General features: G+C 37.8%; 3 protein-coding genes across 5 annotated transcripts in view; all 3 read left to right on the top strand.

The window, feature by feature from the left end:
• The first annotated feature begins 31,862 nt into the window (after positions 1-31,862).
• LOC127080439 (heat stress transcription factor A-4c) lies at positions 31,863-47,812 on the top strand. Of its 2 annotated transcripts, none has more exons than XM_051020764.1 (2): positions 31,863-32,120; positions 46,573-47,812. In XM_051020764.1, exons 1-2 carry the CDS (start codon positions 31,905-31,907, stop codon positions 47,626-47,628), a joined length of 1,272 nt encoding a protein of 423 aa, XP_050876721.1. In that variant the 5' UTR covers positions 31,863-31,904; the 3' UTR covers positions 47,629-47,812. The 2 variants fall into 2 exon arrangements, with proteins under 2 accessions (XP_050876721.1, XP_050876717.1); XM_051020760.1 differs by lacking the exon at positions 31,863-32,120 and adding an exon at positions 45,931-46,205.
• Positions 32,142-33,792, top strand: LOC127080447 (heat stress transcription factor A-4c-like). Its single transcript, XM_051020769.1, has one exon. It carries the CDS (start codon positions 32,559-32,561, stop codon positions 33,126-33,128), a length of 570 nt encoding a protein of 189 aa, XP_050876726.1. The 5' UTR covers positions 32,142-32,558; the 3' UTR covers positions 33,129-33,792.
• A 23,487-nt stretch (positions 47,813-71,299) lies between the features above and the next one.
• Positions 71,300-72,089, top strand: part of LOC127080455 (cold shock protein 1) — a 2,746-nt gene continuing 1,956 nt past the window's right edge. For both annotated transcript variants that reach the window (XM_051020781.1, XM_051020775.1), the window contains exon 1: positions 71,300-71,817. In XM_051020781.1, the coding sequence (XP_050876738.1) occupies positions 71,449-71,817 (369 nt within the window). In that variant the 5' untranslated portion in view covers positions 71,300-71,448. The remainder of the gene's footprint in view (positions 71,818-72,089) is intronic.

Consider the following 72,089-nt stretch of genomic DNA (forward strand, 5'->3'; position numbering starts at 1 on the left):
CTTATGGTGAATAACCAGGCCGTCCCAAGCGTTGTTCTCCCCAACATTTCCCTAACCGATGTCACCAATCCCAACTGCCACCTCTATGATCTGAATGCTCCCGAAGCTACAGAGCCTTCGCATACAAACCCGCCTGCAGACGAGTTTGAAGAAATGGAGCAAGGTGATAACGCTCCTGAACAACAATCAGTCCCGCTCAACCCTTCTGATACTGCAGCTGGCCCATCCTCCCGACGTCGTCGACGAAGAAGGCCTGCAACCAACGACGACATCATGGATGCCATTGATGGTATGCAAGCACAGAATCTCGAAATGATGCGCCAAATGCAACAACAGCAGGTAGAGAGGAATAACATAACCGATCAGCGGTTCACTGAGTTGTTTAGCAGGTTCGACAACTTAGACTTACGTCAGCGATCACCAGGCCCAAGAACAAGAGGCGGAAGGCAACCTTAACTTTTCTTTTCCCTTCCTTTTTGTATTTCATTTTGTTTCCTTAAAACATTGGGGACAATGTTTAATTTAAGTATGGGGGGGAAAACCATGTTCTTTCTATCCTCCACTTTCCTTTTCAAGTATGTACTTTTCCTTTCATTGTTATTTCCCTTTCTTATTTAAAAAAACAAAAAAATAATAATAAAAAAATAAAAAAAAAAAAATAATATAGATTTATTTTAAGTTAAGTCCCTAGCGTGAAAAACTTTCTATTATCTATTTCCCCTCAAATTTTCATGAGCCATAACAGAAATTCAACACACCCGATAAGTATAAAGGTTGCTTATTTTATAAAACTTGAGTGAAATCAAAAACAAAAATTATTACCATAACAACGCTCTGAGAACCTCAACACATTAGATCAGGATAAGCACCTATTATACCAAGTCCATGGACTTTTAACCTTATAGTAACCCCAAGTAGTTTATACGAGAAGTCAGCACCATCTTAATAGCAAACTACGTGGAGAGCCGATGAATATAAGTGAATGATTCCCAAAGTAACATAAAAAATATATATCAGGAAATGCACTAATTAAGTTAGGTGATCCTTACCAGATCATTTAATCTAAAGGTTGCAGATCATACAAAAGCATAATACGAGAGATCCATTATGAGTTGGTTCAGTAGGTATCTGGTACTGAACTTGGTAGGGCGGACTACAATCTGATCCCCCGCAATTTGCAATGGACTGAATAACGAAGTTATCCGACTTATGTACCAGAACTTCTAGCTAAAAGGGGATCAGAATCACTAACCGGTTACTCCACTATGTGCGCGAAAAGATAAAGGGCTTAATGTGATTTCGCTAGAATGAAAACGGGTGAAATAAGAGTAAAGGAACTAGGGCAGCTATAATGGCATTACTTGAACTGGTTTGCATGAGGTGAGGTTATCTGAGGTTGTGACGGTGGTTGTCGATGTCAAGATTAAACTCAAGTCACTTCTAAACAAAGTTTACATGCAACCTAATACGAATTGATGCGTGTTTTGAAATTTCATCTGGCTAAAATTTTTAAGTTCTATACCGTATTTTGCTTGAGGACAAGCAAAGATCTAAGTATGGGGGAGTTTGATAACATGAAATTATATCACATTTTAGGACTTAATTCAATTAAATTATATTATTATTTACTTTAATTTATTTCATTTTATCAGATATTACGCGGTATTTCCTTTCTATTTATCTCAGGGATCTATTTGAAGCAAAAGTAAAAAAAGGAAGAAAAGGAGGTGCAAAAAGAAGTTTTTGGAAACAAATAGCAAAAGCCAAGCCCAGCCCAAAGAAGGCACAGGCGTTGTGCCTGTGACGAACGTCACAGAGGTCGTGACGAGCGTCACGCTATATGCACTTGTGTGACGAGCGTCACACATGGTGTGACGGACGTCACACCATTCCCCTATATTTGAGGCACAAGGAACGCTTCAGAGACGTTGAGAGAGAGTTGAGCCCTATTTCCACGCCCAACTATTCTGCACGTTGAATTGAAGACTTTTGACGCGGAAGGCAGTTGCAGGAGGTAGCATATAAATAGTAGCTTTTTGGAAAGCTGAGGGTTCCACGCTTTTTCCAGATTTTTGCCGTTTTCGCATTTTTCTTCTTCCAGCAGCTTAGGCATATTTTTACAGTATTACTTTTACAAATTTCTATATTGTTTTCTTTTGCAATTCTATTTTCTTTTCTAGCTCTTAATTAATTTTTCGCACAATAGTCTCTACATCGGAAACTATTGTGTACCTTTTACCGGATCTAACCTTACGTTAGAATCTAGTTTTTTTTATTCCTTCGTTTTATTTTTCTGCCTGATTGAAGAACTCAAGAACAAATCCAACCGGTCTGTGGTGGAGTGTTCAAGATTGCTATTTAATTATTCAGGTTCTTTATTTATTTGTTGAATTTATATATGCTTGTTTTTATTATTAATTTTTGCTGCTTGCCTGTGATGAATCTGTTTATGCATGTTATTTATTTAAGTCTGTTTAGCATGTCTGGCTGATTTATTTAGGTATCGACATGTAAAGTAAGCGGAATGAAGGAATCAAAACTAAGTTGGTTTAATTAAGTTTAAAATTAAAATCACTCTTTTTACGGTCTCAATTTACAGGTTTAATAACAAAGTTTTTGTACGAAAGTAAAAGACATAAAGAAGTTAAAATCAACAGAGCGAGAGTTTGAGGTTTTGACTGGACAGTGTAAATTGGACATTAATTCTAGATCAGGGAGAGAGCAATTTTTAGAGTTAATTAAATTCTAACCTTTTTCAAAAAGTATTTTTAAAGATTGAATGTGAGGGCGAGAGTTAAGCATTTGAATTTAATTATATAACCTAAGTCAACAGAGCGAGAGTTTGAGATAAGGGTGTTTAAACGATTAGTGTTTTCTTAAAAAGAGTTTCTACGGATTCTACTGTTTTCAAAAAGTGGTTTTTGACTTAACTATAAGTGACAGCTACGTTAATATAAAATCATAGTTTATTCAACAGAGCGAGAGTTTGAGATAAAACTTTTAACCAATAGCGTCAACTGAAAAGATTTACTTTAAAACCAAGAAACCAATAAAGAATTGATTCCCTAATTATGACGAATTACATACCGATATCCGCTTATTAGATATTTATTTTAGATCTTATTTTAGTTTTAACGTTTCCCCCAAACAATCAAAATATCATCTGCCTTAGCTTTACGAAGTAACCTTAGATAACGGTATATCGATTCATAAGTCCCTGTGGGATCGATATCTTTTAAAACTACACGATAGAACTGTGCACTTGCAGTTTGTACCCCAATTCGACTCATAAAGTCGAGCGATCAGTGGTAGGGGGAGAAAGAGCTCTCTTGGTTAGCCACTTGTCTTCCTTCTCATACATAGATGCTGAGGATGAAGTTGGAACTCCTTTCCAAGCTTTATCTATTGCTGAGCCTATTGAGAAGAGAACTCCTTCATTTGTTTCCTATAAAGATGCAAAGTTGGCCATTGCGCGTGGTGCAACCGCTGGTTTAGGAAAAATGATTGAGCTAGAATTCTGGGGTTTCTAATTCGCAAGGGCTTTTCAAGAGTGGAGGTTTCATCCACACTGGTCAAGATGAGGAGGCTGCTGCCATTTTGGAAGAGGATGCAGAGGATTCTGGCAACTTCATCATCCCTGGTGGGGTCTGCAACAATTGGGCCGCTGTGGATATTCCAACAGTTATCCATAAGTCGAAGTAATGTTCATTGTGTTTAAAAACCCTTCTACCATGCCAAAGGGAGGAGTGATGACATTGTTGGCGCATTAATACAATGATAGTTTCATTCAATAGATTCATGTTAAATGTTTGTTTTTCCAATTATTTTCCCCTTTTGCTTTTTGCATGAAATTGGTGATCACATAAAACCTAAAAATAAAATAAAATCAATCTTTTCATCTGCATAATGATTGCCTTGTTTGAATTCTAAAGCTTTTCATATCCAAAATCATTATGCAGGTTGATCAAACCCATTGAACATAATGACCCAACACCATCTCCCAACTCAGAAGAACTCATCCTGATATGGCAGTGAAAATCAAAGAGGAGGTTCAGAAGCAAATTGATGTGGGGTTTCTGGTGACTTCTACATATCCTCAATGGGTGGCCAATATTGTGCCCGTGCCTAAGAAAGACGGAAAAGTCCGAATGTGTGTGGACTATAGAGACTTGAATAAAGCTAGTCCAAAGGATGATTTCCCTCTACCACACATTGATATGTTGGTAGATAATATAGCTAAATTCAATGTCTTCTCATTTATGGACGGATTTTCCAGATATAATCAGATCAAGATGGAACCCGAGGATATGGAGAAGACAACATTCATCACACCTTGGGGAACATTCTGTTATCGAGTGATGCCCTTCGGTTTGAAGAACGCCGGAGCCACGTATCAACGAGCTATGACCACCTTGTTTCACGATATGATGCACAAGGAGATCGAGGTATATGTTGATGATATGATCGCCAAGTCAAGAACGGAAGTTGAACATGTAGAGCACTTATTGAAGCTTTTTCAGCGTTTGAGGAAGTATAAGCTCCGTCTGAATCCCAACAAGGGTACATTTGGAGTCCGTTCCGGCAAGTTATTGGGCTTTATTGTCAGTGAAAGAGGCATTGAGGTTGATCCTACAAAGGTCAAAGCAATACAAGAGATGACTGCGCCCGAGACTGAGAAGCAAGTCCGAGGTTTTCTTGGCCGCTTGAATTATACTTCCAGATTCATATCCCACATAACTGCCACATGTGCGCCGATATTCAAGCTCCTCCGGAAAGATCAGTCCCATGATTGGACCGAGGATTGCCAGAAAGCTTTCGACAGTATTAAAGAGTATCTGTCTGAACCTCCGATCCTGTCTCCTCCCGTGGAAGGGAGACCTTTGATCATGTATCTGACTGTTCTTGAAGACTCAATGGGTTGTGTCCTTGGCCAGCAAGAAGAATCAGGGAAGAAAGAATATGCTATTTACTACCTGAGCAAGAAGTTCACTGATTGTGAGTCTCGATACTCAATGCTTGAGAAGACATGTTGTGTTTTGGCTTGGGCTGCTAAGCGCTTACGCCAGTATATGATAAATCATACGACTTGGTTGATATCCAGAATGAATCCAATCAAGTACATCTTTGAGAAGCCTGCTTTAACAGGGAGGATCGCCCGGTGGCAGATGTTGTTATCTGAGTATGATATTGAGTATCGAGCTCAGAAGGCTATTAAAGGTAGTATCTTGGCTGACCACTTGGCACATCAGCCGATCGAGGATTATCAGTCAGTTCAGTATGATTTTCTGGATGAGGAGATTCTGTATTTGAAAATGAAAGATTGCAATGAGCCTACACTCGATGAAGGACCAGATCCTGGTTCCAGATGGAGTATGGTGTTTGATGGCGATGTAAATCAGTATGGAAATGGTATTGGGGAAGTGATTATTACTCCTCAGGGCATACATATTCCTTTTACAGCAAGGCTAACTTTCAAATGCACGAATAATATGGCTGAGTATGAAGCTTGTATTATGGGATTGGAGGAATGCATTGATCTAAGGATCAAGCATCTTAATGTTTATGGTGATTCGGCCCTCGTTGTTAATCAGATTAAGGGTGAATGGGAAACGAATCAGCCTGGTCTCATTCCATATAGGGATTATGCGAGGAGGATTTCAACGTTCTTTACTGAGGTTGACTTCCATCATATTCCTCGAGATGAGAATCGGATGGCAGGCGCTCTTGCTATACTTGCTTCAATGATTATGGTAAAACTTTGGAACGAAGTCCCCAATATCACTGTGATGCGCTTGGACAGACCAGCTCATGTGTTTGCGGTAGAAGAGGTGAAAGATGATAAGCCGTGGTATTATGACATCAAGTGCTTCCTTCAGAACCAGGTTTACCCGCCTGGGGCATCTGTGAAAGATAGGAAGACTCTGAGGAGATTATCAGGAAGTTTCTACCTCAATGGCAATGTGCTTTATAAGAGAAATTTTGACATGGTGCTGCTCAGATGCGTGGATAGACACGAAGCAGACCTGTTGATGACTGAGGTCCACGAGGGTTCATTTGGTACTCATTCCAATGGACATGCCATGGCTAGAAAGATGTTGAGAGCAGGCTACTATTGGCTGACAATGGAGTCTGACTACTGCAAATATGTGAAGAAATGCCATAAGTGTCAGATTTATGCGGATAAGATTCATATTCCCCCGACACTTTTGAATGTGATCTCATCACCTTGGCCTTTCTCCATGTGGGGAATTGACATGATTGGCATGATAGAACCGAAAGCGTCCAATGGACACAGATTTATTCTCGTAGCAATTGATTACTTCACCAAGTGGGTTGAAGCGGCATCGTATGCAAATGTGACCAGGCAGGTGGTCGTGAAGTTTATTAAGAATCAACTCATATGCCGTTATGGTGTGCCAGATAAGATCATTACTGATAATGGATCTAACTTGAACAACAAAATGATGAAAGAACTGTGTAGTGAGTTCAAGATTGCGCATCACAACTCTTCTCCTTATAGACCCAAGATGAATGGGGCTGTTGAAACTGCTAATAAGAATATCAAGAAAATTATCCAGAAAATGGTTGTCACGTATAAGGATTGGCATGAGATGTTGCCATTTGCTTTACATGGATATCGTACGTCTGTCCGCACTTCAACAGGGGAAACCCCTTTCTCTCTTGTTTATGGCATGGAGGTTGTACTCCCAGTAGAGGTGGAGATCCCATCAATGAGATTCTTGATGGAGGCCAAGTTGACTGATGCTGAATGGGTTCAGAGTCGTTATGACCAGCTGAACTTGATAGAAGAGAAGAGATTGACTGCCATGTACCATGGTCAGTTATATCAACAAAGAATGAAGAAAGCCTTTGATAAGAAGGTCAAGCCTCGTGTGTTCCGAGAAGGTGACCTTGTGCTCAAGAAAGTCTTGTCTTTCGCGTCCGATTCCAGGGGCAAGTGGACTCCAAACTATGAAGGTCCATATGTTGTTAAGAGAGCCTTTTCAGGTGGTGCTTTGATACTTACAACTATGGATGGGGAGGATTTCACTCGTCATGTGAATTCAGATGCAGTCAAGAAATACTTCACCTAGGAATAAAAACAGAATAGCTCGCTAAGTTGAAAACCCGAAAGGGCGACTTAGGCAAAAATGAGCGTCTCGGTGGATTGAAAACCCGAAAGGGCGGTCCAGGCAAAAGTTAGAGACATGAAAAATGAATATAGGTATCCCGCTAGATTGAGTACCTCATCCTGGGGCAATCTAGGCAAAAATTAGGGATTTGGCAAGTAACTGCATCCTGACAAGACTTTGTTCTACAACTGTCATCCGTCAGAGATTCTCGCCCATTCGTCATCAACCGAAGCTTTGAATGCATCGAATTCAGAATTGGTGGAGAAATGGTCATTATGTTCAATGTAGCCCTTTTCCAATATATATCACCAATTTCAAATCTGTAAAGATCTATGGAGTCTTGCCATTTGCAGACTACCATTCCATCAAATAAATTTGAGCCTTTTATCCAATTACTTGCACTCTTATTTGTTTCTATTCGACAAATGTTTTGCATGTTTTAATTGAGAAAATATCATTATTTTGAAGAAAGAATTTTTCATAACTTGTTTTTTAAACAAAGTGAACATTCACAATGACGAAAGGATACTTAGGAGATCCCCAGTGCTCTCCCAAGGATGGTATGATCTCCAACAGGGTAAGACATTTGTTCATATTCCTGGCATGACTGTATCTTCTTCCTCTGGAGCCTTTTGTGGTTTATCCTACTGAGTGGAATGCTTGTTGAGATATTCACCACTCTCCCCTTCAGCGGAGTAGTAACCTTTCCTCCTCAGCAGATGTGATCTCCTTGGTGGGTACGGTACTTGGTGGTCGATCCCCAGAATCCCTTTATCCCTTGGATAGATTCCCCAGTGGAGTTGCTTATACAACAGATTTTATCTGTGCAATAAACTCTTGTCCCCAGCTGGAAGGATTGATGACTCATCCCCTGCAGAGATTTTGTTGCTTCCTGGTTTCTCTTGCCTTCATCACATTGGATACTCTCCGTGGAATCTGGCTTTTTCTCTTGAGATGTAGTACCGGATGTTTGTGTGCTTATTTCTTTGAAGTTGTTTGTGTTAAGAAATGTCTGTTTGTCATCATTCATCATACATAAACCATGCATGTGTGCATATAATTTTCAAACATTCGGATATTCATATTGCATTCTTTGCCATATATCTTTATTTGTTATTCTCTGCTAATTGGTAGTACATTCCCCAAGCAGATGTCGGCGTCTGATCCCTCAATATAGATTCAGCCCATTAAGCAGAAAGTATTTATCTTTCCTTCCGCATTCCCCACTGAGTTATATCCTCGTGGACAACGGTTGTTTTTTGCGTCCTCCCAACACATATATTGGGATAGGTTTCCCTATTGAGTTATATCCTCACTAGGACGAGTCTTGATTCAGTTTGCCTCTTTGGTTTGATCCTAAATTGGCCTTCTTGTGACTGTTTCCTGTGTTTCCCTGTGGTATAAATGAATAATTGCTCAGTAATCGATAATTATTCATCTTATCCTCGGCGGAGTCTGTGGTTTTCTACCCGTATACCGGTAGTTGTAAACCCTATTTTCTCCCCTTTGCAGAGTTAACCTTTTTGTTCATTCTAATCGATGACGGTTACTCTTCCGTGGTTTTCTACCCAGTATCCGGTAGATGTAATCCCCTCCTTGACGGTTATAATTGTCCAATATTCGGTGTTGATATTCCCTTCTTTTTTGATAATTGCTCTGATTAGGCAGTGTATCCCCAGCAAGTCATCTTTTATACCGGTTGTCGGTAATGTTTGTTGCTCCCTTGATTGGTCATCATTATATACCTAGTTTCGGTATCCCGATGCCCTTCTCTCTCGGTCGATCTATCCTTTATTAACCCAGTAATCGGTTGTGGATAATCTTCCATGCGAGTATATTATCTACGTTCTGACGGCAATAGATAATATATCTCATGCACTCTTTGGTCGAAGCCTTTTGTTCTTCCCCAGTTGAGTAAGATTCGTACCCCTGTTTTGGAATCGAATGTCCATCCCATAATCGAGTTTTCTTTTTGCCCTCTTTTTGGATGATGAGTGTTTTGGGAATATTCCCCAATTCACGCTTTGGTTGGTCACCTATTATATGCCCAGTAACCGGCATCCCTGGTGTTCCTTCCTTCTACTCCCTATTTTGACTTTTTGTCCCCTGTGGAGTCAGATTTTCCTGAGTTGAAATATACCTTTTTAGGTCTTCCTCAGATAATTTGGTTGATTGATATCTCTCACCCTTATACCGGTCTTAGATATTCATTCTTCCGGGGCATGTTGTTCTCTCACCCTTATACCGGTGTTCAGATCACACGTTTTTTTGAGCTTATTACCCAGTAACCGGTAATACCTCATCCCTTTGCTTCCCCAGGAGATTTCTGTTGGGATCTTCCTCAGTTGAGTCCTTAGTGGACATCCCCACCTGAGTCCGGATTTTTTATCCGAAGTATCCGTCGCGGATAATTTTTGGATGTATTGGCATATTCCCTAATACATGCATCTTCAAGTCAGCTCGAGTCCTTCCATTGATTTATTTCATGGATTCTCTCAGTGTCTCTCAGCAAGTCTCAAGTCGTGACCTGCTCACGCATTTTCACCCTTTATTCCCCCAGAGTCTCTGTCTCCCTAGTGAGTGTATTACTCCTTTGGATTTTTAGTTTCTCCGGATTTCTTTTTCTTTTGTGGACGCCTATCCCCACAGAGTTTTACCATTTGCATGCATACATCTGCATCATGAGGTCTCTTAGGGACCAAAATTCGTCTCTTTGTTATTATTTAAGCCCATTCTACCCCATCGAGACGAAGATTTTAACCTTCACTTCTCCGGCTAGAATGACCTTAAATAGGGGCATTTGTAAGACCCCAATTTTGTCCCTAAGATCCCTCATGGCATCATAACATTGCATTTGCATTGCCTCAAGGATCATTAGCACCTTGGTTCCCTTTGCCTTTGGGAGGGACTTCTTGTGACTGGTTTGAGATCACCAAGAATGCTTGAATTGTATATCATTGCTTTTCTTATTTTGTTTACTAACTAAAAGCACAAAAATATGTCACTAACATCTTTTGTTTGTAGCTTGAGTAATCACAAGGTCAAAGGCTTCAAGGAGATCCTTTGTGCAATGATAAGGTCAAGAGGAGATGATAGCAAGCATGATAATGGTTCCCAAAGCTCTCATCCATCAAATATGCCTCCCTAGCACCTCAATTCATCATTTTGATCAAAGCAAGTCAAAGGGTTTGAGGTTTGTGCCCCAAGGAAACCCTAATTCATTTGTGCACCACAATGCCTTGCCCTTGAAGCAACCTCAGCCCATGATCAAATAAAATAAAGGGAAGTCCTTTAATTCATAATTTAATGCATATTTGAACTTGTTTGAGTATCCTCAATCATCAATTCATCAAGATATGAGTCATGGACTTGAGAAGTTGATCAGTCAATTCATCTGACTATTTTGAAATGCACTGAGACCTAACTTTTTATGTGTTGGTCAAATGGATATGGTTCCAAAAGCAAACATGTTCTTAAGGACAACATGAACAACTTTCATGTTCATCAAAAATTTATTTGAAGCTTGGAAGGGCATCTCCCATTCCAAGACATTATAGGTCATTTTGACTTAAACCCTAATTTTGGGTCAACTTCCCAAGGACATAACTCATTCATTTTTTATGATTTTGAGGTGGTATCAAATGAATTGGAAATATTAAGATGTCTAATTCAAATGTTATGTTGAAAAAAAATTCAAAATCTCAAAGGAAATACAAGTGATAATGCAGGACATTATAGGTCATTTTGGGCCAAATGCATTAAAAGGCAAAAAAGTCCAACTTCAAGTGCCCATAACGTTTTCATAAAAAATCCAAATGATGCAAAATTTAAGTCCATTTTTATTTTCTTGAAAAGATCTACAACTTTGATTTTGGAGGTTTTTTCATTTGAGGCTTGCATCATCAAAACAGAAGGGCTTGAACATTGGCCAAATTTAGAAATATTGCCTTTGCATGTTTTGCACCTTGCACTTTAAACTCCAATTTCACCAATTTCCACACTTCAAATGGATTTTTTCCCAACATAACAATTGTTCCTTACATCAAAACCTTTCCAACCTTTACTCACATGCCTATGTTTGGATTTTTCAAATGGGACTTTCGAAGAAGGGAACATTTAGGTCCAAATATGGAATTCACATGAAATCTTGATACACAGGCAAATGCCATTCAAATTACACGTCCAATTCAACTTGGTTTGTGTTCAACATTCTTTTGCATCAGCTTTTGGGCCTCACATGCGCCTGTACAGGCCCATGCATGGAGGATCCAATTCTCATGCACACGAGTATTGCCTTGCATTGCTTCAAGCTCAGCTATAAATACACGCTCCTCTTCATTCAATTCTCAACCTAATGGCGCCTAAGATGTTGCACAACGGAATCCATAACCATTACTAAAGAAGCTATTTCACTTCAAAATTCTCAGATCCAAAATTCAACTACATCTGGTTGAATCCTTGGATCTAGAGCTTCTAAACCTTCATCCTTCAACTCATTGATCTTCTGTTTTGGCAAAGCAAGCAAGGAATCAAGCTCAAATATCCAGAATTCAAGTTTGTTCTTCAACTGGTATTTTCTTCGAAACTCATCATATATTGATCCATTTGCCTGGCCAAAGTGTTTTCTGAAGTCCTCACTTGAGAGGCAAGCTAGTGGTAGCTTCAATTTTGTTTTTCTTTGATCTGCATTTTTCATACCTGAATCTTCCACCTCAGATTTCTCAACCTATAGGAATCTTGAGTGTGATTCAAGGTTACAGGGGTGATGTACATCACCCCAGCTTCATTTTGGTATAAGGATCGTGCAAATTGGTGAAGGTTTGAAAACCTGCAAATCTGGCCGGAATCTGGAAGCTCACCAGAGAAGAAGGTGGCCCCGGTGGCCGTCCATTGCCAGTTTGAATCTGGATCGTTGGATCTCGTTTCCAGATTCAATCCCAACCTTTAGATGTTATGACTTTGGTTTAATCAGCGTGTGGTTGCATTGACCTAAACTCACCATGAGCGCGCGCTTCAGGACCATCAGATTGGCCACGTCAATTGATGAACGTGATCCAACGCTTCCTGATTTTTCATCTTTTTTTAATTTCTGATTTTTATTTTCTTTATTTCCTTTTATTTCAAAAATTCATATCTCTCTCATTTTTAATCCAAAAATTATGGGACCAATTGCATTAGTCTCTAAATAAATTCTAGTTTCTGATTCTGATTTTTAATTTTTTTTATTTTGTCATTTGATATTTTTTGTGAATTTTCTCTTTTTTGGTTGTTTTTAATTCATTTTAAATAGTTTTTGATATTCAAAAAATACAAAAATATTTTCCTAACCTATTTGAATGATGATGAATCTATGAAAAATATTCTCATCAATTTATTAATTGATTTGAGATTTATTTGAGATTTTAGTTCAATTAGGTTATTTTTATTCATTTTTAATTGATTAAAAATAGTTTCTGACTTTTAAAAATGCTGAAATTTTTTGTCAAACTTTGTTTGACCTTGTTGAACTTGGGATAAATTACTTGGACCTTTCAAGGTTGATTTGAAGTAATTTTGAAGTTTGATCTTTCTTTTATTTTTAATTCAAGTTTATTTTAATATTAAAAATACCAAAAATATTATGCTCATTGTTTGATCTCCAATCTCCATCTCATTTCTGATTTCTTATTGTTTGACTTTGACTTTAAATGTCAATTGGTCAATACATATGGATTGGTACATCTTATTCCATCTTATGCATTTTGATCTTTCCATTTCCTTATCCATTCTTCATCTCCTTCTTCCTTCTTCTTCTTCTTTCTTTTTGATCAATGAGTTGAAGGTTGATAAGTTAGCATTGATTAGGAAGGCTTAATCTTCCTTGATTCAAACCTAGTTTATCTTGATCAATTGATCAAGTGAATGGCTTTGCATTAAGGATAGGTTGTTTTTTAAATCATACAAAAGGCTTAAACCAATACAAGATCAATTCTCTTCTTCTTTTTGGCATGGCAAGTTGTTGGAACTTGGTTCACTAATCAAGACTTCTAACTTGTGTTGTTGTCTACATTATTATTGACCGGCCTCAGATAGTTGTGACTTCTACATAAGTCCAATTACGATTGCTTAACATAGCGCTAAATTTGCCTTATGGCACACTAATTACTAACACTAACCATTAACAACTAACATTTACTTTTTGCTCTTTACTTTTATGCAATTTACTATTCTTGCACATATTATCCATTTGCTTTTCTCTTTGCTCACTTGAGCACATGTTTATGTTAATGCCATTTGCCTTTTGCTCACTTAAGCACATAATTGTGTATATATTTTTATGCTTGTGTTTTGTTTTGATTGTTGAGAACCAAATGGAGAAATAGACTTAGATTCTAGGACATTCCCTATGCAAAATTGGAGTAAAAGGACCTTAATGATGAATATGGACCAAATCTCTAAACTCACTCTTGTCCATCCTTGGTTTACTTCATGAAACTTTTGATGTGTGTGCTTTTGTGCTAGGGAATTCTATGAGAGCTCAAATTGGAGGGCCATTGCCATGTTCATCCAAAGTGAAAGACACAAGATACATTGGGGATCTCTTAAGAGACTTGTTTGATTGCTTGAAGCTTACTATTATTGTGATTGCTTATTCCAAAGGATGGGAGCTACTTGGATCATCTATATGATCTCAAGAGAGGAACTCCATTGTGGTTTTGTTTCTTTATCCCTCCTCTTTTTGCTTTGGTTAGGACTTTATCCCTTCTTCTTCTTCTCCTTCTCTCCACTCTAACCCAAGCCAAAACTTTTTGTGCAAACATTTAACCATTGTTTTCAAACATTAGAAACCTAAGTCTTAGGCTTTTGATTTTCAAACCTTCTTTTCATAACACTTATTTTGAATTGAATCTTTAAGTCAACTTTGACCATTTTTGTATATACTTCTAATCGGTAAATATAACCCATTCAAATGTCTTTTTATGGTTCCAATGGCCACTTTCTTAATCAAATTTTCCATAACCTTTAGCTATTAGGTTTGAGTTATCCTTGTGGTAGATGTAATACTCACCTATATCCTTAGTGATGGACAATGAGTCTTCCATGCTTATTATAGGGTTAACCCCTCACTAGCATGTTGAAGCTATCCTCGCATGGTGGATTTGTGGCTTTAGGTTGAGTTTTCTCCCTTGGATAACAAAAGACCTCAAGGCTTTTGGACCAATCAATTCACCAACTCGTTTTGAGATTTTTACTCCGAACTACGAGGTTTTGATCCTAATCTTTTTTAAGATGGTACGTAGGCAATGGGTTTATCCATCCAAACGCAAAAAATGTAAATAAACTTGTATATTCTCTTCTCATCTCTTCAATCATGTTTGCACAAATAAACTTTCACAAAACAACAACCTTGCAACAAGTATGAAAAGGGCTCCCTAGGAGTACCTAGGATGTTTAGGGTGCCTAACACCTTCCCATTACATAACCAACCCCCTTACCCAGATCTCTGTTTCTCTTTTACTAGTTTTTGTTAAAACTTTTAGGTTTTTGTTCGCTTTCTAACCATTCCCTTGGATAAATAGAAGTGCGGTGGCGACTCGACTTGTATGGTTTACCTTGGATTTAGTCAATATCTCTAATGGTAACGAATACCCCGCTACAGTATTTAATGAAACACAAATCAGAGTCCTTTGAAAAGTTCAAGGAATTAAAGAATGAAGTACAAAACCAACTAGGTAAGAATATTAAAACTCTTCAATCAGATCGAGGTGGTGATTATTTAAGCCTAGAGTTTGATGATCATCTGAAAGAGTGTGGGATCCTATCCCTACTTACTCCTCTTGGAACACCCCAATGGAACAGTGTATCTGAGAGAAGAAATCGAACCTTGTTAGACATTGTCTGATCCATGATGAGTCACGCCGATCTTCCAAACTCCTTTTGGGGACATACACTACTGACAACAGCTTACACACTTAACCGTGTTCCATCCAAAAAGGTTGAGAAGACACCATATGAGATATGGAGTGGTAAGAAACTACGTATGTCTTACATAAAGATTTGGGGTTGCGAAGTTTATGTGAAATGACAAATTTCAACTAAGCTTGAGCCCAAATCTGACAAATGCGTATTTGTGGGGTATCCTAAAGAAACAATAGGGTATTACTTCTACAATCCTTCTGTGGGCAAAGTGATTGTTGCTCGAACTGGAGTTTTCCTAGAAAAGGATTTTATTTTCAAAGGAATCAGTGGGAGGAATGTAGAGCTTGAAGAAATTCAAGAGTCACAAAGCATTGATACACCTATGGAGGAATTAGAGTAGGAAACACAAGTAGTTGGGGAAGAGCAACCTGCTCAAGTAGTGAAGGTGAGAAAAACAAGAAAGGGGGGTTTGAATTGTTTTGGAAAATAAACGCTTTTTCAAAAGTAAGAACACACAAAATTTTATACTGGTTCGCTTATAACACAAAGCTACTCCAGTCCACCCGGCCAAGGTGATTTCGCCTTCAAAAAAGACTTAATCCACTAATCTTGAAAGATTAATACAACCAAACGTCTAAGAGAGTGATCTCTTAGTCCTCCCAAGTATATAAACTACGCAGAGTCACTTGAGGAGCAAAAGCAATTTAGCAATAATAGATTTGTAATCGAGAGTGCTTCTAAAGGTAACCAAATATTACAGCAGAATAAGCAAGCAAGTGTTTTCACGTATGAGCAGCAGCTCGTAAAAAACTAAGAGAGAATGTAAAGAATTTTCTGTGCGTTGTTGTGTGTCTCTCACTGAAGTATGTTATCCTTTATATAGTGGTGAAAGGACCGTTGGAGTGATGACAAAATATTGGCCTTTGATGAGCATTCAATGTCATTACTTCTGTTTTTCTTACCATAACCAATTTGTCTCCTTGAATAACTTCTTTCTAAATATACTTTCTTTCCATTTGAAGAAGTTCTTTCTGTTACTCTTTCTGGATTTGGAGAATCTTCATCAGAGTCTTTGTTATCTCGGAGTTTCTGTGTCAACCGGAGATTTCGTTGAGGTTACGTCAGAGCTTATAAGAGTACTGGTCTTTTAGATCATCAGAACTAAGTCCAATGGAAGTTTAGAGCTTCTGGTCTTCTGCTGTCTTGTTTTGCTCAGAGTCAGAACTTCTAGAGCGTATTTCTTCTTCAGATGCTTCTGATCTTCTAGTACTTTGTATCTGATCAGAGTTTGTATTTGATAAATCGATCAGATTCCTTTGTTGTTGTTCAGAGTCCTGCACACTTAGAGAATTTTCGTTAGGGTGCCATTTTTGGTTTCATCCTTTGTTATCATCAAAATCCTGGAATTCTATTGTAGAACTAATTTTGTTCTTACAATCTCCCCCTTTTTGATGATGAAAAAATAATCTTAATTAATAGATGAAACATTTAGAGATAAGAATTTATCAGATCAGATAGAAGTGAGCTCCCCCTGAGATAAGCCTGGGAGTTCAGAAGTTCTTACCGGAGCCTCCATGATGTTTCTAGATACTCTTCTGCAAATTTCTAAGTCAAAAAGGATTAGAACCAATATATTAAACAATGTTTGCAGAGTACTAAAGGATTTAGATATGTTTTTATCAGAGTTGGTTTTAGTTCTCCCCCTTTTTGTCAGAATCAAAAAGACTTAAACAATTGAAGGAAAGACATATATATATATATATATATATATATATATATATATATATATATATATATATATATATATATATATATATATATATATATATATATATATATATATATATATATATATATATATATATATATATTCAGATATAAAGCACAAACAGCAGAAAGCGAGAACAAACAGAATCAGAAAGCAACAAGCAAATCAGCAAAGGAAAATCCTAGATGCCTAAGGGTTTGGAGGTGGAGGCATCCTCTGAAGCAGCTGGGTCAGCAGATTCTGAATGTTGACGTTGACTGAATCCTGTTGATCCAATCTAGCTCGGACTTCCTTCTGCTCCTTCTGAAGATCTTCAAGAGTCTTGAGAACCAGAGGGACAAAGGTGGAGGACTCCCCCTGAGTCAGAGCATCCGGTTCTACCCTGTTGGCAGATTCTTCAGCACGGCGAGCTTCAGCTTTAGCTTTAGCTTCAGCAACAGCTTTTGCTTTAGCTTCAGCAGCAGCAGCGTCAGCTAGAGCTTTGGCTTCAGCTTCCTTAAGTCTTTGTATTTCCTCTTGCCTTGCTTTTTCTTCTGCTTCCTTTCTGGCTTGCTCCTCAGCTTCTCTGGCTAAGCGCTCATGTAGTCTTACTTCAGCATCTCTGATGAAGTTGTTTTTGACTTGCCCAGAGAGGCTCTTCAGTTTGAAGGCTTCAGAGGTCATCCAACCAATAACTCCGTTCCAGTGTGTCCTAACAGCTGAAGGATCATCACTGATGCCAAAGTTGATGGTCAGAGACTTGACCTTGTCAACTGAGGCTCCTGCAAACAACATTATTGCTTCCTCTAGGGTTGGCAGGGTGTTTTGTGGTTCAGAGGGTGGAGGTGGAGAAGTGGGAGGGCTTAGGTTGAGAGTTTGTGGTTCAGCAGATGTATTTGGTGGGGGTGTGTCAGAGGTAATTGGTTCAGAAGGTTGAAGGTCAGATGGTGTTGGGTTTGGTTGTTCTGCGGGTGGTGAAGTGACTTCAGGTTCAGGTGGGGTTTGTGTTGGCTGTTGTGAGGCCAGAGTCTGAGCGTGAAGTTGGGCCAGAGTGGGAGATGAGGGGTCAGAATGTTCTGTGTCTGATGAAACATTGTAGTAGGGAGGTGATTATGGGGAAGAAGATGAAAAGGTGGTTTCATTCAGCATTTCTGCTTCAGAAAGAGGTAATGTGGTGGTGGTAAGGTTAAATTTCTGTGATGGTTGATGAGATGTTTTGGTGGTTGAAGGAGGGGTTTCTGAGTGAGTGTAGATAGGTGTTGGTTGAGGAATAGAAGAAGCAATGAGTTGTGTTTGTGCAGAGGGATCAAGAGAAACAGACTTACCAGAAGGCTTATGCAGAGGTGCTGGAGGTCTTGATCCGGAGGATTCTCCTAGTCTTGCCTTCTTCACTTGCCTCGCCTTTTCAGAGGGTCCTCGTGGATGCTTCATGAAGTTTGGAGGCTTATCTGGTAGATCGCTTAGGTTGAAGTCTGAGATATCCACTCCTTCTTTCATCAGATTATCTAGATAATAAAGGATTACATCTCGGGGGTCTTCCTTTGAGAATAGATAGAGTCCATGGGGGATCTCCCTCCGATCTTTTAGAGCTTCCCAGGAGGTGTCCAGAGTAGGTTTGAATTTGACCTGATCCAGAATCCCCATGCTCTTCAAATTTTTGGCGTTGAGAGGTTTTCTAGCGTCGATCATCACGTCTTCCATAAGTCTGAGCTTTAACAGGTGGTCCACCAATCGACTTTCAATCAGAACGTCAGAGATTAGCCTTCCCAGAGGAATGTAGTTTCTGGGCTTCATGTTGTTTCTTGTATCTTGTATGGAGTCTCTGAGATACTTGAAGAGAAGTGCTGGAAGGCAGAGCTTCAGACCCTTATGGATGCAGTATAGAATGCACTTCTGATCTGTGTTGATGTAGTCTGAGGAGTTTGACGCTGGGCGATGATGGATGGTACCCAGAATGATCTTCAGCCAGACACAGAGGTTCTGATGTAACTCCTTGTTCTTGGAGGGGTTGCCTTCTGCGTTCTGCTTGAAGATTGTTGGGTTAATCTCTTGGGACATGTATTTTTCCCTAGGATTGATGTTGTAGATTCTTCTGCCTCCATCTTTTTCCATGCCCAGAAGAGTAGCAATGGACTTCTCAGTTATCACTATTTTGACTCCCAGAACATAGGAGACAATGAAGTGATCATCAGCATCAGCGAATCTCCAGAATTCCTTCACTAGATTAGTGTAAACTGGACCATATAGGCATTTGAGGTAGTTTCCCCAACCTTGATTTCTGAGTTCATCTGTGAGATCAATGCCATTTCTACGCATGTTGTCAAAATCCACCAAAGATTCACATAAAACTTCCAGCTTCTCAAATGGCGTTGCAAGGTTGATGTGAGGCTCACGATCAAGAATGTGAGGCTCTTTGTAGATGGGAGTTGTGACCACACCGGTAACCGCTGGGTTTGGGTTGCTTGAACTTGGAGCTTGTTCGCTTGAATCCATTTGTTGAGAGAAGTCGTAAACAACTTGTTGTTAAGCATCCATGATGTTGTTGAAAATTGGGATGAAGATGAAGAATGTTGCAGGAATGCCTTGAGAGAGAGCTTGAGCTTGCAGAGGCTTAAGAGTGCGTGAGAGTGAAAAGTGTGCAATGTGTGAAATGAATGTGTTTAAATACCCAAATTAGGGCGCATGCAAAACGACACACAAAACAGAGTTTAGCACACAAACCAATTAAGCACGTTTAGAGGGAAAATGATTACAGCTCATTAATGATGTCTAATCCCAACAGTCAGTACACTGCTCGAGGAGATCTCAAGAGACCGTTCCTTGATTACTCCTAGACAGCTGTCTAGAAGTTCCAAGGTCAAGCGCAAGGTACTCCACGTGTTTGCTTTATCTGATCTTCAGGAATACCAAAGGATTGGTTCCTGGAGATTTCTAACTCAGATAACTTCTAACTTGGTAGGAGTATCAGAGTCAGAGGCAGAATCCATTGTGTTTACATCAGAATCTCATTTTACAACTTCAGAGGCACATATTATTCAGGGCAATTTTGAATGTTCAGATTCTTTAGGATAAAGAGGAATCTATCTTCAGCTAAGGGTTTAGTAAAGATGTCAGCCCATTGATGATCAGTATTAATGAATTTCAATCTTACTACCCCTTTCTGAACATAGTCTCTGATAAAGTGATGTTTTATTTCTATGTGCTTAGCTCTGGAGTGTAAAATAGGATTCTTGCTTAAACAAATGGAAGCAGTATTATCACAAAAGATAGGAATGTTACTCTCGAAGATTTGCAGATCCTCTAACTGATTCTTCATCCAGAGTATCTGAGTAGTGCATAGTGATGCTGAGATGTATTCCGCTTCTGCAGTGGACAGGGCTGTGGTTGATTGTCTTTTGCTGGCCCAGGATATCAGATTATTTCCCAAGAGCTGACAATTTCCAGACGTACTTTTTCGTTCCATTCTGTCTCCTGCGTAATCTGCATCACAAAAACCAGATAGTCTATACTCTAATGTTTTCTCATACATCAGGCCCAGGTTAGGAGTTCCTTTCAGATATTTGAGGATTCTCTTAACTGCTATTAAGTGAGTTTCTCTAGGATCTGATTGGAATCTGGCACAGAGACAAACACTAAATAGAATATCAGGGCGAGTAGCAGTCAGATAGAGAAGGGAGCCTATCATACCACGATAGAGCTTCTGAAAAACCTTTTTACTGACTTCTTCTTTTTCAAGAATGCAAGTTGGATGCATGGGTGTCTTTGTATAATTGCATTCAGCCATATCAAATTTCTTCAGAATGTCTTTTATGTATTTACTTTGATGAACGTATGTGACTTCTGAAGTTTGATTGATTTGAATTCCTAGAAAGAACTTTAGTTCTTGCATTAAGCTCATTTCAAATTCTGCCTGCATTAGCTCAGAGAATTCTTGACATACGGAGGCGTTAGCTGAACCAAAAATGATATCATCAATGTATATCTGGCATATCATGAGATCATTATTAATGTTTTTACAGAAGAGTGTGGAGTCAACTTTCCCTTTGATAAAATCATGTTCCAGAAGAAAATTACTTAATCGTTCATACCAAGCTCTGGGAGCTTGTTTAAGTCCATATAAAGATCTCTTAAGTTTAAAAACATGTTCTGGATAATTTGAATTTTCAAACCCTGGAGGTTGGTTGACATACACTTCTTCTGATATGTAACCATTAAGGAATGTGCTCTTGACATCCATTTGATAGAATGATTTATAGCGAATGATACAAGTAAGCGAATAGATTCTAACCTGGCGACTGGAGCAAAGGTTTCATTGTAGTCAATACCTTCTTGTTGACTGTAACCTTGAGCCATCAGTCGAGCTTTGTTTCTGACAACTTCTCCTTTCTCATTCAGCTTGTTTCTGAACACCCATCTGGTTCCAATAATGTGAGTGCCTCTAGGCTTAGGAACAAGATCCCAGACGTCGTTCTTTGTGAATTGATCTAGCTCTTCTTGCATGGCTAGAACCCAGTCGCTATCTTGAAGTGCCTCATCACAGGAATTAGGCTCGATCAGAGATACTAGTCCCAGAGGAGTTTCTTCAGGAGTCTTGAAGGTAGACCTAGTTCGGATAGGTTCGTCCTTATTTCCCAGAATAAACTCTTCAGATATGTTGAGGCGACTTTTAGCTTTCTTTGGAATTGCTGGGGAGTTAGTTCCTTCTGAGGTTTGAATGGCAGTTGCTTCTGGAGCTTTAATCTTCTCGTCAGATCCTGCAAGAGTGATCTCCAAATCTGCAAATTTCTCAACTAGCTTTGACTTTTCAGGGTCAAGCTTATCATCAAATCTGACATGAATTGATTCTTCCACAATTTTGGTTTCTGTATTGTATACTCTGTAGCCTTTAGAGCGTTCTGAGTATCCTAACATAATACCTTTTTGTGCTTTGGAATCAAACTTGTTCAGATGTTCTTTAGTATTTAAAATAAAACAGGAACATCCAAAAGGATGAAAATATGAAATGTTTGATTTTCTTCCTTTACATAGTTCATAGGGAGTCTTCTCCAGAATAGGTCTTATGGAGATTCTATTCTGAATGTAACACGCTGTATTTACAGCTTCGGCCCAAAAGTGCTTAGCCACATTTGTTTCATTGATCATGGTTCTGGCCATCTCTTGGAGTGTCCTATTCTTCCTCTCTACAACTCCATTTTGTTGTGGAGTTCTAGGGCATGAGAAATCATGGGATATTCCATTAAAGTCAAATAATTCCTCAAAAAATTTATTTTCAAATTCCCCACCATGATCACTTCTGACTCTGATGATTTTAGAGTCGAATTCGTTTTGCACTTTGGAACAGAAGCTAGTGAATACAGAGTGAGACTCACTCTTGTGCTTTAGGAATTTTACCCATGTCCAGCGACTAAAATCATCAACAATGACTAGTCCATACTTCTTTCCAATGACTGATGCTGTTTTCACAGGACCAAATAAATCAATTTGAAGAAGTTCCAAAGGCTTAGAGGTAGAAACAATATTTTTCTTTTTGAAAGATGTTTTTGAAAATTTTCCTTTCTGACATGCTTCACACAGAGCATCTGAAGAAAACTTCACCTTAGGTAGGCCTCTGACTAACTCGAGTTTATTTAGCTGAGATAATTCTCTCATGCTAATGTGTCCCAAGCGTCTATGCCATACCCATTGCTCTTCGTGAACAAACATCAGACATTTCACATTTTGTTCTTTTAAATCAGAAAGATTTATTTTATAAATATTGTTTTTCCTCTTTCCACTGAATAGGACAGAACCATTGTTTTGATTTATGGATTTACATGTTTTTTGATTAAAGATTACATCATAACAGTTATCACTTAATTGCCTTATTGATAATAGATTATGCATTAATACTTCTACATATAACACGTCAGATATAGAGGGAAGAGTACCATTACCAATAGTTCCGGAGCCTCTAATCCTTCCTTTCTAATCTCCTCTGAAGCCTACGAATCCAGCATCTTTAAGTTCCAGGCTTTGGAACATAGACTTTCTTCCCGTCATGTGTCGGGAGCATCCAGAGTCCAGGTACGATGGCTGGTGTTTAACTCTGCTGCATAAGATATCTGCAACATAAACAATCTTATCCTTTGGTACCCAGAGTCTTTTGGGTCCTTTGTGATTAGTTTTTCCAGAGTTTCTTAACACTTTGGGTTTTCTAGCATTATTAAATTGTTGCTCTTGTGTATGTGTATAGTGATATGAAAATGGAGATTTAGGTTGGTCATTAGTAGAAGTTTTATCTTCACTAGGATCATACCCAATTCCTCTTCTATTGTTCTGACTGACTCCATAAATCATGGATGCCATTATACTCCTCCCTATCCCATTTTTCAGAAACTTTTGAAAAGATTTTTCATATTTATAAATTATTGTGTTTGAAGTTTGTGGAGCTTGAGATAACGCTTCTTCAAGTTTTGAGCAATTTTTCTTTGTTGCATCTCTTTCTAATGTCAAAGTTCTGTTTTCATCTTTTAGTTCTAAAATTGTTATCTCAAGTTTGCCACATTCTTCTAATGTTTCTTCAAGAACGCCTTTTACAACTTTAAATTTTTGTTTGAGTTTCTGATATAAGCTGAGAGTTTCAGACAAATATGATTCTAGGTCAGATCGAGAGAGTTCAGAAAATACCTCTTCTGATTCAGATTCTTCATCTGAAGTGCTCCTGGATGTGGTAGCCATGAATGCCACATTAGCCTGTTCATCAGAGTCTGATTCTGATGAGTTAGATTCGCTGTCATCCCAGGTAGCCATCAGTCCCTTTTTGGTTATGAGGGAATTTTTCTTGAAGTTCTCTTTTCTGGAACTGTCTTTCTTTAACTTGGGACATTCGTTTCTGTAGTGACCTGTTTCTTTACATTCATAACAAGTAACATCTTTGTTAGTTTTACCTTTTGAGGTTGATTCTGATCGGTCCCCTCTGGGTCTTGGTCTCCTGAAGTTGTTATTCCTCTTTCTCCAGAGTTGTTTTACTCTTCTGGTCAGGAGGGATAATTCTTCCTCATCGTCAGAATCTTCCTGTTCAGAGTCATCAACATCTTATGTTTCGGCCTGTAAGGCTTTGTTTCTGTCAGACTTGCGCCTTTTAGATCTGGACTTTAATGCTACAGACTTGATTTTCTTCTGAGGCTCATCTTCCTCCATTTCTATCTCATGACTTTTGAGTGAACTGACAAGCTCTTCAAGGCTGATGTTGTTCAGATCCTTTGATAGCTTTAAGGCTGTGACCATGGGTCTCCACTTCTTTGGCAAGCTTCTGACTATCTTTTTGACATGGTCTGCAGTTGTGTATCATTTGTCCAGCACTTTGAGACTTGCAATAAGAGTTTGGAATCTAGAGAACATTACCTCTACGGCTTCATCATCCTCCATTTTGAAGGCTTCATATTTCTGGATTAGAGCCAGAGCCTTTGTTTCTTTGACCTGAGAGTTTCCTTCATGAGTTATCCTTAGGGAGTCGAGTATATCTTTAGTTGTTTCCCTGTTGGTGATTTTTTCATACTCATTGTAGGATATGGCAATGAGAAGTATCGTTCTGGCTTTGTGATGATTTTTGAATTCGCGCTTCTGATCATCTGTCATCTTACTTCAGGGAACTTCAACTCTAGCATCTGTTACAGGAGGTTTGTATCCAATTGTGACAATGTCCCAGAGATCAGCATCATAGCCCAGAAAGAAACTTTCAATTCTATCTTTCCATTAATCGAATTTCTCTCCATCAAAGACTTGAGGCTTAGTGTTGTAGCTGTCTCTTTCATTGGTGTTGTCCATAGTTTTTCTTGTTCTGGATCTCTCTACACGGTTAAGTGTTTGATTAGAAAATCAATAACAAAGCCGAAGCTCTGATACCAACTGAAGGTGAGAAAAACAAGAAAGGGGGGTTTGAATTGTTTTGGAAAATAAACGTTTTTTCAAAAGTAAGAACACACAGAATTTTATACTGGTTCGCTTATAACACAAAGCTACTCCAGTCCACCCGGCCAAGGTGATTTCGCCCTCAAAAAGGACTTAATCCACTAATCTTGAAAGATTAATACAACCAAACGTCTAAGAGAGTGATCTCTTAGTCCTCCCAAGTATACAGACTACACAGAGTCACTTGAGGAACAAAAGCAATTTAGCAATAATAGATTTGTAATCGAGAGTGCTCCTAAAGGTAAGCAAATATTATAGCAGAATAAGCAAGCAAGTGTTTTCACGTATGAGCAGCAGCTCATGAAAAACTAAGAGAGAATGTCAAGAGTTTTCTGTGCGTTGTTATGTGTCTCTCACTGAAGTATGTTGTCCTTTATATAGTGGTGAAAGGACCGTTGGAGTGATGACAGAATATTGGCCTTTGATGAGCATTCAATGTCATTACTTCTGTGTTTCTTGCCATAAACAACTTGTCTCCCTGAATAACTTCTTTCTAAATATACTTTCTTTCCATTTGAAGAAGTTCTTTCCGTTACTCTTTATGGATTTGGAGAATCTTCATCAGAGTCTTTGTTATCTCGGAGTTTCTGTGTCAACCGGAGATTGCGTTGAGGTTATGTCAGAGCTTCTAAGAGTACTGGTCTTTTAGATCATCAGAACTGAGTCCAGTGGAAGGTTAGAGCTTCTGGTCTTCTGCTGTCTTGTTTTGCTCAGAGTCAGAACTTCTAGAGCGCACTTCTTCTTCAGATGCTTTTGATCTTCTAGTACTTTGTATCTGATCAGAGTTTGTATCTGATAAATCGATCAGATTCCTTTGTTGCTATTCAGAGTCCTGCACACCTAGAGAATTTTCGTTAGGGTGCCATTTTTGGTTTCATCCTTTGTTATCATCAAAATCCTGGAATTCTATTGTAGAACTAATTTTGTTCTTACAAGTAGAACAAAACGAACGTAGGTCAAGAAGGATACATCACCTACCTGAGAGATATGGATATCTCATAACTGATCAAGGTGATGTATTACTCATGGATCAAGATGAGCCCGTGACCTACAAAGAGGCCATAACTGGTCCCGAGTCTGAGAAGTGGTTAGAAGCCATGAAATATGAATGGATTCCATGTACACAAACCAAGTTTGGACCTTGGTAGAGCCTCCTATAGGAGTTAACCCTATAGGATGCAAGTGGGTATTCAAAAAGAAGACTGACATGGATGGTAAGGTACATACCTATAAGGAAAAACTTGTTGCAAAAGGATATAAACAAATTCATGGGGTTGACTCTGATGAAACCTTTTCACCAGTTGCAATGCTTAAATCTGTTCGAATTTTACTTGTTATCGCTGCATATCATGATTATGAAATATGGCAGATGGATGCCAAAACTGCTTTCCTTAATGGGAATCTTCTTGAGGATGTGTACATGACACAACCTGAAGGATTTGACATACCAGAAGAAGCCCAAAAGATATGTAAATTACAAAGATCAATCTATGGATTGAAGCAAGCTTCCAGAAGCTGGAATCTTCGTTTTGATGAAACAATAAAACAATATGGATTCATCAAGAATGAAGATGAGTCTTGTGTCTACAAGAAGGTTAGTGGGAGCATGGTAGTTTTCCTGGTATTATATGTATATGACATATTACTCATTAGAAACGATGTCCCTACCCTGCAACAAGTAAAGTCTTGGTTGGGGAAATGCTTTTCTATGAAGGACCTAGGTGAAGCAACCTATATATTAGGAATCAGGATCTATAGAGATAGATCACAAAAACTGCTTGGCCTAAGTCAGAGTACATACATAGACAAAGTGCTAAGACGCTTTAATATGCATGATTCCAAGAAAGGATTCATACGTATGCAACATGGCTTGTGTCTATCAAAAACACAATCCCCTTCAACTAAGGAAGAAAGGGATCACATGAATAAGATTCCATATGCATTTGCAATAGGATCTATCATGTATGCCATGTTATGTACTCGACCAAATGTCTCGTCTGCTTTAAGTGCAACGAGTAGGTACCAATCTGATCCCGATGATGCTCATTGGGTAGCTATCAAGAATATCCTTAAGTATTTGAGAAGGACTAAGGAGTCATTCTTTATATATGGAGGTCAGGAAGAGCTTGATGTAATTGGATACACCGATGCTAGCTTCCATACAGATAAGGATGACTTTAGATCACAATCTGGTTATGTGTTTTGCTTAAACGGTGGCGCTGTGAGCTGGAAAAGTTCAAAGCAAGATAGAGTTGTTGATTCTACAACCGAGGCCGAGTATATTGCTGCCTCAAGTGCAGCAAAGGAAGCTGTTTGGATCAAAAAGTTCATTAGTGAACTTGGCATAGTTCCTAGCATTGTAGATCCCATTGGTCTCTATTATGATAACAATGGTGCTATCGCACAAGCTAAGGAGCCTAGATCTCACCAACGATCCAAACACATACTTAGGCATTATCACCTCATTCGAGAGATAATAAATAGAGGAGATGTGAAAATATGCAGAGTACCTACACTTGAGAATCTTGTTGACCCACTGACAAAGCCTCTTGCGCAGCAGAAGCATGATGGCCATACTAGATCTATGGGCATTAGGGGTATGCCTGATTGGCTCTAGTGCTAGTGGGAGATTGTTGGTGTAATCCCTAGAGGCCAATACTTTTGGTACTTGTATCGAATTATTTATTAATAATAAAAGTCTTTTTCTTTATTATGTTTGTTTAATAAAGTCCCTAAAATAGCTAGTCCGTTTAATGTATCAAGTGTGACTTAATCATGAGATCCCATTAAACATAAGGACACTATGCTTAAAGTATCCGTAGTCGAGATTTGTTGTGAAATGGGATAAGATTAAAGCATTAAGACTATTATGTATATAAATTGATGATCACATCTCATGGATCATGGATAAAGAGTTATCAAGTCTTAAACATAAGTATGAATATCGAGAGTAATATTTAGACTAGATTGACCCGCTATGAGAATACTATATAGAATGTTATGCTAAGTGTCATAAGTTATTCTCATGGTGATAATGGTGTATACCACTCTTTGACCTGAAACCACTATGTACCCTAGATATAGAGTCGAGTGCCTTATTGCTGATCAAACATTGTCCATAACTGGATGACCATAAAGACAGTTAATGGGTACTCCACGAAGCATGCTGAAGGACATGAGTGACCTAGATGGAATTTGCCCATCCCGCGTAACAAGATAAATGTCTATAGGCCCAATATTGAACTGGACAAGGATGACGCAGTCTATGCCTTTTGTTCAATATAGGCATAGGGGTCAAAGGGTAATTATACACATAAGTATTACCACAAAAGGATTTGTCAGATCACATGACATTTTCGTGTCTTGGGTAGCAGCGATGTGTTGCTAGATACAGCTCACTGTTTATTATGTTAAATACGTGATTTAATATAATTGCTAATGTCGTGAAAACCTACAGGGCCACACACAAAAGGACGGATTGATGAGGGATAGAGTAACTAAGGAACATTGTAAGGTACGGTGCAATTAAGTGAATTGTAGAACATCGTAAGGTACGAAGTACTTAAGTAGAATACGAAATATGGTAAGGTACCACACGCTTAAGTGATTTTGGCATATCATAAGATATGAGCCACATACACTTAAGTGGGCTTTTTAGCTTGCAGTCCACACAAGTGGTTCTATAAATAGAAGCATTGTGCAGAAGCATTTGCGTAGTTGTAATTTTGTTTCTCTCTCTCTCTCTCTCTCTCTCTCTCTCTCTCTCTCTCTCTCACACACACACACACACACACACACACACACACACACACTCAAAGCCTTCATTCGTAGCAGCTAACATTGAGATTGAAGGAATTCGTTCGTGTGGACTGAGTAGAGGCGTTGTCACCATTCAACGTTCGTGATCGCTCCGTAGATCTGTATCAAAGGTTTTAATTGCCACAAGAGGTAACGATTATATCACTGATTATGCCCATTCATAAGGATCACTAAAGGAGAAAATTTTAAATTCCGTTGCGCTTTGGATCACTCTTCTCCTTCAGTCCATGCCATTGAAGATGGTGAAAGTTTGAATTTGATCATGGACGTGAATTTGGTGACTACTCTGTTGCCGTTTGTTAAAGATTATTTGATTAAGAATGATGTTTATCCTGGTTGTTTTCCAGAATGTTGTACTTAGTGTATTTGAACAAGGTTTACAACTCAATAAAACCAAATTATACGCCTTATGATATGAAATGAGATGCTAGAGTGGTGTACATACAAAGACTCAAAAGATAAACCCTAACACTAGTTATCTTCAAAACTCTCACTCCTTTCACATCTCAAAAGTGAGTTCCGAGTCTCCTTAAATAGCAATGTTATCCTGGGCTTTTCTTCTTGGATTTTTGAATTAATTTCATCCAGAATAATAGCATAATCTTATTGGATTTGGTTTTTTCCATAAAGTTCTCCAACAAAAGATATGATTCGTAATTAATTCAACTTCAAATTTAAATATCCATTTAAATGTATTTGGTCTTCAATAATTGCCAAACAAATCACACAAACGCATTACATAAATACAACAAAAAATCTGATCTAATCTAAACCAGATTTTCACTCCAAAATGCAACAATATTGGCTTGGTGAACCAAGGCCAGATGTTGCATTGCACATATTAGAATATCTTATTCCATATATTGCAATAGTACATCCAAATTAACTTTTCTCCATATCTTGCAGATCTTCTGATGAGAGTGAATCTTGGATAGAAAAATACGAAACCACAATTGCAATACTTGTTAGATGTTGCAGCATATAGTAACATATGTCTTTTTGATGAAGATCGGGTGTTGTACAACACATGTTAGAGCATCGTGTTCCACATGTTACACCATATCATCAAAAATGACTCTTTTTCATATAAGTCTTCTTTGTAGAGTAGTTCTTGGACGAAACCTTCCTTGAAGGTACATCCAATCAAAATATCTTTGATTGGAACATATCTAAATCTCTTATAGTAGATTTTGGATTATAAACACAAAATCCTTCTCAAAAGCAAAACTTTGGATCATTTGAAGAAGTCAGCACCTCAACACTTCTGAAGGACATCAGAAGAGAATCACAACCCAAACTTTAAGCATATTGGTTAAATAGTTATGTCAAACACTTTAACCAACAACTCTTATTGGCAACAAAGTGAGATGCTGAAACACATGTTGGAACATCTTGTTTCACATGTTGCTTAAATTACATCTTGTACATATGTTATTTTGCCTAATGCAGCAAATCCAAAGGGAACAACAATCTCCCAATTTGGTAAATTTTGGCTAAAACAATACAAGATGCATTCTTCATAAAATAACACAAGTAACACATCATATCACCCAACAGAATCATCAGAAAAAACAACATCAACATCAATAGAAGTAGCACATAAGTCAGGTGATTGCTACAAATCAACAGGTAGGTTAACATCTTGTCCCATCCATACATTTATCCTCCTTTTTTTCCATAAATTGGCAAAGGTATAGAAATAAAATATATCTTTAGATATTAGAACAACAACTAACCCATAACAGCATTCAGAGTAGCAACATCACTAAATAGTAACATAAAGTCAAAAGACACAGGTAGCTACACATAAAAGTCAATGCTCTAAAGCAGACAATCATGCATACACAATACCAATCATGCATGAATACATAGTTAGTAGTTAAGTCAGAATCAATAGAAGATACTAGTAACATACATATTAACACACACAATCGAGGTCCAGATGGTGAGTCTGATGCTTCAGCATGTGTGCACACATATGATAGGAACAAATTGAACCTAAAATACCAGGTAAAACCTATTCACACAAGAGTTAGCAACATGAACCAGATTCACATTATACATCCAGTAAAGTCAGTAGACAAATCATACTCCCATACACAATAAAATTGTGAAGGAAACAACAACAGGTTGATGTGACCTCAGGTCCAACACTTCTTTACACAAACCAACTCAAATCAACTGGTATGTGGATGATGGATGTAAAGTCTGAGACTTCATTTCTCAACATACATCTTGTAACTGATCCTCAGCAATCCATGAAGAATACCATCATCCTTAACCTCAATCTCCTATAAGCTCCAACTCTGTCTTCAACAACTGATCATCCTTAAGAAGCTCCATAAACTCATTATACACCAGTGCTTTACCAACCAACTCTCAGACTCATGTTAAGAAGTCATTGTTTAGCTTATAAAAAAAGTCATTGTTTATTTTATTTATGTTTCTTTGTTCTTTTTACCAAAACCCTTTCTTTCCTTCTAAACTTGTAAAGTGGATTTAAATTACATTCCATTGAATAGTTGTGAGAAAAAATATTTAATTTAACATCTTTAATAATTATATTATTTTATTTATTGGTCAAAATAAAAGCAAATTTCTATGAAAAAATTAACTGCTTTCTTCTATGAATAAAATCATTTTAATTAATCTCGTTTAATTTTAATAATTTAATAATACTATTTTTATAATATTATATTAATTTCTTTGACTGTGATAGTATAATTTATTAGAAATATTTTTAATTATTTAAATTTATAATGTCTTAAGTATAATCTTTAATTTTTATAGATACAAATTAATACTTTTTAAAATTTTCTTGTTTAAACATTGTATTTGAATAACTCTTTTTTTATGACTTGTTCACTAAGTTAATAAATTTAAAATATTATATTATATTTTATTGTTTTTAAATTAAATTATTTTAGTTTTTATTTGAAAATAATAAATTCAATAATGTATAAAATTCAAAAAATGGTCGGAGCATTTTGAGATTTTAGCAGATAAGAACAAGAAAAAATTGTGAATATTTGAAAGACAACCATTTCTTTATTTTGGTTATGCTGACCCTTACTTTTTCAACATTAAATCAGCAAAAAAATTCATCTTTTGAGTTGTAAGCTTAAATTTTGAATGAATTGGGAATTGAAAAAGAAAAAAAAATATACTCTATTAAGATTTATTGATGAAATGAAAAAGGGGAATAAAAAGGAAGAATTATAAATAAATAAAAAGAAATTGAAGGGATTTTTTACTATTTAAAGGGTGTTTGAGGAATATATTTTGTGTATTTTTTTGAATTTGAGATTTGAGAAATCATTTTTTGTGTTTTTTTTTAAATTTGAGATTGTGCTATAATGGAGCAAGTTCAGATTAGTTTAAACTCTGTACCACCTTTTCTAGCTAAGACTTATATGATGGTCAGTGATCCTACAACTGATGCCATTGTTTCATGGAGTGCTACCAATAGAAGTTTCGTTGTTTCGGATCAGCCTGAGTTTTCGAAGGAATTGTTGCCTAGATTCTTTAAACATAACAACTTCTCAAGTTTTGTTAGACAGCTTAACACCTATGTAAGTAAATTTAACGTTAATTATAATTTTCATTGCTTTGTTAGCTTGATTGGTTCTTTTGTTAATTTTATTAGTTTAATTATTTTTTATCACTGTCATTTATTTCTTGATTGTTGCATAAATTGTGTTATGGTTTTTGATTTGATGAGGTTTTAGAAAATTTTATCTTTGTGGATTTGTTAACTTCGAACGATTTATTTGAGCTTGTTAACTTCAATCGACTTATTTGAGTTTGATTAATTCCGTTAACACTTGTAAAAAATTTAGGCGAGCTTGCGAGATCCAGATAGAGTTTCCTATTTTCTTGTTGTTGTTTTGTTTTTTAATTTATTTATCGAACTGTGTTATGGTTTTTGGTTTGATCAGGGTTTTAGTAAGGTTGATCAAGACCAATGGGAATTCTCAAATGAAGACTTTGTAAGAGATCAACCAGATCTCATGAAGAATATCCACAGGCGCAGACCAGTTTTTAGCCATTCTTCGCCTAATGCTCATAGGCAACGCGTTGCGACTTCTAGTCCTGCTGCTAGTGTTGGTGGTGGTGTTGCTGCTCCATTAACAGAATCAGAACGGAGGAATTTCAAAGCTCAGATAGAAAATCTTAGACATGAAAAAGAAGAGCTACTTATGGAACGTCAGAGGCAGCAAGAGGAGGGGAATCAAAACGAGATGCAGTTACGTTCCTCAAAGGATCGCTTGCAGCAGTTGGAACTAAATCAACAAGCTTTGCACTCTTCCCTTGGTCAAGTGCTGCAAAAATCTGCGGAAGAGGCAAGTCTCCTGCCATCTATAGGAAATATGGGGACAAAACGAAGTTATATGGGAAATTGTCCCTATAAAAATTTAGCAAGCATTAAACTTCCGAAGGAAACTTTGGAAGAGTTATCTAGAGTGAATGCTGAGAGTGCGTCCGTTCTCAGTATAAACATGGAGCGATTGGATCTGCTCGAGTCATCATTGGCATTTTGGGAGAGTCTTGCAAAAGAAGTTACAGACACATCATTTTGAAACTGGTGCAAAGTTGAACTTTGATGATTTTATGAATCCTCCACATGGTCCCGGAATGTCTCGTGCGCAACTAGATTTTGAAGTTCCGCCCGAGTCATCAGGAAATAAAACTAACTCTCTGCCAGATTCAGCTATTGTTCCTGATCCAGATCCAGTTGAACTCGACTTGGACGATATATTTATTTATGATCCTGTTGTACCAGAGCCAGCTGCTATCGCGGTTCCTGATCCAGTTGCACCTGGGCCAATTGTTACCGTTGTTCCTGACTCCACCACACTGAAAGAGCAACCTGTCGGAACAATCCCGGGTACTACTGAGTTTAATACACCATTTTGGCAAAAAAGCTTGGTGGAATATCCTTATGAGTTTGAATCAGAAAATTCCCGTGAAATTAGAAAATACTGCTGGAGCATCAAGGATCGAAAAAAACCTTAGTCAAAATTGATTATTCCTATTAACTTTTAATGCTTCTAAAATAAATGTAATTTTAGGTATACATTGTTGGCTATGCTATGTATGAAGTGAGGGAGGTAGATATATCAAAGTGTGGGCAAGTGCCACCACTAATAATTTAATTATCACTATATCTATAATATACTACTAAATAGGTTTCTTTAAATAATATAGTGTCTTTTTAAAATTAAATCAAGATATATTCAGTAATTTTCACTTCAAGGCAGTATATGAATAGTATATTATTTTATAATATAATAATTTATTAATGAATAATTATTTTATAAAACTTTTTATAATTTTTTTATATAATATTTATCATATTTTTTAATACGTATAAAAAGTTTAAAAAAATTATATTAAAAGAAAATGAAATATAATAAGAAAAATAGTTAGGATTGATTTATAATAAGAAAAAGACTTCAATGATTATATATAATTAGATTTATTAATATGTCTTTTTCAAAGCTTTTTCCATTTCCAATTGAGCATTCTTCTCCTGCCTATACAGCTAATCGGCGGCTTCTTCGCCTTGAGTTTAATTTTGAATTTTGGAAAGATTGAATGTTGAGTTTTTAACCTGGTTGTGCACGTCTTCAAAAACATCATTGTCCTAGAGACGAACCAGATTTTTTTTCAATCTTGACATTCCGCTTTCGTTACTTTATGAGAAAACACATTTGCTCCCTCTTCCTTGAGAGTATTAGTAAAAGTGATTTCAGTGTTTTTCTTAAAACTTTTGCCTTTCTTCCATTTCTCTGGCTTCATAAATTCCATATAGCCTGGTATCCTTCTAACTTAAATTTTATCTTTAGCATTTTCTAGTATTTTAGATTATGAAGTTGAAACTTTATCCTCTAATTCTCTTTTTTTCCTCGTAATAACAATCACCTATAACCAAAAATAGTATCTTGTCTGACGATTTTGACTAAGAAAGGGTATCTGGTGAAGAAACTTCTTAATCTGACTCATTAGATTGATAACTACGAGCCCATCGATGTTTATGTGAAGGCCTATCCAGCTCATTAGGAACATGTAATAATTAATTATAGTTGCCCAAATTTGAAGGTTTTGATAGAGAGTCATTATCATTCATACTTACTAAAAAACTTGCGGATGCATAACAAACATTGACCGATAAGGATTTCCAAAAGTATAGTATTTGTGTGGTGTTAGACCAGGGTTATAAGAGTGAGAAGCTTTTTTTAAGGGTGTTTTTTGTGAATATGAGATTGATCTTTTCCTCAGTTTGAGAACTGGGGTATTTATAAAGGCTCTCTTGATCCTAGATTATAAAATTAGTGGGCGATTATGCCATAACTCCATGATCAAGAATTTGGTAAAGGGAAGACTTATTTTTCTTAGAATCGTAGAGGAAATGGTTTTCTATTTTGACTGGCTCTCTTGAGTTACCCATTGTTGATCCACACAATCACCCACACTTATTAGGAGAGTGGACAGTGGAAGGCCAATCTTGACAGCCTCCCGGCCCCTTTCAGGTGACCATATGACCCATTTGAAGGCCTCTGGCTTTGTAGGGCATCCCTCCCTTGCACGTAGCCTTCCTTATTTTTCATGGACTGTCCTTTCTTAGGAGTCAAATAAAATTATACCAGTGCATAGTCCTTCAAGCACGAAGACTTGAAAAGGATGAAATGTAATAATCTCGACAAGCGGCACTTTAACTTGAGACCCTCATATGAGACTTTAAGTTGAGTCTCATAAGCGTGACTTTAAGTTGAGTCTTGTAACGGAAAATTCATGATCATCAAGCTATGGATAAGCAAGACATCAAATAACGAGAGTCACCACCGCGCTTTTATTGTTTCCAAGGGAAAAGGGAAAAGTGCGAAAAAAACCCAAAATAAGAAGTTTTCAAATCAAAACTAATAAAATGCCAGAGATTACAGGTAAGGGGGTTGGTTACACAGAGGGAAGGTGTTAGCACCAAAAGTGTCATAGGTACTCCTAGGGAGCCCTTTCTTGTGTGCATATGTATTTTGTACAAAATGATGTTTACAAACAAATAGAATGTGGGGAGGAGAAAAGAATTCATTAATTATATTTTTGTGTTTGACAAGACCTTCGGACTTGTGCCTACGTACCAACATAAAAATGAGGAATCAAAACCTCGTAGTTCGTGATACAAATTTCAAAGTGGATGCTTTGCTTTTTAACAAAAATTAAGTTTGAAAGGCACAAAGGCCTAAAATGGTTTGAATGAGTTAGTTCTTTTTGACTTTTGAAAATTTTTAAGTCAAGTATAATTAAATTTATTTACAAATTTGATTGAGAAAAGAAGTTTGAAAATGCAATGGCCTAAGGACAAAGTTTCTAGTTTGCAAAATGGTCTAAGTTTAGAAACAAAACAAGTACAAACAAAGAAATTTTTGAAAGGAGGGAGAGATTTTGAAATTAAAGAGATGGGGAGGATATGAAGAGACTAATCCTAAGCACAAAATTAAAAGTTAAGAGTTGAAAGATCTAACCAATGGGTTGCAATCCAATAGACAAAAATGTCATATATAAACCTAAATTCCATTGGACATTAAGTAACAAAAAATGCATAATATAACAACTTGAAGAGCAAGACATCAAATAAAGATAGTCACATCCAAGCTTATCAACTCCATGTAGTAGATGAATTCCACAATGCTACAAGTCACAGATTCAAAATAACAGCTTCACAATGATCGTGTTGCAAATGAACTCAAAGAGATCTTCAATGATGTATCAGATGAAGTTTCAAATTGCGATCACTTGGTTTCATGAAAGTTGGCATTGGCCAAGTCCTTTGCATAGGGAGCGTTGCCTAAATTCTAAGTCCAATTGTCTCAGATCAAACCAACAGTCCACACAAGATGTTTTTTAGGGTTTTTGTTCTTATTATGTACATTAATAGACAAAGACCACACAAACAAACACAATATACACAAGCAAAATATATCACAAAATATGGTCCAAATGGACAAAGTGAAAATGACATTAACATAAACAATTAGAATGGTATGAATAACGACAAATGAATAAGGCTTAAAAATAAAGTGCATTAAAGTAAATGACTTGAAATCAAATGTTAGTTGTTAATGAGTTAGTAGTATTGCTTTTACTTTTTTTTTGTTTTAAGTCATTCTTTGGAGAACACTAAACCCACTTATCACAAGCATGGATCCTTGAACCAAGACATCTTCCAAAGGAAGGAAAAAAGGCCAAGTTTTCATACAATACCATGAAAGAGGGGAAACTTACTATCTCACTAATTATAATGTTATGCCTTTTGTGTCAAAAATTTAGCGATATGTTAAGCAATCGTAATTGGACTTATGTAGAAGTCACAACTATTTGAGGTCGGGCAATAGAATTTTGGTGTTAATGCATGTTAGAGACATAATATAATGGACTATGCTCATGAAATATACCACACACAAAAAGAATATGCAAAAGAGGTGGCCTAATCTCATCCATACTTATGTTGATTTTTCAATCAACTAGCCTTAGGATATTGAGATATCATAGTTCCATGATATGAATGTATTAAGAAGGGGAATAAGATGAAGAGGGAGGGGAATAGATCAAAACTCAAATTGGACAAAGGATGACTTTTACCAAATTAAGATCATTCATTCATTTTGGGAGATGGAATGTACATTCCATCAATCCCCTAAATCCAATTATCTTAACCTAGCAAAGTCAAATCAGCCTTGACCAAGGCCCAACAACATAAGTCAAACTCATACAAACAATCAAAATGACTCAACACAATTATTTGGCATTTATTCCATTTAAAAATACTAAAAATAATGCATTAAATTAAATATGGTTTGTCAAATTCCTAAAATCTCATCAAAACACCAAATAAATGACCATGAGATTTATCATAGGTCAAGCAAGTTCAAAGGACCTTGGAGAAAAATTTTCAGAATTTTTGGAAACTTTAAAGTATTTTTAAACAATTAAAAATATTCACAAAATCAATTAAATTATGAAAAATATTAATAATGATCCAAAAAATAATTTTAATTGAAAATAAGAAAGAGGATTTTATTTAAATTTTTTTGGTGAAACTCTCATATTTTTTGGATCAATATTAAAATTAATATGAATTAATGAAAATAAAATAAATAAAATTAAATTCAAATATTCAAAAAAATGTGGACCACTTGATCTCCCTCATTAGTTGAGGTGGCAGATCAAGTGGCCATCAACGCGCTTTCCACCATAGTCACTAGTCAACGTGTAACACAAGTGGTAATTACAAGCAACGCGTTAGATTAAAACATTTTGAACAACATCAATGGCTTTGAACCTATCCAACACATCGCCGGCGCTAAACCTCCGGTCACCTTCTCAGGCGAGCCTTACCGGACTGGTTCAGTCATCACCATCACATAAATGAAAAAGGAGGACATGATCTGAAAGAAAAAACGGCATAGAGCATGAATCTGACTTAAATTTTAACTAACTCCAAATATATAGAAAGATATGAGGAGTTAAATTTTGAGGTGTGTCAACTAAGTTGCTTCGATTTGACCTCAAAGCAACTCAATCTTCTTGCCTACATTGGTAGGACTTCAGACAACTAAAGATCCAAGAGAATGGATGAGAATTGAGTGAGAATCGAAGAGAAGATTTTTTTTGGAAAATACCTTCAATGTTGTGCAGAACATGATCTTGCTTGCTTCAATCCTTGCTTGATCACACTCAGGAAGCTTGCAGAAGTGGTTTGGGAATGGAACAAAGCTTTGGATCCTGGAGTTTTTGAATCTCCAAATAGTGAGATTCAAACTCAATTTTCAAATGAAAATTCTCAGGTTTTCCTTTGAATTGTGAAGGTTTGAAGAGAGGGGGGAAAGCTGGCGCGCAAAGGTCCTTTCAAATGAGCTCAGAGGGCTTGTATTTATAGCAATTGTGAGTGTTATTTGCACACTTGAATTTGCTTCCAAATTTGGCAAGGTCATGCACAATCTTGCATGGGCGTGTACAGGCCCATGAAGCAATCCATTTTGGTCCAAATGCATCTGAAATGAAGCTTGAATGGAAAGGCAATGCTATGTGATGTTTTGAACATTTTATCTTTCCACTTGATGCAGACCTGTTAGGACCATGCGTATCCCTAGCAAACCTTTTCTAAAATGGATGAAATAGTACTCTTTGGAAAGCTTAGATCAAGGGGAACAACTCTTATGTTGGACACTTTTCCATTTGGAACTTGAATCATGACGAATTTTGAGGTGGAAGTTTAGAAATTTCAACATGTTGAAATTTTTTCTAAGTGTTAAGTCATATACCTCAATGTTCCACCTTACTTAACTTTTCATGTGAGCTCCAAATGAGAAAAGTGTCTTCATAAAAGTTGAAGCTCTTTTAAATGCCTTCAAAATAGTCACTAATTTCATGTCATTTGGATTTAGAATGATAGAGTTATGCATTTTTGAAGTTGAGGAAAATCACTTGTTCAATGGTATAGGTCAAAAATGACCTATAATGTATCCTCATATTACATGCTCATAAAATTTGATTTAGCTATCACTCCAAACATAAAAGTTGATAATTTCAGTACTTCATCGCATTTACTGATGATTTCAGTAGATATGGTTATGTGTATTTAATGAAACACAAATCAGAGTCCTTTGAAAAGTTCAAGGAATTCAAGAATGAAGTACAAAACCAACTAGGTAAGAATATTAAACCTCTTCGATCAGATCAAGGTGGTGAGTATTTAAGCCTAGAGTTTGATGATCATCTGAAAGAGTGTGGGATCCTATCCCAACTTACTCCTCCTGGAACACCCCAATGGAACGGTGTATCTGAGAGAAGAAATCGAACCTTGTTAGACATTGTCTGATCCATGATGAGTCACGCCGATCTTCCAAACTCCTTTTGGGGACATACACTATTGACAACATCTTACACACTTAACTGTGTTCCATCCAAAAAGGTTGAGAAGACACCATATGAGATATGGAGTGGTAAGAAGCCACATATGTCTTACATGAAGATTTGGGGTTGCGAAGTTTATGTGAAACGACAAATTTCAACTAAGCTTGAGCCAAAATCTGACAAATGCTTACTTGTGGGGTATCCTAAAGAAACAAGAGGGTATTACTTCTACAATCCTTCTGTGGGCAAAGTGTTTGTCGCTCGAACTGGAGTTTTCCTAGAAAAGGATTTTATTTCCAAAGGAATCAGTGGGAAGAGTGTAGAGCTTGAAGAAATTCAAGAAACATAAAGCATTGATACACCTATGGAGGAATTAGAGTAGGAAACACAAGTAGTTGTGGAAGAGCAACCTTCTCAAGTAGAACAAGACCAATGCAGGTCAAGCAAGATACATCACCTACCTGAGAGATATGGATATCTCATAACTGATCAAGGTAATGTATTACTCATGGATCAAGATGAGCATGTGACCTACCAAGAGGCCATAACTGGTCCCGAGTCTGAGAAGTGGCTAGAAGCCATGAAATATGAAATGGATTCCATGTACACAAACCAAGTTTGGACCTTGGTAGAGCCTCCTGTAGGAGTTAACCCTATAGGATGCAAGTGGGTCTTCAAAAAGAAAACTAACATGGATGGTAAGGTACATACCTATAAGGAAAAACTGGTTGCAAAAGAATATAAACAAATTCATGGGGTTGACTATGATGAAACCTTTTCACCAGTTGCAATGCTTAAATCTGTTTGAATTTTACTTGTTATCGCTGCATATCATGATTATGAAATATGGCAGATGGATGCCAAAACTGCTTTCCTTAATGGGAATCTTCTTAAGGATGTGTACATGACACAACCTGAAGGATTTGACATACCAGAAGAAGCCCAAAAGATATGTAAGTTACAAAGATCAATCTATGGATTGAATCAAGCTTCCAGAAGCTGAAATCTTTGTTTTGATGAAACAGTAAAACAATATGGATTCATCAAGAACGAAGATGAGCCTTGTGTCTACAAGAAGGTTAGTGGGAGCATGATAGTTTTCCTGGTATTATATGTATATGACATATTACTCATTCGAAACGATGTCCCTACCCTGCAACAAGTAAAGTCTTGGTTGGGGAAATGCTTTTCTATGAAGGACCTAGGTGAAGCAACCTATATATTAGGAATCAGGATCTATAGAGATAGATCACAAAAACAGCTTGGCCTAAGTCAGAGTACATACATAGACAAAGTGATGAGACACTTTAATATGCATGATTCCAAGAAAGGATTCATACCTATGCAACATGGCTTGTGTCTATCAAAAACACAATCCCCTTCAACTAAGGAAGAAAGGGATCGCATGAATAAGATTCCATATGCATCTGTAATAGGATCTATCATGTATGCCATGTTATGTACTCGACCAGATGTCTCGTATGCTTTAAGTGCAACGAGTAGGTACCAATCTGATCCTAGTGATGCTCATTGGGTAGCTGTCAAGAATATCCTTAAGTATTTGAGAAGGACTAAGGACTCACTATTGATATATGGAGGTCAGGAAGAGCTTGTTGTAATTGGATACACCGATGCTAGCTTTCAGACAGATAAGGATGACTTTAGATCACAATCTGGTTATGTGTTTTCCTTAAACGGTGGCGCTGTAGCTGGAAAAGTTCAAAGCAAGATACAATTGTTGATTCTACAACTGAGGTCGAGTATATTGCTGCATCAAGTGCATCAAAGGAAGCTGTTTGGATCAAAAAGTTCATTAGTGAACTTGGCATAGTTCCTAGCATTGTGGATCCCATTGGTCTCTATTGTGATAACAATGGTGCTATCACACAAGCTAAGGAGCCTAGATCTCACCAACGATCCAAACACATACTTAGGCGTTATCACCTCATTCGAGAGATAATAGATAGAGGAGATGTGAAAATATACAGAGTACCTACACTTGACAATATTGTTTACCCACTGGCAAAGCCTCTTGCGCAACAGAAGCATGATGGCCATACTAGATCTATGGGCATTAGGGGTATGCCTGATTGGCTCTAGTGCTAGTGGAAGATTGTTGGTGTAATCCCTAGAGGCCAATACTTTTGGTACTTGTATCGAATTATTTATTAATAATAAAAGGCTTCTTCTTTATTATGGTTGTTTAATAAAGTCCCTAAAATAGCTAGTCCGTTTAATGTATCAAGTGTGACTTAATCATGAAATCCCATTAAACATAAGGACACTATTCTTAAAGTATCCGTAGTCGAGCTTTGTTATGAAGTGGGATAAGATTAAAGCATTAAGACTATTATGTATATAGACTGATGATCACATCTCATGGATCTTGGATAAGGAGTTATCAAGTCTTAAACATAAGTATGAATATTGAGAGCAATATTTATACTAGATTGACCCGCTATGAGAATACTATATAGAATGTTATGCAAAGTGTCATAAGTTATTCTCATGGTGATAATGGTGTATACCACCCTTTGACCTGAAACCACTATGTACCCAAGATATAGCGTCGAGTGCCTTATTGCTGATCAAACATTGTCTGTAACTGGATGACCATAAAGACAGTTAATGGGTACTCCACGAAGCATGCTGAAGGACATGAGTGACCTAGATGGAATTTGCCCATCCCGCGTAACAGGATAAATGTCTACGGGCCCAATATTTAACTGGACAAGGATGACACGGTCTATGCCTTGTGTTCAATATAGACATAGGGACAAAAGGATAATTATACACATAAGTATTATCACAAAAGGATTTGTCATATCACATCACATTTTCGTGTCTTGGGTAGCAGTGATATGTTGCTAGATACCGCTCACTATTTATTATGTTAAATATGTGATTTAATATAGTTGTTAATGTCGCGAAAACCTATAGGGTCACACACAAAAGGACGGATTGATGAGAGATAGAGTAACTAAGGAACACCGTAAGGTACGGTGCACTTAAGTGAATTATAGAATATCGTAAGGTAAGGTGTACTTAAGTAGAATACGAGATATGGTAAGGTACCACACGCTTAAGTGATTTTGGCATATCATAAGATATGAGCCATATACATTTAAATGGGCTTTTTAGGTTGCAGCCCAGACAAGTGGTTCTATAAATAGAACCGTTGTGTAGAAGGATTTGTGTAGTTGTAATTTCGTTTCTCTCTCTCACTCAAAGCCTTCATTCGTAGCAGCTAGCACTGAGATTTAAGGAATCCTTTCATGTGGACTGAGTAAAGGCGTTGTCACCATTCAACGTTCGTGATCGCTCTGTAGATCTGCATCAAAGGTTTTAATCGCCACAAGATGTAACGATTCTATCACTGATCATGCCCATTCATAAGGATCACTAAAGGAGAAATTTTTAAATTCTGTTGCACTTTGGATCGCTCTTCTCCTTCAGTCCATGCCATTGAAGATGGTGAAAGTTTGAATTTGATCATGGATGTGAATTTGGTGACTACTCTGTTGTCGTTTGTTAAAGATTATTTGATTAAGAATGATGTTTATCCTGGTTGTTTTCCAGAATGTTGTACTTAGTGTATTTGAACAAGGTTTACAACTCAATAAAACCAAATTATACATCTTATGATATGAAATGAGACGCTAGAGTGGTGCACATACAAAGACTCAAAAGATAAACTCAACACTAGGTATCTTCAAAACTCTCACTCCTTTCACATCTCAAAAGTGAGTTCCGAGTGTCCTTAAATAGCAATGTTATCCTGTGTTTTTCTTCTTGGATTTTTTATTTAATTTCGTCCAGAATAATAGCATAATCTTATTGGATTTGGTTTTTTCCATAAAGTTCTCCAACAAAAGATATGATTCGTAATTAATTCAACTTCAAATTTAAATATCCATTTAAATTTATTTGCTCTTCAATAATTGCCAAACAAATCACACAAACGCATTGCATAAATACAACAAAAAATCTGATCTAATCTAAACCAGATTTTCACTCCAAAATGCAACAATATTGGCTTGGTGAACCAAGGCCAAATGTTGCACTGCACATATTAGAAATCTTATTCCATATATTGCAATAGTACATCCAAATTAACTTTACTCCATATCTTGCAGATCTTCTGATGAGAGTGAATCTTGGATAGAAAAATACGAAACCACAACTGCAATACTTGTTAGATGTTGCAGCATATAGTAACATATGCCTTTTTGATGAAGATCGGGTGTTGTACAACACATGTTAGAGCATCGTGTTCCACATGTTACACCATAGCATCAAAAATGACTCTTTTTCATATAAGTCTTCTTTGTAGAGTAGTTCTTGGACGAAACCTTCCTTGAAGGTACATCCAATCAAAATATCTTTGATTGGAACATATCTAAATCTCTTATAGTAGATTTTGGATTATAAACACAAAATTCTTCTCAAAAGCAAAACTTTGGATCATTTGAAGAAGTCAGCACCTCAACGCTTCTGAAGGACATCAGAAGAGAATCGCAACCCAAACTTTAAGCATATTGCTTAAATAGTTATGTCAAACACTTTAACCAACAACTCTTATTGGCAACAAAGTCAGATGCTGAAACACATGTTGGAACATCTTGTTCCACATGTTGTTTAAAATACATCTTGTACATATGTTATTTTGCCTAATGCAGCAAATCCAAAGGGAACAACAATCTCCCAATTTGGTAAATTTTGGCTAAAACAATACAAGATGCATTCTTCATGAAATAACACAAATAACATATCATATCACCCAATAGAATCATCAGAAAAAACAACATCAACATTAATAGAAGTAGCACATAAGTTAGGTGATTGCTACAAATCAACAGGTAGGTTAACATCTTGTCCCATCCATACATTTATCCTCCTTTTTCCATAAATTGGCAAAGGTATAGAAAGAAAATATATCTTTAGATATTAGAACAACAACCAACCCATAGCAGCATTCAGAGTAGCAACATCACTAAATAGTAGCATAGAGTCAAAAGACACGGGTAGCTACATATAAAAGTCAGTGCTCTAAAGCAGACAATCATGCATACACAATACCAATCATGCATGAACACATAGTAAGTAGTCAAGTCAGAATCAGTAGAAGATACTAGTAACATACATATTAACACACACAATCGAGGTCCCGATGATGAGTCTAATGCTTCAGCATGTGTGCACACACATGATAGGAACAAATTGAACCTGAAACACCAGGTAAAACCTATTCAACAAGAGTTAGCAGCATGATTCAGATTCACACTACACATCCAGTAAAGTCAGTAGACAAATCATACTCCCATACACAATAAAATAGTGAAGGAAACAACAAAAGGTTGATGTGACCCCAGGTCCAACTCTTCTTTACACAAACCAACTCAAATCAACTGGTACGCAGATGATGGATGAAGAATACCATCATCCTTAACCTCAATCTCCTATGAGCTCCAACTCTATCTTCAATAACTGTTCAGCCTTAAGAAGCTCCATAAACCCATTATACACCAGTGCTTTACCAACCAACTCTCAGACTCATGTTAAGAAGTCATTGTTTAGCTTATAAAAAAAGTCATTGTTTATTTTATTTAAGTTTCTTTGTTCTTTTTACCAAAACCCTTTCTTTCCTTCTAAACTCGTAAAGTGGATTTAAATTACACTCCATTGAATAGTTGTGAGAAAAAATATTTAATTTAACATCTTTAATAATTATTTTATTTTATATTTTTGGTCAAAAGAAAAGAAAATTTCTATGGAAAAAATTAACTTTTTTCTTCTATGAATAAAGTTATTTGAATTAATCTCATTTAATTTTAATAATTTAATAATACTATTTTTATAATATTATATTACTTTCTTTGACTGTGATAGTATAATTTATTAAAAATATTTTTAATTATTTAAATTTATAATGTTTTAAGTATAATCTTTAATTTTTATAGATACAAATTAATACTTTTTAAAATTTTCTTGTTTAAACATTGTATTTGAATAACTCTTTTTTATGACTTGTTCACTAAGTTAATAAATTTAAAATATTTTATTATATTTTATTATTTATAAAATAAATTATTTTAGTTTTTATCTGAAAATAATAAATTCAATAATGTATAAAATTCAAAAAATGGTCGGAGTATTTTGAGATTTTAGCAGATAAGAACAAGAAAAAATTGTGAATATTTGAAAGACAACCATTTCTTTATTTTGGTTATGTTGACCCTTACTTTTTCAACATTAAATCAGCAAAAAAAAATCACCTTTTGAGTTGTAAGCTTAAATTTTGAATGAATTGGGAATTGAAAAAGAAAAAAAAATACTCTTTTAAGATTTATTGATGAAATGAAAAAGGGGAATAAAAAGGAAGAATTATAATTTTTTTTAAGAAATTGTAGGGATTTTTTTACTATTTAAAGGGTGTTTGAGGAATATATTTTATGTGTTTTTTTTTTGAATTAGAGATTTGAGAAATCATTTTTTGTGTTTTTATTTGAATTTGAGATTGTGCTATAATGGAGCAAGTTCAGATTAGTTTAAACTCTGTACCACCTTTTCTGGCTAAGACTTATATGATGATCAGTGATCCTACAACTGATGCCATTGTTTCATGGAGTGCGACCAATAGAAGTTTTGTTGTTTGGGATCAGCCTGAGTTTTCGAAGGAATTGTTGCCTAGATTCTTTAAACATAACAACTTCTCAAGTTTTGTTAGACAGCTTAACACCTATGTAAGTAAATTTAACGTTAATTATAATTTTCATTGCTTTGTTAGCTTGATTGGTTCTTTTGTTAATTTTATTAGTTTAATTATTTTTTATCACTGTCATTTATTTCTTGATTGTTCCATAAATTGTGTTATGGTTTTTGATTTGATGAGGTTTTACAAAATTTTATCTTTGTGGATTTGTTAACTTCGAACGATTAATTTGAGCTTGTTAACTTCAATCGACTTATTTGAGTTTGATTACTTCCATTAACACTTATAAAAAAATTTAGGCGAGCTTGCGAGATCCAGATAGAGTTTCCTATTTTCTTGTTGTTGTTTTGTTTTTTAATTTATTTATCGAACTATGTTATGGTTTTTGGTTTGATCAGGGTTTTAGTAAGGTTGGTCAAGACCAATGGGAATTCTCAAATGAAGACTTTGTAAGAGATCAACCAGATCTCATGAAGAATATCCACAGACGCAGACCAGTTTTTAGCCATTCTCCATCTAATGCTCATAGGCAACACACTGCGACTTCTGGTGTTACTGCTGGTGTTGGTGTTGCTGCTCCATTAACAGAATCAGAACGGCGGAATTTCAAAGCCCTGATAGAAAACCTTAGACATGAAAAAGAAGAGCTACTTATGGAACGTCAGAGGCAACAAGAGGAGGGGAATCAAAATGAGATGCAGTTACGTTCCTCGAAGGATCGCTTGCAGCAGTTGGAACTAAATCAACAAACTTTGCACTCTTCCCTAGGTCAAGTGCTTCAGAAATCTGCGGAAGAGGCAAGTCTCCTGCCATCTACAGTAAATAAAGGGACAAAACGAAGTTATCTGGGAATTTTTTCCTATAAAAATTTAGCAAGCATTAAACTTCTGAAGGAAACTTCGGAAGAGTTATCTAGAGCGAATGCTGAGAGTGCGTCCGTTCTCAGGATAAACATGGAGCGATTGGATCTGCTCGAGTCATCATTGGCATTTTGGGAGAGTCTTGCAAAAGAAGTTATAGACACATCTTTTGAAACTGGTGCAAAGTTGAACTTTGATGATTTTATGAATCCTCCACATGATCCCGGAATGTCTCGTGCGCAACTAGATTTTGAAGTTCCGCCCGAGTCATCAGGAAACAAAGTTAACTCTCTGCCAGATTCAGCCGTTGTTCCTGATCCTAATCCAGTTGAACTCGACTTGGATGATCCTGTTGTACCAGAGCCCGCTGCTATCGCGGTTCCTGATCCAGTTGCACCTGGGCCGGTTGTTACCGTTGTTCTTGACTCCACTACACTGAAAGAGCAACCTGTCGGAACAATCCCGGGTACTACTGAATTTAATACACCATTTTGGCAAAAATGCTTGCTGGAAGATCCTTATGAGTTTGAATCAGAAAATCCCCGTGAAATTAGAAAATACTGCTGGAGCGTCAAGGATCGAAAAAAACCTTAGTCGAAATTGATTATTCCTATTAACTTTTAATGCTTCCAAAATAAATGTAATAATTTTAGGTATGCATTGTTGGCTATGCTATGTATGCAGGGAGGGAGGTAGATATATCAAAGTGTGGGCAAGTGCCACCACTAATAATTTAATTATCACTATATCTATAATATACTACTAAATAGGTTTGTTTAAATAATATAGTATCTTTTTAAAATTAAATCAAGATATATTCAGTAATTTTCACTTCAAGGCAGTATATGAATAGTATATTATTTTATAATATAATAATTTATTAATGAATAATTATTTTATAAAACTTTTTATAATTTTTTTTATATAATATTTATCATATTTTTTAATATGTATAAAAAGTTTTAAAAACTTATACTAAAAGCAAATGAAATATATTAAGAAAAATAGTTAGGATTGATTTATAATAAGAAAAAGACTTCGATGATTATATATAATTAGATTTATTAATATGTCTTTTTCAAAGTTTTTTCCATTTCCAATTGAGCATTCTTCTTCTGCCTATGCAGCTAATCAGTGGCTTCTTCGCCTTGAGTTTAATTTTGAATTTTGGAAAGATTGAATGTTGACTTTTTAACCTGGTTGTGCACGTCTTCAAAAACATCATTGTCCTAGAGATGAACCAGGTTATCTTTTCAATCTTGACATTCCGCTGTCGTTACTTTATGAGAAAACACATTTGCTCCCTCTTCCTTAAGAGTATTAGTAAAAGTGATTTCAGTGTTTTTCTTAAAACTTTTGCCTTTCTTCCATTTCTCTGGCTTCATCAATTCCATATATCCTGGTATCCTTCTAACTTAAATTTTATCTTTAGCATTTTCTAGTATTTTATATTGTGAAGTTGAAACTTTATCCTCTAATTCTCTTTTCTTCCTCGTAATAACAATCACCTATAACCAAAAATAGTATCTTGTCTGACGATTTTGACTCAGAAAGGGTATCTGATGAAGAAACTTCTTAATCTGACTCATTAGATTGATAACTGCGAGCCCATCGATGTTTATGTGAAGGCCTATCCAACTCATTAGGAACATGTAATAATTAATTATAGGTACCCAAATTTGAAGGGTTTGATAGAGAGTCGTTATCATTCATACTTACTAAAAAAATTGCAGATGCATAACAACCATTGACCGGTAAGGATTTCCAAAAGTTTAGTATTTGTGGGGTGTTAGAGCAGGGTCATAAGAGGGAGAAGCTTTGTTTTAAGGGTGTTTTTTTGTGAATATGAGATTGATCTTTTCCTCAGTCTGAGAATTGGGGTATTTATAAAGGCTCTCTTGATCCTAGATTGTAAAATTAATGGGCGATTATGCCATAACTCCATGATTAAGAATTTGGTAAAGGGAAGTCTTATTTTTCTTAGAATCATAGAGGAAATGGTTTTCTGTTTTGACTGGCTCTCTTGAGTTACCCATTGTTGATCCACACCATCACCCACACTTATTAGGAGAGTGGACAGTGGGAGGCCAATCTTGACAGCCTCTCGGCCCCTTTCAGTTGACCATATAACCCATTTGAAGGCCTCTGGCTTTGCAGGGTAGCCCTCCCTTGCACCTAGCCTTCCTTATTTTTCATGGACTGTCCTTTCTCAAGAGTCAATTAAAATTATACCAGTGCATAGTCCTTCAAGCACGAAGACTTGAAAAGGATGAAGTGTAATAATCTCGAAAAGCGACACTTTAACTTGAGGCCCTCATATGAGACTTTAAGTTGAGTCCCACAAGCGTGACTTTAAGTTGAGTCCTGTAGCGGTAAATTCAGGATCATCAAGCTATGGATAAGCAAGACATCAAATAACGAGAGTCACCACCGCACTTTTATGTTTCCAAGGGAAAAGGGAAAAGTACGAACAAAACCCAAAAATAAGAAGTTTTCAAATCAAAACTAATAAAATGCCAGAGATTACAGGTAAGGGGGTTGGTTACACAGAGGGAAGGTGTTAGCACCAAAAGTGTCCTAGGTACTCCTAGGGAGACCTTTCTTGTGTGCATATGTATTTTGTAAAAAATGATGTTTACAAACAAATAGAATGTGGGGATGAGAAAAGAATTCATTAATTATATTTTTGTGTTTCACAAGACCTTCGAACTTGTGCTTACGTACCAACATAAAAATGGGGGATCAAAACCTCGTAGTTTGTGATACAAATTTCAAAGTGGATGCTTTGCATTTTAACAAAAATTAAGTTTGAAAGGCACAAAGGCCTAAAAATGGTTCGAATGAGTTAGTTCTTTTTGACTTTTGAAAAGTTTTAAGTCAAGTATAATTAAATTTATTTACAAATTTGATTGAGAAAAGAAGTTTGAAAATGCAATGGCCTAAGGCCAAAGTTTCTAGTTTGCAAAATGGTCTAAGTTTAGAAACAAAACAAGTACAAACAAAGAAATTTTTAAAAGGACAGAGAGATTTTGAAATTAGAGAGATGGGGTGGAGATGAAGAGACTAATCCTAAGCACAAAATTAAAAGTTAAGAGTTGAAAAGATCTGACCAATGGGCTGCAATCCAATAGACAAGAATGTTATATAGAAAATCAAATTCCCTTGGACATTAAGCAACAAACAATGCAAAATATAACAACTTGAAGAGCAAGGCATCAAATAAAGATAGCCACATCCAAGCTTATCAACTCCATGATCTTCTACAAATTTGCCCATGTAGTAGATGAATTCCATAATGCTACAAGTCACGGGTTCAAAATAACAGCTTCACAATGATCGTGTTGCAGATGAACTCAAAGAGATCTCCAGTGATGTATTAGATGAAGTTTCAAATTGCGATCACTTGGTTTCATGAAAGTTGGCATTGGCCAAGTCCGTTGCATAGGGAGTGTTGCCTAAATTCTAAGTCCAATTGTCTCGGATCAAACCAACAGTCCATACAAGATGTTTTTTTTAGGGTTTTTGTTCTTATTATGTACATTAATGGCCAAAACCACACAAACAAACACAATATACACAAGCAAAATATATCACAAGATATGGTCCAAATGGACAAAGTGAAAATGACATTAACATAAACAATTATAATGGTATGAATAAGGCTTAAAAATAAAGTGCATTAAAGTAAATGACTTGAAATTAAATGTTAGTTGTTAATGAGTTAGAAGTTAGTATTGCTTTTACTTTTTTTTTGTTTTAAGTCATTCTTTGGAGAACACTCAACCCACTTATCACAAGCATGGATCCTTGAACCAAGACATCTTCCAAAGGAAGAAAAAAAGGCCAAGTTTTCATACAATACCATGAAAGAGGGGAAACTTACTATCTCACTAATTATAATGTTATGCCTTTTGTGTCAAAAATTTAGCGATATGTTAAGCAATCGTAATTGGACTTATGTAGAAGTCACAACTATTTGAGGTCGGGCAATAGAATTTTGGTGTTAATGCATGTTAGAGACATAGTATAATGGACTATTCTTATGAAACACACCACACACAAAAAGAATATGCAAAAGAGGTGGCCTAATCTCATCCATACTTATGTTGATTTTTCAATCAACTAGCCTTAGGATATTGAGATATCATAGGTCCATGATATGAATGCATAAAGAAGGGGAATGAGATGAAGAGGGAGGGGAATGGATCAAAACTCAAATTGGACAAAGGAGGACTTTTACCAAATTAAGATCATTCATTCATTTTGGAAGATGGAATGTACATTCCATCAATCCCCTAAATTCAATGATCTTAACCTAGCAAAGTCAAATCAACCTTGATCAAGGCCCAACAACACAAGTCAAACTCATACAAACAATCAAATGGCTCAACACAATTATTTGACATTTATTCAATTTAAAAATACTAAAAATAATGCATTAAATTAAATATGGTTTGTCAAATTCCTAAAATCTCAACAAAACACCAAAGAAATGACCATTATATTTATCATAGGTCAAACAAGGTCAAAGGACCTTGGAGAAAATTTTTCAGAATTTTTTGAAACTTAAAAGTATTTTTAAACAATTAAAAATATTCACAAAATCAATTAAATCATGAAAAATATTAATAATGATACAAAAATTAATTTTAATTCAAAATAATGAAAGAGGATTTTATTAAAATTTTTGGGTGAAACTTTCATATTTTTTGGATCAATATTAAAACTAATATGAATTAATGAAAATAAAACAAATAAAATGAAATTCAAATATTCAGAAAAAACGTGGACCATTTGATCTCCCTCATTAATTGAGGTGGCAGATCAAGTGGGCATCAGCGCGCTTTCCACCATAGTCACTAGTCAACGCGTAATACAAGTGGTAATTACAAGCAACGCGTGAGATTAAAACATTTTGAACAAGATCAATGACTCTAAACCTATCCAGCACATCGCCGGTGCTAAACCTCCGGTCACCTTCTCAAGCGAGCCTTACCGGACTGGTTCAGTCATCACCATCACATAAATGAAAAAGGAGGACATGATCTAAAAGAAAAAATGGTGTAGAGCACGAATCTGACCTTAATTTTAACTAACTCCAAATATATAGAAAGATACGAGGAGTTAAATTTTGAGGTGTGTCAACTGAGTTGCTTCGATTTGACCTCAAAGCATATCAATCTTCTTGCCTATATTGGTAGGACTTCAGAAAACCAAAGATCCAAGAGAATGGATGAGAATTGAGTGAGAATCAAAGAGAATAAAAATTATGGAAAATAGCTTCAATGTTGTGCAGAACTTGATCTTGCTTGCTTCAATCCTTGCTTGATCACACTCAGGAAGCTTGCAAAAGTGGTTTGGGAATTGAACACAGCTTTGGATCCTGGAGTTTTTGAATCTCCAAATAGTGAGATTCAAACTCAATTTTCAAATGAAAATTCTTAGGTTTTCCTTTGAATTGTGAGGGTTTGAAAAGAGGGGGAAAAGCTGGCGCGCAAAGGTCCTTTCAAATGAGCTCAAAGGGCTTGTATTTATAGCAATTGAGAGTGTTATTTGCACACTTGAATTTGCTTCCAAATTTGGCAAGGTCATGCACAAGCTTGCATGGGCGTGTACAGGCCCATGAAGCAATCCATTTTGGTCCAAATGCATCTGAAATGAAGTTGAAATGAAGCTTGAATGGAAAGGCAATGTTATGTGATGTTTTGAACATTTGATCTTTCCACTTGATGCAGACCTGTTAAGACCATGTGCAGCCCTAGAAAACCTTGTCCAAAATGGATGAAATAAGACTCTTTGGAAAGTTTAGATCAAGGGGAAAAACTCTTATGTTGGACACTTTTCCATTTGGAACTTGAATCATGGTGAATTTTGAGGTGGAAGTTTGGAAATTTCAACATGTTGAAAAAAATTTAAGTGTCAAGTCATATACCTCAATGTTCCACCTTACTTAACTTTTCATGTGAGCTCCAAATGAGAAACGTGTCTTCATAAAAGTTGCAGCTCTTTAAAAGACCTCCAAAATGGTAACCAATTTCATGTCATTTGGATTTAGAATGATAGAGTTATGCATTTTTGAAGTTGGGGAAAATCACTTGTTCAATGGTATAGGTCAAAAATGACCTATAATGTATCCTCATATCACATGCTCATAAAAGTTGATTTAGCTTTCACTCCAAACATAAAATTTGAAGTAGACATATTGAATTTGATTGTTCAACTTGGAAATATTTCATCTCATAAAAATTGGGCAAGTTATGGTCTTGGGAAGTTGAATTTCAAATTAGGGTTTAGACAAAATGACCTATAATGTTTTAACATAGAAAATGACTTTCCAAGACAAATTAGCTCTAGACTTCAACATGAAAGTTGTTTGGAATGTCATTTAGAGTAACGTTTCTCTTGGGATCATTTTCATATGATTAAAATTGTAGGAGATAGGGTCTAGGGGGACCCAGTTTTGATCAGATGAATTCATCTAGCCAACCACCATCAACCAACTTGCTATCATGAAATCATCTTGACTTTTTAGGCTCATGGTAGATCATATATGCATAAGATGATGAATTTTTTAATTTCCCTTGAGAAATTTGATCAATTGGTGAGGAAGCTTGTTGAAGAAGTTACTCAAGATACCCAGACAAACTAGGGTTTCCAAGGCAAACCATCTCCAAACTCTTGAAGAATACTTGATCAAAGTAACATGTAAAGATCAATGGGACTCATATATGATGCTTAGAGACATTGTGGATTAATCTTTGGTTTTGCTCTTAGCCACGAGGGTCTTAAACCCTAGATGTGAACTTGATAGATCAAATAGGGATCATACCCTACCTACAAAAGATTTAGGCAAATGCAAAGAAATATTTTGGTATTTTGGTTAGTAAAATTGATAATATACAAGTGTCGCATTACGCGAAAAACCGGCGGGAAAACGAAACAACAGAGCCGCCACCGTGCGTTATTTATCCCAAAAGAGGGAAAGGAAACGCTCGAAGTAAACCTGGAAAAGACATGGTCTCGCGACCAGAGAGATATGGGATCGGGAGTCGGTTATGCGAAGGGAAGGTATTAGCACCCCTACGCATCTGTCGTACTCGACGGGATCCACGCACAAAAGAGAGGATAAGGTTGCTAAAAACTGCTCACAAACTGCACAAGGCTGGAAGGAAACACGGAAAGACAAAAGACACGGGACTCGATAGGATATCGCATCCTGGGCCTACGTAGTCTGTCAAGCACAGACATCAGAGTCGACGTAGTTCGGGACAGGAGAAACGTGCTTGCTAGGATGTTGCATCCTATGCATACGTATCTTCTCTGATCGGAGAAGAATCAGAGCACTCGTAGCTCGGCTAACGCACCCAAACAAAACAAAGACAGGAAACCGACTGCCAATCGCTGGACTTACGTCAGACTCCACACAAACAGGCAAACCTGGAAACCGAATGCCAATCGCTGGACTTACATCAGACTCCGAACCAACAAACACACACAGGAAACCAACTGCCAATTGCTGGACTTACGTTAGACTCCAACAAGGAAACAAGACACAGGAAACCAACTGCCAATCGCTGGACTTACGTCGGACTCCTAACACACACAAAGGGGTGAAAAAGAAAAAGGGCGCCCGGAGAGATCAGCTCATCTCCTGCCTACGTAGCTCATCTGGTATGAGGATCAGGGCGACGTAGTTCCCCTAAATAGGGAAAGAACTTCTAGCCTAACCAGAGACAAAGGGAGACACAAACTACTAGGGAGACTACGACTCGAGCCTAGAAGTTGTCATGCATACGATCCCTATGTTGAGGTTTCTATCTAACTTGCACAGGAAGCAAGCTATCCTAAGCATCACAATCAATCACAAGCACAAAAGCAAGCACACACACTATATACAAACAAGTGGCTCACACAAGGCTAGGCTTTAGTCAAGGGGTCAAATCAACCTTGACAAACAAGCCAACTGGAAAAGGGTGTGGTTAGCTCTTAACCCTAACATTGAGAGTTAGGGTGAAGCAGATGAAATGGGAAGTGAGGATAAGACCTCACAACTCTTACCCCTGGCCTGGGAGAGCTTGACTCAAAGTAGAAAGTGTGGGAGTTCATAATGTAGGAACTCTTCTCCACAGATGACTGACTCAACAGGATCTTGGGTTAATATTCAAAGTGCATCAACACAATGGTGTGAGCAGGATGAATGACTCAACTGAATAGCAGGGGATGGAATGCACATCCCTTGTATCTGCCAATGCCTCTTCACTTAGGAGGTCTTTGAATGTACAGGGCACAAAATTAAACAAACACAAGCATTGCCTCTTAAGGAGGACTTCAGACAGGTGCCTGCCCACATAACAGGACAAGTCTTCCAGACTACATGAAGTCAAAGGAGTTATACCTTAGTGGTAAGCAAACCACAAGTTAGCAAAGCAAGTTCAAGATGAACTCAAAGCCACTTAGGTACCTGTGAAAAAATCTAAACCAATCAGTTAAACTGTACAGACAAACAAACAACAGTTAATCACATAGACAGACAAAGCATCAGGCAACAATGAGCAAGGCACAAGCACAAGTGAATTTGTTCTCAAAGCCTACAAAATAACACAATGTTAGCCAACATCAACCAATGATCAAGCTCAAATGAATGAGCCACTCCAATCATGGCAATGTGCATCTGAACCTGAAATCACAACTCAAATGATAAGTCCAAACCACTAGGTCAAAGCCTAGGGTCAAAAGAGGATCAAAAATTCAAAACAGAACTTCAAACTTGACATGAAGCAACTTCAAACACATCTTGACATATCCTAAAAAGGCTCATATCAAAATCATTAACCAAATGCATTTCATGATCAAGTGAAGTTAAAGGCAATTTCAAAGTTCATATGTGATCATCATGAATGAAAAATTCAAATCAAAACAGAAATGATTCAAAACAAATATGGAAAAATTCATGCACAATCAAGACATCTAACATGATCAACATACAAAAAATCAGAAGCATTGGACATCATTAGGCATGGCAATCACTTTGCATAAATCAGACAACCAATTGTGTGACACAAATTGTCACACCAAGTTAGCATAATCATAAAACAGAAATGGAGCATGGAAAAAATATCAAACCAAAGCCAAAATGTCCAGCAATGTGTCTAGAAGCTACACACAAAATTTCAGGTTCATTGGATTATTTTTGAGCATTTTATGATGAAAGGAACAAGGCAATATCATAAATGGATACATGTTCAATCAACCTAGCACCAAATAAAATCTAGCTGTGCACAATTTGCAAATTTATACTCATAAAAAACTAGACAGGATAAGGAGCATTGTGCAAAAAATTGGAGTGAAATTGATGCATTTTTCAATTTATAATGATTTTTGGAAGTTTGGAAAGAATTTGAAAATTAAAATGGAAATAGCATTGGAAAAAATGTGAAAATGATGAAATATGTGAAGAAACGCGCTCAGCCTGGCTCGAACCCTGTCCCTATTTGAATTTGGCGCCCCAACCAAACGACGGCGTTTTGGCTCTAAAACCCTAAGCGCTGGAAAATTGGAATTTCGTAGCTAATCACATGAAGATTTCGTAGCAAATCTCTAGCGAAATCATAGCTAGTTCTGGAAACGATGAACTTCATCTTCTTCCTCATGCACACGATGAACAAATTTCCAGAAAACCAAAAACATGTCCAGAAATCACAAATAGATACACCATTCGAATCATCTTCATGCATAGGTTCCAAATCCAATGTCAATTTGTTCTAATTCATCACCATAAATTCAAATCGAAGGAAAGAAAAAATGGCATCAAAACTTTAAACGCGCATAACTTCGTGTACAGTGCATCATTTCACTCAAAATTTACATCAGCATCATCACCAATGAAGGATCTACACAAATATCACAAAGATTTTGAGAATTAAGGAGGTCGAAACCTGACCTTCTTGATGAGCAGAACCTGGAATCGCGTGCTACAAGCTCAGCCAAGCCTCAAATCTCCTCCACAATGCTTATTGAAGTGATTGATGATGAATTGGATGCTCTAACACAACTGAATCCAGCTCAATTTGCGATTTCCATGGAACCTTCAAGCTTTGCATATGATCCCATCTGGCACGATTGGCTTCGAATTCACGTACAAACCTACTCAAATATGCTTCATGAACATGAATTCATCAATAGAAAAGGTCCATGTGTGAAGAATTCACAAAAAATTTTGAGAGAAAATTTTGAGTGATTTTGAGATTCAGATCTGAAAAGTGTGCTCATGATGAAAACAGTTGGGATTATCCTTATATACCTCATGCTAATGATGCTGAAAACTTGTTTTAACCAAAGCTAATCAAGATTAACAAGTTATGAAGTGTTTGCACTAATTGGTATTTTCATCCCCCATGCATGAGAAGCATGTGAACAATACACAAACTTGATCCAAATACACTTAAAACAAGCCCATGTACACATTGGAATTGGTTTTGTATGCACATAATCATCCAAAGTGGTTTTATGAAATTTTCTTCACAAATCTTCATGAATAAGCACATGCCCATGCAAAGATAACTTAAGCCATGTAATGATATGCTTGGAAAGTACATGTTATGAGGCTCAAAATGCAAAAAGAACCACTCATTTTGGAGCTTTGGTTCAAAAGTTATGCCCATTTGAATTTTCAAACACACTTTGCCATGATTGGATCATATCTCCTCAAACACACATGAGAAATTCATGATCGTGGACTTTTTGGAAATAGGAGAGAAAGATCTTCAACTTTCATGTTGGACAAAATTTCATTTGAAGCTTTCTTGATGATGTAATCTTGAGTTGAAGTTGGTCCAAAACCTTGCCATTTTTGGAAAGTTCAAATTACAGGTCACTTGCTATTTTGGGAAAGTCTTGATCTGACTTCAAATTTTTCAATGTGAGTGTTTGAAATGTCAAATGAGACTTTTCTGAACATGAATGAACCATCTCTAATCACTTCCCACCTCCAAATCCATAGTTGACTTTGCAGTTGACTTCTGTTGACTTTTATGGGCCTCAGATGATTTGCACATGCACTGATGAGTTCTGAGCCTTCAACACTTGGCCAAGCCACTTCAAAATGATCCTTGGGTCATGTGAACTCATTGTACCAACCCTAGGGCTTTGATCTCATGAAAAATGCTCTTGTTGCCTAGCACAGTTAAATCTCCTGACCTGTCTTGCCTGATGAGACGTAACATGCTATGCAATGTGAATGCAATGTTAATGACCTAAGAATGAAATGTATATACAAAGGGGAGGTGCAAATTTGAGGTGCTACAGCTGCCCCTATTCAATCAGCTGGGAACCTGAACGGATGAGAGCAACGGCTGTCAGACCTTCAAGGTAAACAGGGATTGAATACCAAAGAACCGTAGAAATTTGCACCCTGCGGGGATCCAAGAAAGGAAAATTCACCAACGGACGCTTCCACTGAGATCTGATATTTGTGACTGAACCAGTCAAGATGTTCACCAACGACTCCACTGGGGATTTTGATTTTTTTCAGAAAAAGGAACTACAACCAGACATCGAAAGATGATGAATGGGAAAACTCAACCAGACGTCAACGGACGAACGGGAAAAACTCAACCTTTATCGACACCAACGGAGAGGTGACCAGACATCAACGGATGACCTGGGGAAATAGATACAACCATACGTCAACGGACGAATGGGAAAAACTCAACGTTTATCGACACCAACGGAGAGGTGACCAGACATCAACGGATGACCTGGGGAAATAGATACAACCATACGTCAACGGACGAATGGGAAAAACTCAACGTTTATCGAAACCAACGGAGAAGGTGACCAGACATCAACGAATGACTAGGAAAGGATACAACCATACGTCAACGGACAAATGGGAAAAACTCAACGTTTATCGACACCAACGGAGATGTGACCAGACATCAACGGATGAATGGAAGAAAGGGATACAACCAGACGTCAACGGACGAATGGGAAAAACTCAACGTTTATCGACACCAACGGAGAGGTGACCAGACATCAACGGATGACCTGGGAAGACTCGACCAAACGTCAACGGACGAACGGGAGAAACTCGACGTTTATCGACACCAACGGAGAGGTGACAAGACATCAACGGATGAATGGGAAGTCAAACCATACGTCAACGGACGAACGGGAGAAGCTCGACGTTTATCGACACCAACGGAGAGGTGACCAGACATCAACGGATGACCTGGGGAAAGAGATACAACCATACGTCAACGGACGAATGGGAGAAGCTCGACGTTTATCGACACCAACGGAGAGGTGACCAGACATCAACGGATGAACTGGGAAGAAGACTCGATGTTTATCGACATCGAAAGATGATGTTTACCGACACCAAAAAAGGACGATCAGACATTTACCGATATCACAGGGATGACATCTTCATTACGTCAAGGCAAAGCCAAACACTTGTCGGGGATCTCATTGGGGAGAATCAACCTTGAATGTTGTCCGTCAAGAGCAACTGTAGCAAATGTGTCGTACAAGTGTTGAACAACGATCCGCCTCTGCCGGGGATATGGTCTGATTAGGTTTAACACATGAATGCATATGTTTGAATTTTTCTATGGCGTAATGCTCCATATTGAATGGAAATGCTACGCGCTTTGCGGATGCAATGATTACTACATGCAAGATGCAAAATGATGAAAAACTCCTACTGGGGAGCAAACGTATTGCTCTGCTGAGCACACAGATCTGAATAGATTCTCCAACTCTGTGGGGAGATGCACCGCTGGGGGTGCCTTGCTGATCTGATACTCTGGGGACGGCAGAGAAACCAACTCAACTGGGGAGATTCTGGCTGGGGAACGCACCAACCTCTCAAACACGCCGAAGGGTAGCACTACTGCTGGAGAAAGGACAAATCCCGCCGGGGATAACTTTCACTGAATCCAATCCACTTGGGGACTCCGCTAGGGGAAACAACCAATGCTCGCCTCTGCTGAGGATAGCTGTCAATCCACAGGCAGGATTAACTCTACTGGAGGTAATTTTCACCGTCCCTGATCCACTTGGGGACTTCGTTGGGGAAAACCATCCACACAAACTCCGCTGGGAAAACTACCCGCTTCAAAAATTGCTGGGGAGAATATTCACAACCCTGCTGGGGAAAGGCATTCACAACCCTGCTGAGGATTACAGTACTTCACACTCGACTGCTGAGGAACAAACTATTCACTGATACCTCCGCTGGGGATACAACAAACCTCAGATTCAGTGGGGATCAACAACTTTCAGACTAGCTTGGGGAAACGGCCATTCTCAAGCCTGCTGGGGAAACATCCTCAACCCTTAGGAACAGTCTACCCACCGACACTTCCACTGGGGATATGGCGACTTTCAGGCTTGTTGAGGAGACACCGATCTCGAATCTGCTGTGGAGATAACACTCTCAAATCCACTGGGGAGATACAGCCTATTTGACATGGAACACCCATCGATTCGTCGAACACTGGCATTCATCATCCAACCACAGTGTCCACTTTCCACTTTTGAGAGCTCCCAGACTTATCTGGTCTCTTCTGATCCATCACCTAATATTCTCGTCTTTTCTTTGCTTCGAGACAATTGATCTCTTCATATCCGGGCTAACTCTCTAATCTTCAGACTTTGAAGAGTCTTCTTGATTACCCTCTAGGATCGTCGTCCTTCTTTCACTGTCTTTTCACCGTTCTTCTATCCCTTGCCCCTGATTGGATTCTGCAGGGATCTTCTGTCAAAATGTTACCCATCACAAACTGCAAGTGAATGAAGATATCTAACAGCACCTGCACAAGAGATCGTTAGATAAAAGCGTGCCCCAGGCGTGCCAACATTTCAACACCTAAGTCACTCAAACTTCCGAATAAGATTTCCAGATTTCAATCTTATAAGCATGCATCGGAAAGAACCTCTATGTTTCAAAATGCAAATATTCTTATCAAAACTAAACGGATGTTTTTGCAATCAAAGCGGTAATGAAGACAAAAACAAAATTATTTGACTGAACATGCATTGATTGACTGAAAAAGAAAGGTGGCTCAGAACCGAGCAACACAAAGGAAGCAAACCCTGAAAAGAGGTGATTGCGCACAAAAGGAAAAATCTTATCCTAATGGCAATGTGAAACCGTGATCTCATCGAGTTCCAACTCGGTTACACCTCATATGTCCTCAAGACTTTCCACACTTTCTGTCTTCTGAGCAAGACGCTTCCGATCGATCCCTGTCTGGGATTATCCAAGTCATGTCCAAAGCACAAACGATCATGCTAGACTTAGTTGTTCGTTTCATTCCCTCTTTTGCCTGGACCGCCCTTTCGGGTTTTCAGTCCACCGGGATACCCTTTTTTGCCCAAGTCGCCCTTGTGGGGTTTTCGACTTGCCAGGTGTACGAATTCTTTTCATTCTTTATCCCTAACTTTTGCCCGAACCTTTTCCTTTTTTTCTTTGGTTCGCCGGGATGCCCTTTTTTGCCTGGACTCTTTTATTCTTTTTGCCCAGCGGGTCAATTTTTACGAAGTATTTTCTAACTGCGTCCGCATTCACAGGGGATGGAAAATCCTCACCATCCATGGTCGTCAACAACAAGGCTCCGCCAGAGAACGCCTTCTTGACCACAGATGGACATTCATAACTGTATATCCACTTGCCCCACGATCGCCTTGAGGAGGAAGGATCCTTTTCAATACCAGCTCTCCCATGCGGTATGCACGAGGTCGCACTTCTCGGTCAACAACACGCTCCATTCACTGGGTACAACTGCCCCAAAACAATTAACTGCCAGCCTCTTTTCCTCAATCTGGCTCAACGCGTCATACCGAGTCCTTATCCACTCAGCCTTCTCTAATTTCTCAGCCATCAGGACTCTCCACAATGGGTTCTAGACTTCAGTAGGTAATACCACTTCTATCCCATACACGAGCGAGCGCGGTGTTGCCCCAGTAGACGTATGCACCGAAGATCGATACCCAGGATACAAGCCTCGTACTCAGCCACCATTGTTGGTGCATTCAAATGTTATCCGGGCAACAAAAGGAATGTGGGATCTTTTCGACGTAACCAAAACGACACTAACTCATCCACATTAACCTCTCCCCATCAGACATCAGAATCCGTTCGGATTCAGGGTCAGGCCCCTCCTCCGGGATCGGTTCCTCAGAATCTTTCAATTTGAGCACCTCAAGATGTCCTCATCAGGGAACTCAAACTTCCTTGGTTGATAATCCTCAATGGGTTGCGGGGCGATGTAATCGGACAATATACTCCCCTCGATTGCTTTCTGAGAGGTATACTGAATATCGTATTCAATCAAAATCATTTGCCCTCTCGCAACCCGTCCGGTCAATGCTAGCTTCTCAAACACATACTTGATCGGATCCATCTTGGAAATCCACAAAGTGGTATGAACCAGCATATACTGTCTCAGTTGGCGAGCAGCCTATGCCAAAGTACATCAAGTTTTCTCGAGCAGTGAATGTATTGTTTCACAGTCGATAAACTTTTTGCTAAGGTAAATTGCATGCTCTTTTCGACCAGACTCGTCATGCTGACACAATACGCACCTCATAGACCCCTCGATGGCTGTCAAGTACCAGAGTAACAGTTGTTCCTTCCACAGGAGGCATCAGAATCAGAGGTTCTTGCAACTTATTCTTTTATCTTTCAATGCCCCTTGGCAATCATTATCCACCTGACTTTTTGATCTCTTTTTTTTCTTGAATGGGTTCCCACGTGGCTGTCAGATGAGATATGAACCGTGAAATGCAATTCAATCTATCTAAGAAACCACGAACCTTCTTTTGTTTTCGGTTCAGGTATTTCTCGTATTGCTTTTTCTTCTTTATATCTTTTTTTTTTAGCAGGATCGACCTCGATTCCTCTTATCCGCTCACAATAAACCTCAGCAGTTTACCGGACAGCACTCCACAAGTGCACTGATTCGGACTCAACCTCAGTCTGAGTTGTCTCGATCCGATCAAACAACTTGCCCCGGTCTACCGGATGCCCATCTTCTGCTTGGGGCTTTGCTATCATGTCATCATCATAGCATTCGATTCCACGATGAATCATATCATGAAACAAAGTCACCATAGACCTTTGATACGTGGCACCGGCCTTCTTGAGACTGAATGGCATCACCTTATAACAAGAAGGTGCTCTCTGGTGTGATGAACAATGTTTACTCCATATCATTTGGAAACAAATCAATTTGATTTCGACAAAAAAAAAACATCCATGAAGGAAAACACCGAGAACTGAGCAGTATTATCATCCAACATATCAATGTGATCATCTTTCAGACTGGCTCTGTTCACATCTCGGTAGTCCACACACATTCTCACCTTCCCATCCTTTTTCGGCACCGGCTTCTGCTTCACTGGAGGACAGTCTTCTCTTAATGGTAGCTTGTGCCCCACAACATTGGTATTCCACCCTTGCATATCCTGATACAACCAGGCGAAGATATCAACATGCTCTTTCAGCAGTGCTACCATTCTACTATTGACACTTGCCTCTGAAGCGGCCCCAACTTTCACTTCTTTTCTGACCTCGGCGGTGCCTGGAATAACAATCTTGAATCGCTCCTCGTGTGGTTGAATCACCTTCTCCTCTTGTTTCAACAACCTGGCTAGTTCCAGCAGATCACAATCTTCTTCGCCTTCTTCTTTGGCATGATAAATCGGATTGTCGAAGTCATACAAAGGTGTAACCGAATTGTTATCAATGAGATCAGGAGGATAGTCACTTTTGAGGTCGGAACAAGACAAATCAAAAGGAAAGAAAAATGAAAATAAACATTGCCATTTTTATTTTTTAAACTGCAAAAAGAAATGAAAGACAGGGAGCACCGCTCTTACTACAAAAACATCCATTTATTAATGATGCAAAATGTTGCAAAATGAAACACATGAGGTGGCCCTTACAATGGACCATTACGTTTCGGGCAAAACGTATGGCTTTCATGCAAACAGAATTGAAAAACAGAAATACTACTCTTCATGATGAGTGACGGTGGTGATCTTTGAGGCCTTCCAGTTCCCTGGTACGCACGATTTTATCCACGACTCAAGCTCGCGGTCACGGTCAATCTCTTCACCCACTGTATAGGCGTGACCAGGATCCAGCATTCCTGCACTGATGAATGTGAACGGTGGATGACGTCCTCTGTTTTGTCTAGACGACTCTTGGTCTGGCAGATAGCCAATCCCAAACATATCCGCTTTCACCACAATGTCTATGATCCTTCCCCAGCCTATGGCTTCTCCGTTCTTCACCACTTCCATGGCCTGCTTGTAAGAAGAAATGGTCAGCTTCTTCTCTTTCTCAGCAAGAATAGCATTCTCCACCTTGACGGTTTCAACTGCCTGACTTGGTGTTTCAAATTTTTCACCGTCCATTTCTACTCCCATCATTCTCTGGATCGTTTTCCCCATCACTACACACCCGTTTGTAGCGACAGCCGCACAACAATTATCACCACCAGGGAAAGCTCCACTCTTCATCAGATGCCTATGGACCACAGACATTGGAGTTTTTAACTGATCCCCCTCAGTCACCTCTATTCCTCTCTTGTCCTTTAACATCACCTTCACCCCCACGGGACCTGGCACGGGGTTAGCATTAACATTCAGTGTTGGCGCCAAACTGATGGCCTTAGAATCCACCATGTCCTAGACGGCATGCTTAAAAGCTCTACAACCCTTAACGTTATGTCCTGGTGCCCTAGAATGGAATTCACACTTGGCACTCTCATCGTAGTTTGTAGGCCTCTGATGCAGTTCTACAGGAACCAATATCCTCGGCTGAACTAACCCAAGATCCCTCAACCTCTTGAACAGAAGGGTATAAGTCACGTGTGGCTTATCAAACCGACGATCCGTCCCCTTCTTCACTTGGCTCTTAGCTTTCGGTGCTTTCTGTTGAGGTGGCGGTTGTTGCTATTGCACAGGTGGATTACCGACAGGAATGGTTACAGTGGCAGCATAAGGGTGGTAACGATCCTTACCGTGTTCTTCTTTGGCCTGCATACCACCTAATTCAACCTCCTTCTTGAGCTGACCACTGCTAGAGGGCCTCTTTACTACGGATGCCGGAGCCTTTCCCTGAACTTTCTCCGTTATCAGCCATTTCTCAATCTTCTCCAACCTCTCAGCAATTACTTTCTGCCCTGAGGCGAGCCCCTGCACGACTTTGAACAACTCCCTCATCATCTCTTTCAATTCGAGAATGTCAGCGTTAGGCGGATCCATCAGTCTGAGTTTGTTGAGTTTGGCAGGATGTCTGAACGGAAGAGCTATGCGCACCGGTTAGATACTGACACCTACAAAATAGAAAACAGGTTAATATGACTCACGCATGCAATGTCTATCCGTATGAGGAATATTCTATCCTTTGATTCTAGCTTCATTGAGACGGATAATATTTTAACAATAACATTCTGACATCAGGATGTCTCTCGACCAGAATCTCAATCAAAAATGGACCCTGAGTACGGATAGACATGGGTTAAATGCAGATGAATGCAAAATGGGAATGATGCAAATGCATGCAGGCAGGCCACTATGCCATCTTCCAAGTCATCTGAGGATCAACTGTACTGGACCGGTCTCTGAACTGATCACAATCATCTGAGGGCCCGAGTAACCATAAATCCAACTTGGGGAGTTCCGAAATAAATGGAACCGGGGAATATATCACTATCATCACAAAAAATCCACTTAACGGATGACAACCAGATCCTCTGAACAAGTATCCTCAAATTCAACCCGGGGATCCGAAATAAACGGAACCCGCTGATAGATATCGCAGACAGAATTCCGGCGTGTCATAAGTAAGTACCCATAAGTTCATCTGAACCATAGTCACCATCTGTACCTGCAAATGATTCAATCCCTTTCCACTCACGGGTGTCATCTAGGTCAGGGTAAGGTCAAGAGAAACGCAGGATAAACAACCCTTTCATAGAATATCATCACGTACACACCCGATGTATGCACCGATAATACCCCATCAGAGTCTGAACTGCTCGTGATATCATATTCCGCTAAGTGGCACCATACCACCCGCTTCCCATGAATCACTCTATTCCTAGGTGTCCTAGAGTTCACTCATAGCCTGGGTATTGGGCCTTTTACCTCTTGTAACTCCCACCCCACAGAGAGACAAACACACAGCCAGCACAATGAAAATATGATGAATGCAAACATATAATGCACATATGTACAATCACATCATAATCATAAATGCAATAAATAAAACAGTAAAGCAACCAAAACCTATCCTAAAGTGCGCTAGGAGCGACTCGCTTAGGGAAGATGGACCAGCAAGAGGTCAACTTCTCTTATTCCCCAGCAGAGTCGCCAGCTGTCGCATTACGCGAAAAACCGGCGGGAAAACGAAACAACAGAGCCGCCACCGTGCGTTATTTATCCCAAAAGAGGGAAAGGAAACACTCGAAGTAAACCTAGAAAAGACATGGTCTCGCAACCAGAGAGATATGGGATCGGGAGTCGGTTATGCGAAGGGAAGGTATTAACACCCCTACGCATCCGTCGTACTCGACGGGATCCATGCACAAAAGAGAGGATAAGGTTGCTAAAAACTGCTCACAAACTGCACAAGGCTGGAAGGAAACACGGAAAGACAAAAGACACGGGACTCGATAGGATATCGCATCCTGGGCCTACGTAGTCTGTCAAGCACAGACATCAGAGTCGACGTAGTTCAGGACAGGAGAAACGTGCTCGCTAGGATGTTGCATCCTATGCATACGTATCTTCTCTGATCGGAGAAGAATCAGAGCACTCGTAGCTCGGCTAACGCACGCCAAACAAAACAAAGACAGGAAACCGACTGCCAATCGCTGGACTTACGTCAGACTCCACACAAACAGGCAAACCTGGAAACCGAATGCCAATCGCTGGACTTACATCAGACTCCGAACCAACAAACACACACAGGAAACCAACTGCCAATTGCTGGACTTACGTCAGACTCCAACAAGGAAACAAGACACAGGAAACCAACTGCCAATCGCTGGACTTACGTCGGACTCCTAACACACACAAAGGGGTGAAAAAGAAAAAGGGCGCCCGGAGAGATCAGCTCATCTCCTGCCTACGTAGCTCATCTGGTATGAGGATCAGGGCGACGTAGTTCCCCTAAATAGGGAAAGAACTTCTAGCCTAACCAGAGACAAAGGGAGACACAAACTACTAGGGAGACTACGACTCGAGCCTAGAAGTTGTCATGCATACGATCCCTATGTTGAGGTTTCTATCTAACTTGCACAGGAAGCAAGCTATCCTAAGCAGCACAATCAATCACAAGCACAAAAGCAAGCACACACACTATATACAAACAAGTGGCTCACACAAGGCTAGGCTTTAGTCAAGGGGTCAAATCAACCTCGACAAACAAGCCAACTGGAAAAGGGTGTGGTTAGCTCTTAACCCTAACATTGAGAGTTAGGGTGAAGCAGATGAAATGGGAAGTGAGGATAAGACCTCACAGCTCTTATCCCTGGCCTGGGAGAGCTTGACTCAAAGTAGAAAGTGTGGGAGTTCAGAATGTAGGAACTCTTCTCCACAGATGACTGACTCAACAGGATCTTGGGTTAATATTCAAAGTGCATCAACACAATGGTGTGAGCAGGATGAATGACTCAACTGAATAGCAGGGGATGGATTGCACATCCTTTGTATCTGCCAATGCCTCTTCACTTAGGAGGTCTTTGAATGTACAGGGCACAAAATTAAACAAACACAAGCATTGCCTCTTAAGGAGGACTTCAGACAGGTGCCTGCCCACATAACAGGACAGGTCTTCCAGACTACATGAAGTCAAAGGAGTTATACCTTAGTGGTAAGCAAACCACAAGTTAGCAAAGCAAGTTCAAGATGAACTCAAAGCCACTTAGGTACCTATGAAAAAATCTAATCCAATCAGTTAAACTGTACAGACAAACAAACAACAGTTAATCACATAGACAGACAAAGCATCAGGCAACAATGAGCAAGGCACAAGCACAAGTGAATTTGTTCTCAAAGCCTACAAAATAACACAATGTTAGCCAACATCAACCAATGATCAAGCTCAAATGAATGAGCCACTCCAATCATGGCAATGTGCATCTGAACCTGAAATCACAACTCAAATGATAAGTCCAAACCACTAGGTCAAAGCCTAGGGTCAAAAGAGGATCAAAAATTCAAAACAGAACTTCAAACTTGACATGAAGCAACTTCAAACACATCTTGACATATCCTAAAAAGGCTCATATCAAAATCATTAACCAAATGCATTTCATGATCAAGTGAAGTTAAAGGCAATTTCAAAGTTCATATGTGATCATCATGAATGAAAAATTCAAATCAAAACAGAAATGATTCAAAACAAATCTGGAAAAATTCATGCACAATCAAGACATCTAACATGATCAACATACAAAAAATCAGAAGCATTGGACATCATTAGGCATGGCAATCACTTTGCAAAAATCAGACAACCAATTGTGTGACACAAATTGTCACACCAAGTTAGCATAATCATAAAACAGAAATGGAGCATGGAAAAAATATCAAACCAAAGCCAAAATGTCCAGCAATGTGTCTAGAAGTTACACACAAAATTTCAGGTTCATTGGATTATTTTTGAGCATTTTATGATGAAAGGAACAAGGCAATATCATAAATGGATACATGTTCAATCAACCTAGCACCAAATAAAATCCAGCCGTGCACAATTTGCAAATTTATACTCATAAGAAACTAGACAGGATAAGGAGCATTGTGCAAAAAATTGGAGTGAAATTGATGCATTTTTCAATTTATAATGATTTTTGGAAGTTTGGAAAGAATTTGAAAATTAAAATGGAAATAGCATTGGAAAAAATGTGAAAATGATGAAATATGTGAAGAAACGCGCTCAGCCTGGCTCGAACCCTGTCCCTATTTGAATTTGGCGCCCCAACCAAACGACGGCGTTTTGGCTCTAAAACCCTAAGCGCTGGAAAATTGGAATTTCGTAGCTAATCACATGAAGATTTCGTAGCAAATCTCTAGCGAAATCATAGCTAGTTCTGGAAACGATGAACTTCATCTTCTTCCTCATGCACACGATGAACAAATTTCCAGAAAACCAAAAACATGTCCAGAAATCACAAATAGATACACCATTCGAATCATCTTCATGCATAGGTTCCAAATCCAATGTCAATTTGTTCTAATTCATCACCATAAATTCAAATCGAAGGAAAGAAAAAATGGCATCAAAACTTTAAACGCGCATAACTTCGTGTACAGTGCATCATTTCACTCAAAATTTACATCAGCATCATCACCAATGAAGGATCTACACAAATATCACAAAGATTTTGAGAATTAAAAAGGTCGAAACCTGACCTTCTTGATGAGAAGAACCTGGAACCGCGTGCTACAGGCTCAGCCAAGCCTCAAATCTCCTCCACAATGCTTATTGAAGTGATTGATGATGAATTGGATGCTCTAACACAACTGAATCCAGCTCAATTTGCGATTTCCATGGAACCTTCAAGCTTCGCATATGATCCCATCTGGCACGATTGGCTTCGAATTCACGTACAAACCTACTCAAATATGCTTCATGAACATGAATTCATCAATAGAAAAGGTCCATGTGTAAAGAATTCGCAAAAAAATTTGAGAGAAAATTTTGAGTGATTTTGAGAGAAAATTTTGAGTGATTTTGAGATTCAGATCTGAAAAGTGTGCTCATGATGAAAACAGTTGGGATTATCCTTATATACCTCATGCTAATGATGCTGAAAACTTGTTTTAACCAAAGCTAATCAAGATTAACAAGTTATGAAGTGTTTGCACTAATTGGTATTTTCACCCCCGATGCATGAGAAGCACGTGAACAGTACACAAACTTGATCCAAATACACTTAAAACAAGCCCATGTACACATTGGAATTGGTTTTCTATGCACATAATCATCCAAAGTGGTTTTATGAAATTTTCTTCACAAATCTTCATGAATAAGCACATGCCCATGCAAAGGAAACTTAAGCCATGTAATGATATGCTTGGAAAGTACATGTTATGAGGCTCAAAATGCAAAAAGAACCACTCATTTTGGAGCTTTGGTTCAAAAGTTATGCCCATTTGAATTTTCAAACACACTTTGCCATGATTGGATCATATCTCCTCAACCACACATGAGAAATTCATGATCGTGGACTTTTTGGAAATGGGAGAGAAAGATATTCAACTTTCATGTTGGACAAAATTTCATTTGAAGCTTTCTTGATGATGTAATCTTGAGTTGAAGTTGGTTCAAAACCTTGCCATTTTTGGAAAGTTCAAATTACAGGTCACTTGCTATTTTGGGAAAGTCTTGATCTGACTTCAAGTTTTTCAATGTGAGTGTTTGAAATGTCAAATGAGACTTGTCTGAACATGAATGAACCATCTCTAATCACTTCCCACCTCCAAATCCACAGTTAACACTACGCCAAAAAGTGCTTTTGGCAGCACAAAAAAGAAAGCGCTTTTTAAAAAAAGCGCTGTAATAGCTTGAAAAAAAATTTGCCTATGTAAAGAAAGCGCTTTTAAGGTAAAAGCGCTCTTATAGGTCTCCACTTATGAAAGCGCTTTTAAGGTAAAAGCGCTCTTATAGGTCTCAGTCTCACATCTATGAGTTTCACACTTATGAAAGCGCTTTTAAGGTAAAAGCGCTCTTATAGGTCTCATGGGTTTCACACTTATGAAAGCGCTTTTAAGGTAAAAGCGCTCTTATAGGTCTCAGTCTCACACACTTATGAAAGCGCTTTTAAGGTAAAAGCGCTCTTATAGGTCTCATGGGTTTCACACTTATGAAAGCGCTTTTGAGGTAAAAGCGCTCTTATAGGTGTCATGGGTTTCAGACTTATGAAAGCGCTTTTAAGGTAAAAGTGCTCTTATAGGTCTCAGTCTCACATCTATGAAAGCGCTTTCATGGTAAAAGCGCTCTCATAGGTCATTTATAAAAATTATAATAAATCTAATTTAAAAAATAGATAGAATCATGATTACTTTAAAAATTTAATTGAAAATATTGATTTTAAAAATCTTATTTCTTAATAAATCGTGTTTTTATCTTTTAAAAATTAATGTAAAAAAAAGGCGAATTCTTAAATACTTATATAATTAATTGAGTACTGTTACCTTCAATAAAAGTTGATTTAAAATATTGATTTGTTTTTCTTAAAAGTAAATATAAAAAGTGACGTACGTTCAATGTTATTGTTTAATTGGACGAGGTATGATATCCAACTAAATCCCAAGTTATCGAAGTGTTCACCGTAAAAATTATCGAACCTGCGTTTGATTAGGGTTTACACTTCGGAACTCTGAATTCTGAGCGGCATGGGAAAGAAGGAGAAGTCGAAAGCCAATGCAAGAGAGCACGAACAAGTCGGCGAAGCAACCGACAATCTCGACGGCGCTTCCACGCCATCACTCGTGTTCAGTAGCGATGATGATGATGACGAAGCCAATCAAGATCTGAGTCTCAGAATCGTTGAAAAGGCCCTACGAGCGCGAGAGGCAAAGCTTGCAACAAACGACGCCGTTTTAAACGGCGTTGATTCTTCTCTTGTTTCGCCATCGCAGCAATCTGAATTCAAGGTGATGCAAAGCGACGGCGTTTTGGATGGGTCGAGTGGGATCACTGCTTGGGAAATGATGGAAGAGAAGAAAACGACGAAGCTAATGGTGGACTCTGGGTTTTCAAGTGTACGTCTTATGCTGTGTTTGGTTTCTTCTAATTTCTGAAAAAGTGTTCTATTTTCTTCTGTTTTTATTGATTTTATATAGAATTGAATTTTCTTAGCGTATTTTGATAAATTGGAATAGACACACAAACTACTCCTTTGGAAATCAATTAGATTAAGATTGTACTGAAAATGGGAAATTAGTTCAAAAATTGCATTGTATAAGTTTTTAATTTAAGTTTTGAGGTTTTTTAGTTTCTAGGATTTGGGTGAGATACATTGGATATTTTGTAA

The sequence above is a fragment of the Lathyrus oleraceus genome, chromosome 1 (genome assembly GCF_024323335.1).
Source record: "Lathyrus oleraceus cultivar Zhongwan6 chromosome 1, CAAS_Psat_ZW6_1.0, whole genome shotgun sequence".
Classification (NCBI taxonomy): Eukaryota; Viridiplantae; Streptophyta; class Magnoliopsida; order Fabales; family Fabaceae; genus Lathyrus; species Lathyrus oleraceus.

Coding starts and splice junctions, on each gene's coding strand:
- LOC127080439 (XM_051020764.1), top strand. CDS start 31,905: ATGGAGCAAGTTCAGATTAGTTTAAACTCTGTACCACCTTTTCTAGCT. Junction 32,121..46,572: donor TTAGACAGCTTAACACCTAT/GTAAGTAAATTT, acceptor TGGTTTGATCAG/GGTTTTAGTAAGGTTGGTCA.
- LOC127080447 (XM_051020769.1), top strand. CDS start 32,559: ATGAAGAATATCCACAGGCGCAGACCAGTTTTTAGCCATTCTTCGCCT.